We start from the raw sequence: 72089 nt of genomic DNA, 5'->3' as shown, positions 1-72089 counted from the left end.
GCAGCCCAGTGTTACTGTTTTCTGCCACGTATGCAATTCTTGGGGAGTTTTGTTGTTGGTGGTGTTAATCAAAGCAAGAAAATAATGTTTTTTGTTCCATTTAGTAAAAGTCTAAAGTCTATGCTGTAGTTATGCTGTAAGTAAGACATATTTTAACAATGGAATGGACAAAGAGAGATGCCTGACTGGTGAAGATAAGTATTTTGTCATTTCTGAGGACAATGATAATTCCTGGTCACTTACTGGTGACCAGGACAATCCAGATGACATAACTCCACCACAATCCAGTAACACAGCACAATCCAGGTGACATAACTCATTGCCAACCTCTGTAACCTGCCAGGGAAAGAGAATAAACTCAATGCTATGTTTTAAAAGTCAACAGGTACTTAGTATGTATTTTTAGAACAGTTTTGTTGCTTACCAAGAGGTTTAAGTACTAAATTTGACTCATTTCCAGAAACTCAGCTACAATTTCAGCAAATTATCTTGCCAAGTGTTTCAGATACAGGTCTAAAATGCCATCAACCGAGAAACTCTGCAACCCACATATTTTGCAGATACACCCGGGCTGTTTTTTAACTTGCAGGAAAGAGACACCCAAAAAAGCTGGAAATGCTAATAAAAGCATGGTAATAGAGAGTGACATAGAGAGTGGGGTTGAGAGTGTAATGAGTGATAGGTAGAGCTTAATTAGATAGAAAATTCGAAAGCAATAAAGTATCCTACCTCTAGCAACAAAGGAGACTGAACTGGAGCAGATACCACCTGTTGTAGTTTAGGCACATGGAAATGCAGATAAAATACATTTTAAGAGAAGTAGAAATTGAGTCCCCAGACCTATAACATAGTTCACAGGAGATTCCCACAGAATAGACACTCTTATGGTAGATGGATTCACAGAAAGATATTATATATCATTTAAGAAAGTGAAACATATCAAGGAAGGATGAACAGATGCAAGTAGGCAAAAAATTAGCACCCCAGAAGTGGAAATAGTAGGAAAATCTGAAAAAAGCTTTGAAATGAACATATTTCACATGATTAAAAAAGAGATAAAAGAACTGAAAACATAATTTTTAAAAGATACAAAAGATAGAATAAATAGATTTGTTAAAATAACCAAGGAGAACTTTTTAAATTTAAAATGTAAATATTGAATTAAAAACTTGATAGATTTAAAGAGCAACAAACTAGACATAGCTGAACATAATAGAAAAGTAGAAGATAGATACAAGAAAATCATGTGAGGGACGCCTGGGTGGCTCAGTCAGTTAAGCATCTGCTTTCGGCTTGGGTTGTGTTCCCAGGGTCCTGGGATCAAGTCCCAGATTGGGCTCCATGCTCGGCAGAGAGCCTGCTTCTCCTTCTGCCTGCTGCTCCCTCTGTGCTCTCTCTCTGGCAAATAAAATGAATAAAATCTTTAAAAAAGAAAAGAAAATCATGTGGCGAGAAAATGGAATGTAATTAAGGCACATCAAAGACAAAATGAATAATTTAACATATGAAAACGTTCCAACCTTGTTTCTTGGGGAAAAAATATTGATGATTTGAGATAAAATTGAAGATGTGAATATCAGCAATGATCCTTTTAGGTGTATATACTAACAGCTCTTCCTCATGTACATATACAAGACATATACAAGGATGTTTATTATATCAATTTTAATAGCAAAAAAACAGGTGTAAACATCTGTCAATTGGGAAATACATAAGTAACTTATAGTACATAATGGGTACATTATAGTAATTGAATTTGTTAATATATATGTTTGTATATGTAGCAAAATGGAAAATGTGTACATTTTAACAAACTATAGAAATGATCCCTGAAAGTATGGTCTTCGGAAAATGTGTACATTTTAAAAGTAAACAAAAATCACAATAGAATAGGTAATAATTTGATAATCACGGTGTAATTGTTAAAAGCACAAAAATGTTTTATCATTACAAACAAAATCCTAGGATGAATATAAACAAGGCAGGATGTCATTCTTTAGGGAAGAAGGCAGAGAAAAGGGAGAGGAAGGTTTCAAGCTATTTTGATATAAAATTTTACTTATTTGAAAACAAATTTGAAACAAATAAGGAAAAATGTTAAGTTTGTGAAAAGAAATTTGAAAAGTATCTCAGCTTTATTGGGTTTTATTCCATATTCATTAAAAATAATCTTGTGAAAAATAAATTCTAGGTTGCAAATCCAGTGGGTACTTGGCAGTCATTTTGCTTGACCTCTCATCAGTATTTGAAAAACTGAGCACTTGCTACCTCTTGAAAGACTTCACTTTGAAAGTTTTATGTTCCCAGTAAACTTGGAGGTAACTCTCTTTCTGGCCGCTATGTTGGGGGAACCCCGGGGCATAAGGATGCCTACTCTTCTCATGTGTAATAATCCTTGGGTGACCTGTCTGCTGTTATGGCTTTAAATACAGTATTTACTAGTGACTCCCAGGTATATCCTCTAGTCCTGACATCTCTTCAGAACTGATTGACGTGATGCAATGAGCAACTGTCTGCATTGCCGATTTAATGTAACTAAAACTGCTTCTCCGTACATCCATTGTTCACACAATATGCAGAATAATAAAAGTAATTCAATCCCATGCAGAAATCTCTATTAGTGTACCATGACTCATACAACAATATCTTAATTCCTTGCTATAGCTTATTGGGTCTCACATGACCTGACCTCTAGCTGCTTCTCCAAATAGTTCCACAGCTTTTTTCCCAAATAAATCACAAGCACTTCTGCTTTAAGATCTCTCTTCTCAGTTTCTTTTTGCCTAGAAGTCTTCTCCAAAGATATTTTTAGTTCAAGGAATCATTTTGTTCAGCTTCCACTTAAATGTCATCTCCTCAAAGATGCATTCTGTGATCATAATGTATCATTTTTCATATTCTATACACTTACCCATTCTTAATCTCTTCACTCTCACTTTTAACCTGGCATTTTATAAATAATATATTTATATATTTTTGTCTTGTATGCTTTCCCCATGAATGTAAGTTTCATAACGTCAGGGATTTTTGACCATCTTGCTTATAGATTTGTTCAGTTACCTTGAAGAGTCTCACACAAAGTAGGTACTCAATAATTATCTGTTGAATTGAGAGATCACTTACTGGTTTGTGACTGTTTTTCAGTGTATTTTAATTCTTTCATTATGAAAAAAAAGTTACAGCCATCTTATTAGAAGTAAGATTTGCTAGCACTTTCTTTCTCATCAAAAAATTACTTTGCCATTTATTGAATATGTTCATATTCAATAAAATGCAGTAAAATGGGGGGGGCAGGAATATAAAAGACAAATGACATTAATCTTCCTGATTATGGTTAAGCAACATTCACTTTCTAAAGCTCTTGGGTAAAAATTTAATGCTTAAATTAATCCTGGCAAATACATCAAATACTACCTTCATGGAAGATTTAGTTTAATTCTAAATGGGAAATAGTAGAGAAAAGGACAGTATTACTTTGCTTTTGGTTATCAATCAGCCATTGTACATGAGTAACAAATATTAAAACAAACTATGTAATATTGTTTTATTGATCAAGAAAAATAATCAAAAAAGAAACAATAGAGTCTACGCACTCTGCCAATCTATTAACCCATTTGTATCTCTGGATGTCTGAAGAATGGTGGCATTCAGAGCAGCCTTAGGAATACTGTAAAACTGAATCATGAAAAGCCCAAACTCTGTTCCTTTTCCCTTATTCTAAGGAAACCTCCTCGATGACATCCTTTCTATGCAATTAACCAACAAGAGAAAATGCTTTTTATTTGCTACCTAGCTTAAAATTGAGGGACCTCTTGGAAATAGCCTATTAAAAGCCATTTGTTAGGCAAAGGCAAATAAAATCTGACCCTTCAGAGTTTTAATTGATGAAAAGAAGTGTAAGGCTAAAAAAGAACAGTAGTGAATACATGCATGAGTAATGCATGGTCAATTCTCAGAGGCTAATCCTTGAGAGTTTCCTTCTCTTACAAAGCTGGAAGGAGCTGGGGACCTGAAAGATGGAAGTAGCATTGCTGATTGGATTGGTTGTAAAAAGAAACAGCCGAAAAGTTGCTTTTTCCCTAGATGAAATAAATACAAGTCCTAAAACGGTTCTTGAAATCCTGCATGGCTGAGGATCCTGATCACCTTGCCTCGAACTATGGCAGTAATGGCAGATGTTTTCGAGAGCTGTCAGTCTAGGTTTGGGCTATAAAGATGAAAAGTTAGCATTCTGTGTTCAGAATTTTAACAAATTCCTTCCTCTGGAGGCTAGTCATTGTTAAATTCTTGTTTCCTCTATTAAAGTAATAATGCCATAATTACAAAGGAAGGGTACTTCATGCCTGCTGGATACAGATCTGCATTTATGGATTTTGAGGTCCAGTCACTGAATCTCTAGCAAAGAAGCTAAAAAAGACTGCAGCTGAGAATTCTCAGAGTTGAAAAGTAATGGTGATTGTTACAAATTACCTCATGAAATTGCCAGTTATATTCCTAAACAATTGCCCTACTTTGGCAATGTATCCAAAATTTTCTTGTTGCTTTCCCTTAGAAAACTTGAGTGTTAACCTTTAATACTATTTTGAAAGTTGCTAAATTGCAACCTGAATATATCTTGTTAATCTTAGTGGTACTTAAAAACAGATGCTCCATCATTTCCCAAAAAGACTTTGTGATGATTGCAAATCTCATTTGTGCATTGCTCAATTCCTGATTTTCTCCATAACCATATACATAATGTTACCATTCTTGAACATTTGCATCATTACTAGTAATCATTTTTCCCAGTCAGTCCTAGATATTGAATTTTCCTTCTGCAAGTAATTTTGACTTAGTAAGATTCTAAATATTTTGCTCAGAAAATGAAAATAATTTTCAGTGAGTTTATCTGGAAATAAAAACTCAGGTGAAGCAATAATCTATTTTTGTTAATTCTGATTAACAAGATGAGAAATATGTGTTCAGTCAGTGAGAATCAACTAAACTGAAATCCTTTAAGATAGGAATATTTCTGTCATTTCATTGAACATGCATAATTAACTGACCCATTTAATTATGAGAGGATTTGGTTAATCCTCATAAGGGCTGGAGCAGGTGCTGTTTCATTGTGGTTACTCCATTAACCTGCTGTTGAAGCACAGAACAATGAGTATCACTTGACTTGCTGGCATTTTTCAAACATCCAGTGCTAAAAATAAAAATAAAAAACTAATATTTTTATTGGAAAAAAAATGTTCCATCTTCTAAGTTCTTCAAAATGGATGCCTTAAAATACAAATAGGAGACCCCATATTTCAAGAAAAAGTGAGTTGAAATAATCCAAACAAATCATTTAATTCTCACAGCAAATCACCAAATGGAATAACTGTTATCTCCATATTACAAGTGAAGGAACTGATACATTTAAGTGATTTCCCTGAGGTCACATAAGTAACAAGGGGTAGAGCTATAACTAAAACCTGGATCTCATTTGTTTCTAGTGCTGAAAAATTAGCAACCACATTGGGAAGGCAGTGCCATACATACAGCTCTAGTCATTCCCTGGAGTCATACTCTTGCTTCACATTCAGCTACCATTGTAATCTGGGACCTTTCATTTATTTTCCTAAATCTAGAGATTCTCCAAATAAAAATAAAGAGGATAATAATATAACTTATCTCATTGTGTTGTTTTAAAGTTGTATGAGAAAAGACATGTAAGGTGTTCAACACTATATCCAGCACATCCTAAGTGCTCAACGAATGTTACCTATCCCGATGTGCAAAGACATTCTCATAGGGAGTAGGATTTTCTGGGTCTGTCTTGAGGAGATATTGATGGACAGAGTAAGGAAGCTATAAATGAAGAACATCCTGGGCATTTAGTTAATATAAGTTTTAATCAGTAGTGCAACACACATTTATGGCATGTCTGATATATTCCAATTAATGTATGAGGAACTGGAGATAGAAAAAGGAAAGACATTACATCTATATTCAAGTAAACCACCACTGTTCATTAGAATAGAGCCAAAATATAAATAGATAATAAAAAATAAAAGCCGCTGAGAAAGGACCTCACACACTTCCTAAATCATGCAAGACAGGGCTTCAAAGTGGAGCTCGGAAAATCACACATGACTTTTCAGAAGTCTACATGTCATTTTATATGTTGGGAAAGGATCTGAGTTGGGGACAGGATAAAGATGAAGCCGAAGACTTAAGAAAGTGTCATATAACAGAGGATAGTAGATGGCTGGCTGTCTGGGGAATTTCAGTTTTATCTTCTAAGCAATAAGAATACTTCAGTAAAGTATTCTAAGCAGGAGATGGACACAGTTACATGTATACTTAGGAAGTCCCTACAAAGATGAAGAGTGATTGAAGATGCACTATAACTATTTCTGTCAGTTCCCACCTGACAGAAATCATGAAATAGCTGTGGCCATGTGCAAAGGTAGGCACACACGAAATGAATTTGGCAGCTTTATCTTTGTCATCTTTTTAGTATATAGCTCAAATAATCAAATTCACTTAAAGATGACAGCTGTATATCCATTCCTATTATGTCTACATTCCAGGCATCAAAAATTTAAAAAATTTAAAAAGGGAAGGGGGGGACAATTGGATGACCCAGCCAAGTCAGCCCCTTTTAAAGAGCTTTACAGGGCTCTTACCCAACAGCTTGTTTTCATTCTTACTGGCTACTCCAAAATGAGATGAAAGTAGTTACACACTGCTACACTAGACAGTATGGGGGCTCAGTGTCTATAAAAGGCGGGAAAAGAATTATTAAGTGATTAACTAGCTGCTTGCATGAGTGGCACTGTTAAATGCTATTAAAGTAGTAGAGTTCTTGCTAAATGAAATACGTCAGAGAAAATCAGTTATCCTATGATCTCACTCTTATGTGGAATTTAAGAAACAAAATAGGATCATATAGGAAAAGAGAAAAAAATAAAATGAAATCAAAGAGGGAGGCAAAGCATAAGAGAGTCTTCATTGTAGGAAACAGAGTGAGGGTTGCTGGAGGGGAGAGGGGTAGGGAGATAGGGTAACTGGGTTATAGCCATTGAGGACACATGATGTACCGAACACTGAGTATTATATAAGACTGACCTCTACCTCTGAAACAAATAATACACTGTATGTTAATTAGTTGAATTTAAATTTTTAAAAAATCAGACTAAAAAAAAAAGGAAAAAAATAAAGTTATAGAGTTCTTTTTTTTTTTTTTTAAAGATTTTATTTATTTATTTGAGACAGAGAGAGTGTGAGAGAGAGCATGAGCGAGGAGAAGGTCAGAGAGCGAAGCAGACTCCCCATGGAGCTGGGAGCCTGATGTGGGACTCGATCCCGGGACTCCAGGATCACGCCCTGAGCCGAAGGCAGTCGTCCAACCAACTGCGCCACCCAGGCATCCCAAAGTTATAGAGTTCTAATGGGAACTGCCACTAAGGTAGATCTATGAAAATATGAAGAAGGGATTCTATTCTTATATCAACTAATAAAACAATTGTGCTAAGGAAAAAGCTACTTTTCCCTATATCCCCTTAGTCTTCCATGTGAACATAAAAATATTTGTTCAAACTTTTAGTTCTTCTTTCCCTGCATTTATACTCTTGTTTTTCTCTTACTGCATTCACTTGAATTGCAGTTCATAGTTGAAATGTAATGGGCATATTTGTCTGTCTTATTTCTGCTTTTAACATTTTGTCATTTAAAGTTTCTATTGTTGGGGTGCCTGGGTGGCTCAATTGGTTAGGCAGCTACCTTCAGTTCGGGTCATGATCCCAGAGTCCTGAGATCCTTGCTTACCAGGGAGACTGCTTCTCCCTTTCCCTTTCCTGCTCCCCCTGCTTGTGCTCTCTCTCTCTCTCTTCTATTCTGTCAAATGAATAAATCTTTTAAAAAAATAAAAAATAAAGTTTACATTGTTGTTTTAAAAAAACTAATATTCCTTAAAAAATTTTATACTTTTTCTTTTCCTTAGAAATTTTCTTATAAATCACTGCTGAATTATATTAAATGCCTTCAAGCACTTATTGAGTGGATTTTATCAATTTTCTCAGTTAATTTGTTAGTGACTTTATTATGACATATTTCTGATATTTAAACTGTTCTTCCCTTCCTAGAGTAAATGCTGATAGGTCATAGATTATTATTTTCATATATTGCTGAATTTTTTTACTTAAATTTCTCATCTATTTTCATTTGTGACTTTGGGCCTATAAATTTTTTATAACTGGCTTTGCTGCATTTTGTTGTTTTTTTATGCTGACTTTATAAAAATTATTTTCTATCATTTTCTATGGCCTAGATTAGTTTAACAATGGAATTACCTGATTCTTATGGATTAAATTTGAAAATGGCAGAATAACATGGTCCTTATGCCTTTTCCGATGTTAGATTTGAATAACTCTCCCAGCATCTTCTCTGATGATTGTTCACACACAAGCAAAGGATAGAATTTTAGGAGCCACTGCACTCCTAAGAAGTATGTGGGCTTGGGCAAATAAAGACCAGGGCTAGCAGTGACTTCTCAAACATCCTTCATTGTGAAGATATTTAGGATCTTTGTATACCCTTGGGCAAGGGCATAGTCTGGAGTACTAATAATGGCTAAGATAAAATTTTCTATCAGCCTAAGCAGATTGAAGTCAGGTTAAGTAGAACTTAAAGAAAAGATAAAAAAGAAAATTGGCTGTGACCTTTCTTACATACTCAAGCTCATGAAGTGTTGTATACTTGAATTCATTAGTAACACTACCTAAGCGAGCTACCTCAACCAACTCAGAGAGCTCCTAACCTTAGTTCTGTCTGCTAAGCCAGGGTTTGTCCATTTAAAAAAAAAAAAACACCCCTGCCATGTGCATAGCTGCATGTGTGCAGCTATATATGGACACATTTTATCACTGACACCATATTTTTTTGAATATTTTACTTATTCGTGAGAGAGATCAGCAGAGGCAGAGGGAGAAGCAGACTTCCCCACAAAGCAGGGAGCCTTATGAAGGACTCAATCCCAGGACCCTGGGATCATGACCTGAGCTGAGGGCAGATGCTTAACTGACTGGCCACCCAGGTGCCTCAATACCACATTATTTTTTTTTTAAAGATTTTATTTATTTATTTGTGGGGAGAGCACAGGCAAGGGCAGTGGCAGACAGAGGGCCAGGCACTCTCCTTGCTGAGCAAGAAGCCCAGGACATCCATCCCAGGACTCTGGGATCATGACTTGAACCGAAGGCAGATGCTTGACTGAGCCACCCAGGCATGCCATATTTTTGATGAAGATTTATGTTATTGGACCCTAAAGATTCCCAGATCAACAAATGAATGTCTCATAATCCCTTACATAGATGACTAGTGTCACATTTGAGAATTACTTTAATACTTAAGAATAAAATATATCCTTTATCTTTCTGTTTTCTTTTGTTTTCATCTCATTATTTTCATGCCAATCTCATTTTTTCCTCAGACATATTCCAAAATATGCTCTGCCTGTTTACATTGATTATCACAAGATTTGTATGCATATGCCATAAGAAACAAAGGATGAGGTGACATAGGTCTCAACTATAAATATAACTAGTTTGCTCCACTTTTTCCCAGTTGACAAGTTGTGTGACTGAAACAGCAAATCAGTTCAGTCAAATTGATTATGCAAAGTGTTGAGGCTTTCTGCGAAGAATCAGTCCCTAACTTTATAGAAAATGGAATCGTTGTTACCCTCTACTTCAGAGCCATATACTCCTTGGAAATGTGACTGTGTTTTGAAGACATGTACTTCTGTGGACTTAAGATTTGTGGAAACATTTGCTATATGATCTCTCATAGACAGCAGAAGCCAAGTTTTTCAAATCTAAATCCTTTGATGTAGAAGTTAATATGGAGTCGTCTTCTTTCTGTGGGGCATGGGAATCGATTCTATTTGGGAAAGGTAATACAAAAAGAAACTCAAAATTAATATTTTTAAATGCTCATATTATGAAGTGTTTTGAGAGCTTTATATTTATATATATTATATATACTTATATATATTCATATATATATTTATTTTTATATATTCATATTATGAAGTGTTTTGAGAGCTTTATATTTATTAACTCACTGAGCCCTCACAAGAACTCTCTATATATACATAGGCGTATGTTATTATAATCATTGCTGTTCGTATTTTATGAGTGAAAATTTTATAAAAAGATCATTTAGCAAGTAATTTGAATTAGGAGTCAAACCCAGCTAGTCTGTGTTGTGTGTGTGCTACCACCCTCTGTTACATTGCTCAGGTAGACTAGTAAGAACTAGTGGAGTAACTAGAAGATTAACCAAAGCTTAAAAACTTCTGAAACCTTCCTTTGGATTAACCCCTAATGTGTGCAGTGAAATCAAAGTCTCTAATAAAACAGTATTAGCAACAGTAGAATAACCAAACCCCACAGCAGAAACAGTGACCCCCGCCAAAAAAAAAAGAAAGAAACACTTAGTGACATCATAGAAAAAGCAGAAAAGAAAAAGAAACACATGCTGGACAGTCTAGCCTAGTCTGATTTTTCAGGCCACAGCAAGCAAGAAGGTATGGGTTAAGAAATTGGCTTCAATTGTACAGAGAATCGGACTTATTTACCTTCACCTTCATATATATCATATTGATAGTCCTATACTTTGTATTGTAGAATCACACTACTTGACACATTACCATTTTGCTGGTGGTGATTTTGGAGTAAGAACTTTGACATTATACAGTAAAGAAATGCTGTTTTGCTGGTTTAAAGGTTATTTAAAAATGATAACTACTAGGGGTGCCTGGGTGGCTCAGTGGGTTAAGCCTCTGCCTTCTGCTTAGGTCATGGTCTCAGGGTCCTGGGATCAAGCCCGGCATTGGGCTATCTGTTCAGCCAGGGGCCTGCTTCCCCCTCCCTGCTCTGCCTGCCTCTGCGTACCTGTGATCTCTCTCTCTCTGTCAAATATATAATAAAAAACTTAAAAATAAGTCTTTAAAAAATAATTACTAGCTTTCATTTATTTATTCATTTTCTAATTTATTGATTTAACATGTACTGAACACTTCTGGCCTTACCCTAAGTGTTGTCAGTACAACTAGGAACAAGGCCCCTATTATCTTGATGTGTATATTAATGGAACAGAGAGATAGAAAGAAGTAGCTAGACGATAATAGTGTAATGTGGTGATAAGTGCCAGAAACAAAAAGTAGGATAAAGGGATCTAGAAGGCTGGAGGGAGTGTCTGAGGAAGTGACATATGTGGAAACTCAAATAATAAGTAAGGTGAATTGAGGTCTGGGGTAAGAACAAGTGTAATGAATGCCCTGAAGTGGGGAGTAGTCTAACATGTCTAGAGCAGCTTGGAAGTCCACTCAAGCTGCAGAAAAGTGAGGGAGGGGAGCAATGGTAGAGGATGTGGTCAGGAAGATGGATAGAGACCAAATAGGTGGGGACTTGTAAGACATGGTATATAGATATGGGCTTCATTCTAAGTGTACCACTGAAGAGTTCTAATCAGGACCACGATTTAATTAATTTTAATACAGCTTCTGTGAAAATACAAAACTGTAGGGGACAGTGGGACTGTGGAGAGCAGTCAGGAGGCCATGGCAGGCATCCCAGGCTGGAGATGTTGTTTGCACAAGAACAGTAGCAATGTCAGTGAAGAGAAGTGGAAATTCAGAATGTATTTTAAGGAGGAAATAGGCCTTGCTGATGGATTGAATGTAGTTTGAAGGGAAGCAAGAGGTCGAGGATGATCCATCTGCTTTTTTCAGTCTGTGTGAAACAACAAGAACAACATTAATTCGGGCACCTGGGTGGCTCAGTGGGTTAAAGCCTCTGCCTTCAGCTCAGGTCATGATCCCAGGGTCCTGGGATTGAGCCCCACATCGGGCTCTCCACTCCACGGGAAGTCTGCTTTCTCCTCTCTCTGCCTGATTGTGATCTCTGTCTGTCAGATAAATAAATAAAAAATCTTAAAAAAAAAAAAAAGAACAACATTAATTACCTGCAAAATAGCCTAAATTCAGACTACAATTATTAGAGATTTGAAAAGTTAAGTAACTTACAATCATCATACTGTTTACATTTCAGATCAGGTTTTTATTTCAAACAGGATTTCAGTAAGATTTCCACTGATCTCGCTTCTTTCAATTCAATATTCTTCTTGCTTAAGAAGGAACCTCTGGGCAATTAAATCTACTAACATTAATTTTTCAGTAGTCCATCTGGTATCTCTTCTTTTCTGGCTAAAGTAATTTTTAAAACATTTGCTAAAGTGAGCAATTTTAGTAATCTTTAATGTATTTCACTTCTTGTTTTTCTATAGCTGGATGCCTGCCTAATCAAAATTTCACAAATTGGCTTGTTAAAAATTAACGAGATTTTGAGTTATCATGACTTTCACATCTTGGTCTTCAAAACTCTGCTCAGGTGTAGAAAAAATGCATTATTTCTAATCATTTAGAATGGTGAAATTCCTAAAGGAAGGGAAAAAATAAGGCATGTGATTGTCTTCAGCTCTGATCGCAGGACTAAATTTGTGTTTCACCTATACTGAAGAGGTTATATAATACTGTCTGTGTGATAGCCAAATGAAAGCCGGTGGCACCAGGAATGCCTTACTCTTTGCAGACACTTGGTGCTGGACTTATTTTTTTTTAAGATTTTATTTATTTATTTGATAGAGATCACAAGTAGGCAGAGAGGCAGGCAGAGAGAGAGAAGAGAAAGCAGGCTCCCCGCAGAGAAGAGAACCCAATGTGGGGATCCATCCCAGGACCCTGGGAATATGACCTGAGCCGAAGGCAGAGGATTTAACCCACTGAGCCACCCAGGCGCCCCCTCCCCCACCTTTTTAAAAGATTTTATTTATTTATTTGACAGACAGAGATCACAGGTAGGCAGAGAGGCAGGCAGAGAGAAAGAGAGGAGAAAGCAGGGTTGCTTGACTTTTTTAATCATACAGCTCAGCTGGACTAATAAGAGAGAACCTGAAAAGCATTTTGGCTTAAGCATGAAGACCTTTAAAACAATCTCAGCAATCATTTCAATGCGTATACCCAAGCTTCCAGTATTAATGCAATCACATTTTGCAGCTATGGCCAACAGTCTATGCATATTGAATGAGTTTTTACTGCTCATCTCAAGTCAGCCAGGGAATTAAGTATCAGGTTCCTGTTATTCAAACATGGAATTCACTTCAGCTATTTCTGAAACCCTTACTCTCTGCAGGTGAGAGTGCTGGATTTGATTTTTTTAGGAAGTAAAATAGATTTTTCTAAGTGGCCCAACCCTATAGCAACAAAAAAAGCTGCTGTAGCTTCACATGGTTCTCAGTACCTCTTTCAGCTTGTGAGAACTCCATTTCACAACCAGAAGAAAGTTATTTACTTCAGACCCCAACTGTTTGGTCTGGAGTTTGGCCAGTTCGGCCCTCATCAGCAGTTTCTTAAGTTTACTGACCTCATTGTAAGCCTCGGGCCTTGTAGGTGTTTGTTTTACCTGCCTTATTTCATAATTTTGACCAAGATCTGAAAAAAACGTATATTTATTAGGTAAGAGTAAGGCTTATAAACTGAATGAATTTGTCCTAAAAGGTGCCTCAATAATTCCTTTCTTTTTTTTTTTTTAAAGATTTTATTTATTTATTTGACAGAGAGAGAGATCACAAGTAGGCAGAGAGGCAGGCAGAGAGAGAGGAGGAAGCAGGCTCCCTGCCGAGCAGAGAGCCCGATGCGGGACTCGATCCCAGGACCCTGAGATCATGACCTGAGCCGAAGGCAGCGGCTTAACCCACTGAGCCACCCAGGCGCCCCAATAATTCCTTTCTTGATGATGATAAATATAGTTCTACGGATCTGCATCACTCAGAGACTGCATAAGAGCAGATGGGGATAAAAGGAATGAGCAAAGGGAAAGATGAAGAAAAAGGAGGAGAAAGAATTGTGGCAAACACAAAGGGGCAGGGATGAGGTGGGGAGAAACTGTCGTGTACTGCAAGTATGTAAACATGTGTGACATAGATCAGTGTTGAGGAAAATCAGCACTAAACAGTAAGTTATTATTTCCTCACCAATATATTTCTTGATATTCTGTATACCTGATATACATATACTTGATTACCATTGTTAATGATTTATTAAAAGCACCTTACAGATAGGTATCCTTATGCATATATTGTCAATTCATTTATGAATTACAGTGGGTGACTCATCCCTTTGGGTCCATCTGTGCCATTATTACCTTCAAGAAAGGAAATGAATTATCTATGAAGTGTATTTGTACATTTGTCATTTAATGACTTTAAACTGTGCTAAAATATCATTTTCTTATGTTCTCACCTTACATAAAATTTTAAATAAAAATTTAAACTTCTATATTAGAGGAGAAAAGTTCTCTTGATTTAAAAAATAATTCAGATTTTAAAAATGAGATAGGAAATGAGATTCCTCAACACTTGAAGTGTGATTTCTCATAATTAAACACATATTCTGGGCGCCTGGGTGGCTCAGTGGGTTAAGCCGCTGCCTTCGGCTCAGGTCATGATCTTAGGGTCCTGGGATCGAGTCCTGCATTGGGCTCTCTGCTCAGCGGGGAGCCTGCTTCCCTCTCTCTCTCTCTCTCTGCCTGCCTCTCCATCTACTTGTGATTTCTCCCTGTCAAATAAATAAATAAATAATCTTTTAAAAAAAACACATATTCTTCAAAGTCATTTTCTTCCGTTTTCTTTTCTCTGGGCTCTTTCTAATGAGTACTGTTCAGCTTGACACTTTAACTGTCGCTTTGCAATGGGTGATTTAAATTTCGTCTCCAGGCCCTGAACTCCAGACATAAAGCTAGAACTGCAGTCTCCCTCCTACCTAAAATCAATGTTGTGAATTTCTGCAGTATTGTTCTATAAGACAATCAGACAGCATCACTTTTCTGTTTAGAAAACTAAACTTTATACCAAGTCATTATTGTGAAAGATTATTAAATCTAAACTCCCCATTTTATTAGGGTTTTTCAAATTTTGTTCTCAGACTATATTTTAAAATTTATTTTTATCTCTATTTTTCACATATGCTGTATTCCATGCAGTCTTGTCTTGCCATTTGTCATAGACATCTTGGAATTTCTCTTTCTATGCCTGATGGCCTTTACTCCCTAGGGCAGCCATTGAGATGGATCATTGAGATCTCTTTTAAGGGAAGCTGCCACAGGGAGCTGACTTAACTGAAAACCTGCAGGAGCCAACGCTGTAAATGCCCAGGCCACACTTCCCTGGGCTACTCCCAGCCAGTGACTGAGCATGGTGGTTATGAGTACTGACTGTTTCCTGCCCTATGCGGTATTTGTCAATCCGGCAGCTTTGGTTCAGGAGCCCCCATCCTGCCTGAGCCTTTCTTAGAACGGTACCGTCATCTGAAGCTGTTATTATTTAATCTTCCTTCTTTCTAACCTTTTAGAAGGGACAGGACTGCAACATGGTCTGAGGCTCTCCCTGTCTCCTCTTGCATCTTTACTCTTTATTCTTCATTAGTATTTCCCGCAATAAATCTCTGGCATGAGTAGGCCCATATTGGAGTCTGCATCTCAAAATACCTTCTCATCCTTTAAGATCCAATTCAAATGCAGTTCATCAATACTTTTCTTGTTAACTGAGTGTAACTTTCTTCCTCTCCTGTCTCATATTCTTTAATTTCTCTTTTCATATTTCGTACCTTTTTAAAATTTATAAATAAGATGTTTAATAGTAAGGTAAAATAAATCATTGTTTGCAATCACCTAAAGGCAGCTGTCCCTATTAAAGGAAGCGGGTAAACACATAGGCCAAGGTTGAAAAAGAGGATTGGTGAACAAAAATAGCTTGAAAAAATTGGAGTGAGGGTTTTGAAGGGGCGGGGGGTGGGAGGTCGGTGTACCGGGTGATGGGTATTATAGAGGGCACAGATTGCATGGAGCACTGGGTGTGGTGCAAAAATAATGAATACTGTTATGCTGAAAATAAAAAATAAATTTAAAAAAATAAAAAAATGATAAAATAAAAATAAAAAACAGTTGGCATCTTAAAAAAAATTGGGGTAGGTGTAAAACCAACTTGAATATTATAACCATTCATTTACATTTACATTCTCCTGTATGATATATAATGGTATGATTATTTAAAAATATTTTAATTTGTCTTCAAGGAAAAATTGACATTGCTGGGATCAATAACAAATCAATCCTGTGGATTCTTATTCTCTTCACACACGGCGTTCTCTACTTTAAGATGGACACTACAGGACTGTATATTTTTAGACCCCCAGATTCACATAAAGGTCTTTTCCCTTTATTTCTTTATTTTTTTCCTCCCCTTTTCCTTCCTTTCTATTTCCCACTACATCCCTTTCCCTCTATCTTTGTCTCCTTTTCCTTCCCCTATGCTTACCTTTCACTTTTATCCTTTGGAGATAAAATGCAAAGTAGCATGCACAGAGCTCAAAAAGAAGCATGAATATGTACTATAAGAGCACTGTGAACAAGAATATTATCTGGACAAGGGACTTGAGATAAACTGGGAGCTATTTTAAAGAAAAAGTATAAAGGTGTAGGAAATTTTTAGGCAAAATTAACGTGTATAGTGATAGAGATGATAAAAAGAACATGTAATTTGTTGGTGCTGGTAAAGACCTTAGTATGTATTTGGATTTTAAGTTGCAGAGAATAAGAGATCTTTTTTTTTTTTTTTAATATTTGTTTATTTGAGGGGCGCCTGGGTGCCTCAGTCAGTTAATCTTCTGCCTTTGGCTTGGGTCATGATTCAGGGTCCTGGGATCAAGTCCCACGCCGGGCTCTCTGCACAGCAGGGAGCCTGCTTCCCATTCTCTCTGCCTGCCTCTCCGCCTACTTGTGATCTCTCTCTCTATCAAATAAATAAATAAAATCTTTAAAAAAAAAGATTTATTTATTTGAGGGGCACCTGGGTGGCTCAGTGGATTAAAGTGGGTTAAAGCCTCTGCCTTTGGCTCAGGTCATGATCCCAGGGTCCCGGGATCAAGGCCTGCATTAGGCTATCTGCTCAGCGGGGGGAGCTTCCTTTCTGCTCTCTCTGCCTGCCTATCTACCTGCTTGTGATCTGTCTGTCAAATAAATAAATAAAGTCTTAAAAAAAAAAGATTTATTTATTTGAGATAGTGAGAGAGCACACACATGGGCACAAGCGAAGGGAGGGGCAGAGGGACAGGGTGAGATCTCAAACAGACTCCCTGCTGAGTGCGGAGCAGGACTTAAGACTGGAACCCAGGAACCTGAGATCATGACCTGAGCTGAAATTAAGAGTCAGACACTTTATGAACTGAGCCAGGTGCCCCAGAAGATAGATCTTCTATGTTATAATAATGCATTAGAATATATTTCCTAAGGTCAGTAGTGAACTGATGAAGAATTTTTGTTTTTTTGTTTTGCTGGGTTTTTTTTTTTTTTGCATTTTGTTTTATTTTGTTTATGTTGGAATTTATATAATCAGATTTGGATTTAGGTCAGATAACTCTGATGCTGGGTTAAGGGTAGACTGGAGGAAGGGGGCTATATAATGTCTGGTATAATATACCTAGGGTGCCAGTTTATATGTTAATGGGTTAGATACTGAATATGTACATGAATGGTTAGATATATAGCCAATTCATTAAGGAAGTTATTGACACCCACTGAAATGCTTAGCTCCTAAAGAGGAGAACTCTACCATTCAAATATTCCCAAATTATTGCAAAATGTTTCCTTGGGTATTATGTAGGGTTGGTAATTAGTTTATAAATTCAAGACAATTACTAAGCCATATGAAAGATTGGCATTCTTCATAGTTTATCAGTGGTTAAATGAATGTGGTAATCATGGTGTTTTAATTAAGTGAGAACATTTTCATGGCTCAATGTCAGTAAGGGAGCCTGTTAACCCACATGAGAGGATCTGTTCATAATCAGGTCAGCCATGACCTTCAAGGAACTATTCACAGAGAAATTTGGAGGACTTCTTTATGTTAACCATTGAAATCTGAGGCTAAAGGTAGCAGCATTTAGTAAGAAATCCTCAAAGAAGCCTCCAATCGTACCATCCTAGCACAGTTTCCTGGGCCACTCATGTGATCAAAACTATTACGCATTTCAGAACACCTAGAGCTCCAGATAAGTATGTGATATCAGGCCTGGGTGCCAAAGCCTGTCCATGAATATGGCTGCTACTTTATGGTGCCACACTGGAAGCCATGCAGTAAGTTTATGTCAGCCCTTACTAAGTGGTTGTTTAGCAAACATATTTTTATTTGAGCTGCATGTAACTATGAAATACCTGTTATTACTCCCATTTTTATAGGCATTGAAATTATACCCCAAAAAGGTTAAGTTACCAGCTAGTTATTGCAGAGCTAGGAAGAGGTGGAATAGGCAATTATTTCACAATGTAACATTTACTGAATAATGATTATATAAAAATAAAATACTCTGCTTTATTACTCTCTCCATATATATATGTGTGTGTGTGTACACACACACACACACACACACACACACACATATATGAATGAAACAGTTCTGATCAGCTGCAAGGGCCTTTCTTCTGCGGCATTCTAATAGTGTGATAAAAGTGTAAATGTCAAACTCAGGAGTGAAAGATAAGCACCTCTTGGCAGATAGGCTAAAACATGTAAGTGTCCCTTGTATTTCAAGATCTAAAATACTAATTTAATAAAATCTATAAGAATCCTTCTTACACTCCTGCTTTGTCTATCATTCCCCCGTTCATACTAAAACACACAGATATGTTCCGGTAAGGACATAATTTAGCACTTGTAATTTTTAAAAATGGTAACCTTATAAGAAAACCCTGTAGCTTATTCTAATACATAGCAATACTTCAAGAAAAACATATGGAAATTTATTGAACTACTTTAACATACCCTACCTTCTGCGAAGTAAAGAAAAATGTACTTTGGTTTTAAAATGAGGATGATGTACTAATGCTTTATAGATGACAAGAAGGTAAGTAGTTCTTTAAAAATTTTTTGAAGCTTAGAAAAGTGGCTATCATTTAGAAACAAAAGAATCTTACAAAGATAACTTGAATATTTACAAAATGAAATTGAAAACTTTGTTTTCCAAGATTATCATTTTAACTGAACTCCTAGTTCTGGACAAGCTTAGCAATTGGAAATTTGGAATATAGCAATCAGTAACATGACTAATTGATGGTAAGTAAATAGTTTTATTAATATCATAGTTTACATCCTTCTAAAATGTACTGAGAAGTCTTACTTGCTGTTTGCTTTCATTTCCCACTGATAGCAGGCGCAGTAAGATTCATCCAGTGATTTGTTCAGTTTGTATTTAATTAGGGCCTGTCATTTGCCTGACATTGTTGTGGGTTGGCACTATGTATAAAGCCTTTGTTGCTTGCTTACATTTTAGCAAAAAGAGACAGAAAAAAATTTTATATCAGTATGGTGCGTGGAGCTAAGAGCAAGGGGTAAGAAGAGAAGAGTGCCAGGAGAAGACAGTAAGGAGAAGAGGGAGTATCCATGTTATATGGATAGACAAAGGTGAACTCCTCTCCCAAGGCAAAATTTGAAAAGAGGCCTGAAGCAGGTGAAGAAAAAGCCATGCATCTATCGGGGGGAAATGTTCAGGCAGAAAGAACAATAAGGGCAAGTTTAATGAGTTTAAGAAACAAGGAAGTGTGGCTCGAACACAGTGAATAAGGGAGTGGTGGTAGGCATGAAGAGAAAGTAGTGAGGCCAGATCACTTAGATCCTCATAGCACATTATAGAAGCTTTGTCTTTTACTTGGTTAGATGGGAAACCAGAAGGGGGCTTTGAGCAAAGGTTGATAGTTTATATTATTTTGAACGGCTTTGTGGCTCTGTACTGTTTGGAGAATAAATTATAGGGGAGCAGAGAGACCAGGAATAAGCCATTTACGGTAGCCCTTATTGTAGTTAATGTCCTAGGCTAGAGACAGTCAAGGTGGTAAAAAATTGTTGGATTCTAGAGATATTCTTAAGAGCAAGGCCAGTGAGATTTGCCATTAGGGATGTATAATTGAAGGAAAAGAATCAGGATGGCTCTAATTATTTTGGCCTGAGAAAGTAGGAATGGAGTTACTGTTTACTGACATGGAAAATACCATGTTGAAAGTAGAAATGTCAGTGTTCATTGCTGAGCATTTTAAATTTAAGTCACATATATCCAAAAGGAGATGTTAACTAGGCAATGTGATGCATGAGCCTGAAGTTCAGAGGAAGTCTAGATTAGAAATAGGAATTTGGAAGTAATCAGCAAAAATGGTATTTAAAAGCAGGATATCGAATGAAATCATAAAAGGAGTAAATGTTAATATATACTTCCTTGTCTAGTTATCAGAAATTTAGTTTATTTTTTATTAATTTATTTAGTTTATTATTTTATATAAAGTGATACTCTAGATATTTATTCAAAGTTCTGAATGCTTAATAATTGCTTTTAATAATATATTCAGTAAAACCTTTTTTTAATATTTGAGCAATTTACTTCTACATAGCTAAGCTTAATGAATGAATTTTAAGTTTTTTCTGTTACTATATGATATCTCTGCATTTTACATTTTCCCATAATGCTTAGTAAAATACTTGACATGAGTTTCAAAAAGGTATTTAATTAATAAATGTATTGGATATCAAAGACCTAAATAAGAACTCAGAGGATTTATTATGATACATCTACAATTTGATGCTCTTGTTAAAATACAAATTTAAAAATACAGTCATTTGTACTGTAAAGGTTTCATATTTCTTATATCCCTACATGAAGTATAAGACTATAAAAACGAGATTTAAGTTCTGTCATAGAATTACAGCTGCTACTGCTGTTGTGGTGTTGAGCTGATGCTGCTAGCACGGTTGTAGTAATTTATTGAAAATTTAGTATGTGTTACTTGACATACATCATTTCTAGTATTTTAATAATCTTGTAAGAAAGTTGCATTGTGCCCATTTTACCATTTTTAAGTTGAAGACAAAGAATAAAAGAAAATAAATTATATGTGAAGGATTATAGAGTAACAAACTGGGGAGTCTGGATTCAAACCCAGATCTCTTTGACTTAGGAGAACAGAATTTTATTGTTATTCTGCCATCACCCCAATCTAAGTAGTCTACTTATAGAACGCACATTAGTATATGTATGAGACTGAGATATAATAGAAAATACCTTCATTTTGAGGAAGTGCAAGAGAGGAAAAGAAAGAAAAGAAACTCAACCTTTACACAACATGTAGAACATTGTCTTTATTCTTGACAGCATGAAAAAAGGAGCAGAGTGGTCAATTTTCCTTTTGTTCCCTAAAATTTCATAGACATGTTTCAGATGTATAACAGCCAGGTTTAGAAGGTCATGTTGAGTCTTTGCTTTTATGGCTTACATTCCAGATACTGATTTAACATTTGCTGTGCACCTAGTATGTACTACCTTTAATGCTGGAAGCTGAAATCACAAAGATAAATAAGTCATGGTCTTAATTTGCAAGGAGATTCCAGTTTTTTTGAGAGACACAAATGAGTTAACCAAAATTATAATACACTGTGGTAAGTGCTCATGTAGGAGGCCTCCACAGTTACTTTATTGCATAACAGAGGGAACTGACATACTTCCTTGAGAATGTGATGCCTGTGCTGAATTTTGAAGGATGAAAAGTGCTAGCCGGTCTAGGAAATCCTCCAGATGGCATAAGCAAATATCTGTTTAAGGAACTATTAGCATCTTACTTGGACTGGACTAGGCATCTGAAGGTAGGAGTAGGGTGATAGGGAGGAAGTGAGCTGATGAGTATTCAGGAAGGGGACTAGACCTCGTTCAAGTCTGTATAATTTATACTAAGGCATTTGGACTTCAGCCTTGAGGAATATCTAGCTTGGGAGTGACATGATAAGATTCATAGTGTAGAAAGCCACCTGGCTGCAGTGTATGGAATTTACCAAAGAAGGGACAAGGCCATTCACCAATAGGAAGACGCAGAACTTGTAGTTATCTAAGTGAGCAAAGATGATGATATGCAGCAAAGGAGACGGAAACACATAAAGCTTAGAAAGTTCGGATCAAAGTCATTGACTAGATGGGTATGAGAGAAAAGATAAGCCCTAATTTGCAAGTTTGGGGAGCCACTTGGAACAAGCGTAGTTGGATAGTGATGAGATGTTTTTTATGTGTTGTTATTGAAGAACACATGAGTTTGATCATATAGGGTCAATAGCAATTGTATTCATAAGTCTGACACTCAGAAGCACTATCTGGGCTAGTATTACAAACCTAGAAGTCACAGGTATTTAGATGTCAGTGAAACCGTGACCATAGATGAGATCATTTCCTGAGTATGATCTAAGATTGCTTTAGAGGAGCAAAAGAAGACCAATGAAAGGTAGGAAAGGGAAAGAATGGTAGTAAAAGGGAAGGAAAGAAAAGGAAAGGGAGGAGGAAGAGGGGGTTGGGAGATCCCAACACTGAAGTGTCTGTGAGACTCCCAAGAAGGGCTTTTAGAAGGATATAGTTAAAAATTAAACAGAAAATTCCGGAAGTGATGCCACCAACTTTGGCTTTCTTTTTCAATATCCCTTTGGCTATTCGAGGTCTTTTCTGGTTCCATATAAATTTTAAAATTATTTGTTCCATTTCTTTGAAAAAGATGGATGGTACTTTGATAGGAATTGCATTAAATGTGTATATTGCTTTAGGTAGCATAGACATTTTCACAATATTTATTCTTCCAATCCAGGAGAATGGAATATTTTTCCATTTCTTTGTGTCTTCCTCAATTTCTTTCATGAGTACTTTATAGTTTTCTGAGTATAGATTCTTAGCCTCTTTGGTTAGGTTTATTCCTAGGTATCTTATGGTTTGGGGTGCAATTGTAAATGGGATTGACTCCTTAATTTCTCTTTCTTCTGTCTTGTTGTTGGTGTAGAGAAATGCAACTGATTTCTGGGCATTGATCTTATATCCTGACACTTTACTGAATTCCTGTACAAGTTCTAGCAGTTTTGGAGTGGAGTCTTTTGGGTTTTCCACATAGAGTATCATATCATCTGCGAAGAGTGATAATTTGACTTCTTCTTTGCCGATTTGGATGCCTTTAATTTCCTTTTGTTGTCTGATTGCTGAGGCTAGGACTTCTAGTACTATGTTGAATAACAGTGGTGATAATGGACATCCCCTGCCGTGTTCCTGACCTTAGCGGAAAACCTTTCAGTTTTTCTCCATTGAGAATGATATTTGCGGTGGGTTTTTCATAGATGGCTTTGATGATATTGAGGTATGTGCCCTCTATCCCTACACTTTGAAGAGTTTTGATCAGGAAGGGTGTACTTTGTCAAATGCTTTTTCAGCATCTATTGAGCGTATCATATGGTTCTTGTTCTTTCTTTTATTGATGTGTTGTATCACATTGACTGATTTGCGGATGTTGAACCAACCTTGCAGCCCTGGAATAAATCCCACTTGGTCGTGGTGAATAATCCTTTTAATGTACTGTTGAATCCTATTGGCTAGTATTTTGGTGAGAATTTTCGCATCTGTGTTCATCAAGGATATTGGTCTATAGCTCTCTTTTTTGATGGGATCCTTGTCTGGTTTTGGGATCAAGGTGATGCTGGCCTCATAAAATGAGTTTGAAAGTTTTCCTTCCATTTCTATTTTTTGGAACAGCATGGAGGTTCCTCAAAATGTTGAAAATAGAACTGCCCTATGACCCAGCAATTGCATTACTGGGTATTTACCCTAAAGATACAAACGTAGTGATCCAAAGGGGCATGTGCACCCGAATGTTTATAGCAGCAATGTCCACAATAGCCAAACTATGGAAAGAACCTAGATGTCCATCAACAGATGAATGGATAAAGAAGATGTGGTATATATATACAATGGAATACTATGCAGCCATCAAAAGAAACGAAATCTTGCCATTTGCGACAACATGGATGAAACTAGAGCGTATCATGCTTAGCGAAATAAGTCAAGCGGAGAAAGACAACTATCATATGATCTCCCTGATATGAGGAAGTGGTGATGCAACATGGGGGCTTAAGTGGGTAGGAGAAGAATCCATGAAACAAGATGGGATAGGGAGGGAGACAAACCATAAGTGACTCTTAATCTCACAAAACAAACTGTGGGTTGCTGGGGGGAGGAGGCATTGGGAGAAGGAGGGTAGGGTTATGGACATTGGGGAGGGTATGTGCTTTTGGGTAAATTGGAAAGGGAGGTGAACCATGAGAGACTATGGACTCTGAAAAACAGTCTGAGGGGTTTGAAGTGGCGGGGCGGGGGGTGGGAGGTTGGGGTAACAGGTGGTGGGTATTATAGAGGGCACGGCTTGCATGGAGCACTGGGTGTGGTGAAAAAATAATGAATACTGTTTTTCTGAAAATAAATTGGAAAAAAAATTAAAAATTAAAAAACAAAACAAAACAAAAAAATTAAACAGAAAAATGAGAAAGAGTGGTGTCAATGAATCTAGAGAGAAAACAGAAAAATTCAGAACAAGGTTAGAGATAGATCAAAGATTTATCAGTTCCTCAATGTCAGGCTACATGATCTGATCCTCAAGAGCTAATAAGATGTGAAATTAACTCTCTAATAAATTATAAGTGCAGTATAACTTAAATAAATTTAAATAAAATGCAAAAAAAAAAATCCTGGGGAGGATAGTAAGTAAAGGATCGCCAATAATGAAGAAAGTTTTGGCTGAATTCAGTAGGCCTTTGAAACAATTTGCAAACCATGAATTTAAGGGTTCAAACTATTGTGTATTTAATAGACTATTGAGGCTACCAGCTCATGTCTGGCAGTTTCCACTTTTTTTTTTAAATTTTTTTCAGTGTTCCAAAATTCATTGTTTATGCACCACACCCAGTGTTCCATGCAATGCATGGCCTCCTTAATACCCACCACCAGGCTCACCCACCCCCCTCCCCCCCAAAACCCTCAGTTTGTTTCTCAGGATTCACAGTCTCTCATGGTTCCTCTCCCCATTCCGATTTCCCCCAACTCACTTCTCTCCATCTCCCAATATCCTTCATGTTATTCCTCATGATCCACAAGTAAGTGAAACCATATGATAATTGACTCTCTGCTTGACTTATTTCACTCAGCATAATCTCTTCCAGTCCCGTCCATGTTGATACAAAAGTCGGGTATTCATCCTTTTTGATGGAGGCATAATACTCTATTGTATATATGGACCACATTTTTATCCATTCGTCCATTGAAGGGCATCTTGGTTCATTCCACAGTTTGTCAACGTGGCCATTGCTGCTATGAACATTGGGTACAGATGGCCCTTCTTTTAATTCCAGCTGTATCTTTGGGGTAAATACCCAGTAGTGCAATTGCAGGATCATAGGGTAGCTCTATTTTTAAATTTCTTAAGCAATCTCCACACTGTTTTCCAAAGTGGCTGTACCAACTTGCATTCCCACCAACAGTGCAAGAGGGTTCTGCTTTATCCACATCCTCTCCAACACTTGTTTATTGTCTTGTTGATTTTGGCCATTCTGACTGGGGTAAGCTGGTATCTCAGTGTGGTTTTGATTTGAATTTCCCAGATGGCTGTGATATTTTCATGTGTCTGTGAGCCATTTGTATGTCTTCTTTGGAGAAGTGTCTGTTCATGTCTTCTGCCCATTTTTTACCTGATTATCTGTTTTGTGTGTGTTTTGAGTTTGAGGAGTTTCTGTTGCCATTGGAGACATATCCTTTTTTTTTTTTTTAAGATTTTTTTAAAAAAATTATTTATTTGACAGAAATCATGAGTAGACAGAGAGCTAGGCAGAGAGAGGGGGGAAGCAGGCTCCCCGCTGAGCAAAGAGCCCAATGAGGGCCTCAATTCCAGGACCCTGAGATCATGACCTGAGCCAAAGGGGGAGGCCTACTAAGCCACACTGGTGCCCCTGGAGACATGTCTTGAAAGAAGTTGCTGTGGTCAATGTTGAAGAGGTTACTGCCTATGTTCTTCTCTAGGATTTTGATAGATTTCCTGCCTCACGTTGAGGTCTTTTACCCATTTCAAGTTTATCTTGGTGTATGGTGTAGGAGAATGGTCGAGTTTCACTATTCTATACATAGCTGTCCAATTTTCCCAGGACCATTTATTAAAGAGATTGTCTTTTTTCCACTGTATATTTTTTCTTGCTTTGTTGAAGATTATTTGACTATAGGGTTTAAGGTCCATATCTGGACTCTCTGCTTTGTTCCACTGGTACTAAGTGGAACATTTTTCCCTCCACTAAGTGGACATTTCTCATTGCACTTAGGTTTGCAAAATTTTAAACTTTTGTGTTTTCACTTAGAAATTCCTAAGTTTAGATGACATTCTTATGTCAGAAATGGGCTGACAGATGAACCTACAGTTAAGCAGACTCAAGGTTTTAATGATACCTTAACTTCTCTGGTTTGATCTCATGTTTTCAAAGGCCTTTACAAATGCTTTCTCTTTCTCATGCTAGGATGACCAACTGTCTCAAGCTAACCAAAATTTAGCACTGCAAGTCTGGTATCTTAGACAACTACTCAGTACCAAGCAGACCAGGAAAGTCAGTCACCCCTTGCAGAGTGCTGGTAGGGTATAGCAGGCCCAAAAGTTACAAATCTGAACTGACCATTCAGTTGAGTGAGCTGAAAATTAATACTAAAGTAAGAATCCTTTATAAAGAAAACCAAGTTAAAAATCAAATGAATGAAAAAAACAATTTCAAAATGAAATCGTGAGAATCAATCATGGAATCAAGCTACTGCTAATTATGCCAAGTATTTGTGCAAGAAAAAGAAAAGTAGAGTTGTATTTTTTGTCTATTTGTTTTTGGGTTTGGGTTTTTTTTTTTTCAGATGGACAAATAACGAAGTACAGACAAGGTCCACTATGGTGTTTAGACTGATCTTTCATTTACCATACACACTATGAATTTGTTATTCGATTTCAGCTTTGGGTATAACTTAAATGGTCGTTTTAATTCTTACGTACAACGGCTCTTTAATCTTTATATTTCCCTTTGCATTTGTCAAGTGCTTCATATTATGTTATTATTTTTTCCTGTTTTCTACTTAGATTCTAAGTGGATATCAAAAAACAGTGGTAGGACCCTCCTCAGGTAACCAGGAACATGGTCCCAGGAGCTGATAATGATGACATGGCAAGATAATTAAAGATAATTAAAACAGCTCTCTTTCCGGGGCGCCTGGGTGGCTCAGTGGTTTAAGCTGCTGCCTTCGGCTCAGGTCATGATCTCAGGGTCCTGGGATCGAGTCCCGCGTCGGGCTCTCTGCTCAGCAGGGAGCCTACTTCTCTCTCTCTCTCTCTCTTTCTCTCTCTGCCAGCCTCTCTGCTTACCTGTCATCTCTCTCTGTCAAATAAATAAATAAAATATTAAAAAAAAAACAGCTCTCTTTCCTATGAGACTGTAGATACTACAGTAGAAACTGCAGTATTTCCATTATCACAGGGAACAAATAACTTCTCAAGGCCTGATTATAAATCTCAAACTAACATTATAGGCAACTAAATGCTTTTTAGTAATTTTATTCAGAATTGTCAATAAGTAGAAAATATCTTCTCAGTCATTGCATATCAGTAATTACATCTGATTCCTTTGAAACATGTGGAGAATAATAATTCCATGGTTATTTAGCTCACTTGAATGAGAGGCTTTCTCTCTTAAATATTAGACCTCCCAATAAATGTTACAAAGTACATACACATTTTTCATTCCTTGTAGCAAAATAGAAAGTCAGTTTTAGATTTTGGGTTTTGTTTTGTTTTTTTAAATACCCTTTCTCAGTTTTCATCCCTGGAATGAGTCTGAGATTCATTGTCTACTAACTTTGAGAGCCTAAATAATATGCTTACAAATAGCTTTTCTTTAGAAGCTTGACATACTGCCCAAACTTAATTTATCTCCCTTACATATAAATTTCTAGAATCAGCATCCAAACTTTAGTTTCCTGTTAAAATAACTAATTAGACAAAATGCATACCCAAGCTATAGGACAAAAACTGTTACAGGTCATATTACATTTTATTTTAAGCTCTCCCAAATAAACTAAAATGTCATTATGTTCTGGTTTTTTTAAACATCTTTTTTATTTATTTGAGAGAGAGTGAGCTGGAGTAGGGGAAGGGGCCCAGGGAGAGGGAGAAGCAGACTCCCCAATTGAGCAGGGATCCCAACGCTGGGCTCGATCCCAGAACCCTGAGATCATGACCTGAACCAAAGGCAGTAAAATATCATCATTTTCATTTCCATCTTCCCTGTGTTAAGTCTGAGCTATTTTAATTTCTTCTAGTTAGGTTTTAATTTATATTTTTGCTCTATAATCTTTATTCTTCATGTACATCTTTGCTCATGTTGGGTTGCAGAGAAGTAGCTAAATAATGAAAAGCTTATATTTGGAACAGCGGTTTTGAAGATAATTTCCATGTACTAATTTACTTACCATTTTCTGAACACATATTTTTGATATAGAATGCACTGGTAAATAAAGTTAGCAAAATCTTTATTCTTATTTTGCTTACATTCTTATGCATTCAGGAGTAGAGTGGTAAAGAATAAAATGCAGTTAAATGAATAGTACAATTTGCTAATAAGTGATCTCAAGAAAATAAATTTGAATCTGTGGTAAAGAGAGATGAGAATCTCTATAGATTGGTTGATTAGGAAGGCTGAGACCTAAAATGCTTGAAGGAACTAACCCTGCATTAAATGGTAAGGTTAGAGGATTCCAGATAGAGGGGAGCCCAAGTAAGCAACTGCTTAGCTTAGAACAATGTTTATGTGTTTTAGAAGTAGAAAAAGAGAGACAGACCAGGATAGCTAGAGCATATTAAATGAGGATGAGAGGATAAGAGATGAGCAAGAATGGAAGTTGAAGAAGAGGAAAAATATTCAGGAATTGAACTTTTTTGGCATTTAAAGGTTATATTAAGGATCTGGGACTTCTTCCCAGAAGCAGTACAGTCATTGGTAAAAGGCATGAGAACGATCTAAGGAAAAGAGTGACGAGAAGTAATTCTGATTTTATTTTATTGATCACTCCCAGTAGCAGCTTGGAGAGTGGACAATACCAAAGAAAAAGGGACAGCAAGAATACAGTTAGGAATATACTTCAGTACACCAGACAAAAATAACTGTGGGTAGAACTGGGATGCTTTTAGGGAAAACAGAAAACCAGTCAGCCTTCTGTTTTTAAACACTAAACCTATAGAATTTGCTGATGAAATGGGTGTGGGTGATGATTTTTTTTAAAAAGAAGCAATCAAGGATTATTCTTTTCTGCCTGAGCAACTGGGTGAAGAGTTGGCTTATCAACAGAGATAGGAAAAGTGGATAGGGAAGAGAGAATCAGGATTTCTGCCTTGGGCCATTTCATTGTGGGCTTTCTAGGAGATACATGAGTAGAAGTGTCAAGTAAGCAGTTGGCTATATGATTTCTCACTTCAGTGAAGTCTGGGTTGTTATTATAAAAAGAAGAGCTGAGAGAAGAAAATGTTTCAAGTTGGAAGGAGTGAACAACTTAGAATTCTGCTGAAAAGAGAAGTATGGTCACAGGGAAATAAGCACTTTGGAAACTGATTATTTTAACAAGAGCATTTTCAGCAGGTGGTGAGGATGGATTCCATACTAGAGTGGATTGAGGCAAGAACAGTGTTTGGGAAAGAGGAGATCATGACCACTGAGATTTTAATTTCTGCTTCCTGATACTGAGTGCCTTTTCAAGTACTTGCTGATAATTGATATATTTTCCTTTATGAAGGGTCTATTCAGATTTCTTGCTCATTTTGAGAGGTTGTAGGTAGAAGTTTTTCCTGAGATACAGGTTTTGCAAATATTTTTTCTAGTTTATGACTTCCCTTTTTATGTCATTTAGGGTATTGTTTGAAAAGCAAAATATTCTAATTTTGATAAAGTCTAGTTTATCAAATTTTTCCTTTTATTATTAATGCTTTTTGTTAGAAATGTCTAAGAAATCCTTGCCTGCCTTTAGTTTATGAAAATATTCTTCTGTTTTCTTCTAGGATTTTTATGATCCTAAATTTACTATATATGTATACATATATTTATCTATCTATATATATGGATATATACATACATATGTGTGTGTGTATATATATATATACATATACCTATATATACATATGTATATATACAGACCAATACAGATAAGCATATTCCAGTCATCTCTACTAACTGTGTCTATTTTTTGATCTGTCAGCTTATTTATCTGCTTTTTTATAGTATGTAAGTTCATCTCTGTTATTTATGTTTATACCACCTATGTTTTATGGCATTAAAATTGCTTTATTTTAAAACCTTTTATGTATAATATGAAAAACATTTTTATATGTTTGATTTCATTCATTCATGATAGTCTTTTAATTGGTGAGTTTAACATTTTTATATGTATTTTATATGTATTTTTAGTAGTATGATATTGGAACTTTTTAATATGATCTTACATTTTGTATATATTCTTATTCTTTTTTTCCCCTTTTCGGATTTCTTTGGATAAGGTTATTTTCTCTTGGTTTAATGTTTATATTTGTGGTATTTTTTCCTTTATGTTGGCTGTCTTTAACATGCTCATATTTATTTACTCACTGTTATTTCTTAAGAATTATTGATATCTGTATCATATCCCTAGTAAGAAATATACTTTACTCACTTCCATGTATTTTTGGTCTCCAAAGACTCACATGTATTAAAATTATCATTTATCTCTATATAAATAGAATATATTTTCTCTTCATTTCTTTTATTTGGTCTTAGTTTTGTTTATTTGGTCATTCACTTATTTGGTATGGTAGCATAATAAAGCACACCAAGACGGTACCTTTACTACTCAAAATTTCTTAATGGTATCTCCAGGGTCTGTTTCTCTTCGTGTGAAAACATCCTCCAAAATGGTTTTCATATACTCTAAATATTTTTATGATACTTGAACATTTGAGTAAAAATACAGATAAATATAAAATTCTAAATTCAGATTCCTTTTTTTACTTTCAAAAATCACTTTATTATCATTTTTATTAAAACACAGTACACATATAGAAAGTGAAAAATCATAAAAGGTGACTTATCACAAAATAAATTCACCCATGTTACTATCGATGAGATTAAGAAGTAGAACTCTATTAATATCCAAAAAGCACCCTGATGTGCCTTCTCTAACGTACTACTCCCTCTCTTTCCTGAAATGTTTTCATTATCCCTTTTCTATTATCATAGATCAGACTTGTGCATTTTTCTTAATAATTAGAATCATACTGTGTGTATTCTCTTATATGGATGCTTTTTTTCCCCTCAATGTGATGTTTGAGAGATTTACCATTTATATTGTGACTTACATTTATTGCTTTATAATATTTCATTATGTGAATATACTTATTTTACTGTTGAGTATATCCAGTTTTTGCCTGGTGTAAGGAGTGCTGCTAGGAACATTCAGGCACATATCTCTTGGTATGCATGTACATTTGCTAGTAAAATGACTAAGTCTTAGACTAGGCCAGTGTTGAATTTCAGTAGATAACACGGAAGAACTCACTTCTCTGCTGTTTTCCCTCCTGAATTTTAGCCTTTCTAGTCCTTGTTACTGCAGCAGCTTTCCTTATCTTTAAAAGGATTAGTTTTGCATTTTTTCTGGGCTTTTTAGTTGTTTAGAAGGAATGATAGTCTGCTAAAAGGTAGTCCAGAATACCTTCTATATGAAGCATAACTATATTCATTCTCTTTTTTAAAAATTGCCCTCATGGGGCGCCCTTGGCTCAGTTAATTAAGCATCTGTCTTTGGCTCAGGTGGTGATCCTGGCTGGGGTCCTGCGATCAAGCCCCACATTGGGCTGCAGGAAGCCTGCTTCTCCCCTCCAGCTCCCCCTGCTTGTGTTCCCTCTTGCTGACTCTCTGTTTCAGGTAAACAAAATCTAAATGAATAAATAAATGCCCTCACATAATTAAAATATGTGACTAATTTGCTTGTAAAGATATCCTTGAACTTGCTTACATGCTATTATTTTTTATATTCCCATATTTGTCATTTTCTAACCGTTTCATTTTCCTTTCTGTACAACCAGTGGAGTAATTTTAAACTTTTCCATAGTTAAGATGGCCTTCTAAGTCTATCCTGATTTTTAGTTATAGGTTTAAGGATTTGGAGAATGGCATGATTTTTTTTACCAAATTATTAAAAGCAGCCACATTCTTTGCCATAACCAACTGAAGAATTTGTAAATAGTCAACTTGGATATGATTAATTCATATCCATTTACAAAATCATAAATTACACAGCATGTTGTTGGTAGATTATAATTTCTCTTTCAAATATTCCTCTACTGGGATTGCTACTGGGCTTTTTTCTCTTGCTCGTCACTTACTGATGCTTTCAGGGACATGAGGGAGCAAGTAAGAGAGCTGAAGGACAGATGAGTTTTATATCCCAAACAGGAATTTCAAAGAGAAGATAAGAGAAGAAGACAAAAACGTTTAGTCATCCACCTTTCAGAATAATCAAATTCAACTTTCAAAAAGGAGGTTTGAGAGAATGTAACCTCCATTCTTTTATTAGCAACATTTCCTTTTCATGCTGTGACTGGGATAAGTTAAACATGGCAAGTAAATAGTTCTCTCTTTTTATATATCATTCACTTGATTAAAAAAGAGATGAAGATTTGTCTCACATTTTGCATCACTTTCCCAATTTGAAGACAATTCTGTATTAACATTTCATATAGCTCATTCATTATCCTCACTGATGATCTTCTTTATCGTGCCAGATAACACTAGTTACTAACCAAATATTTCTTCTGCTTCCTCCTTAGAATTAGAATTTTTTGTTTTTTAATATGTGCATGCATTTAAAACCTACATTTCAGGGCACCTGGGTGGCTCAGTGGGTTAAAGCCTCTGCCTTTGACTCGGGTCATGATCCTGGGGTCCTGGGATTGAGCCCCGTGTCGGGCTCTCTGCTCAGTGGGGAACCTGCTTCCTTCCTCTCTCTGCCTGCCTCTCTGCCTGGTTGTGATCTCTGTCTGTCAAATAAATAAATAAAATCTTAAAAAAAAACCACCAAAACCCTACATTTCCCATCTCTCTTTACAAATAGAGGTAGCCAATGAGACAGAAGCAAATACGGAATTGTAAACAGGTATTTACAGAAAAGTTCTTTAAATGTAGCTGACTAAGGTTGGAAGAGACTCCTTTGGCTTTATACTTTACTTCTTCATGCCTCAAAGAAACTGTCACCATCATTCCTTAAAGCTATTTTGGGAGAAATAAAGCAAATGAAAGAAAAGTTGGGTAATCATATCATGGTGTACATATTCTGAAGCTGCTAACAATAATAACATGCAATCTGATTCCCAAAACTTTCTTTCACAGCTCTCTACCTTATTATAAGCTACTGTCTCTGCACATTTGCGTGTCATCCTTGCGCAGGGGCCATGCTAATCTTCTCTGTATCGTTCCAATTTTAGTATATGTGCTGCCGAAGCGAGCACTGTCTCTGCACATTTGCATAAACAACTCACAAGGTGAAATTGAGGTTTTGGAACATAAAAATGTAAAATGTAATTTATTATTCTTAAAAGATAGCTATAATTTTGTGATTTAATATGAAATGCTAAAATGTAGTAGTCCATTTATAATATGAAAACAATGGGTTTCAAAAAAAAAAAAACAACCCAAAACAATGGGTTTCATTGTCTTACTCATGAATATTAATATTGGTTTCAGGTTTTTGTTATTTAGTTATTCATAAGAATTTTTAAAATTTATTAGAGAGGGAGCACAGAAACAGGGAGAGGGGCAAAAGGAGAGGAAGAGAATCTCAAGCAGACTGCCCGCTGAGCTCAGAACCTGATGTGAGGCTCCATCTCACCACCCTAATATCATGACCCGGGCAGAAATTGAGAGTTTGTCTCTTAACTGACTAAGTCACCTGGGCGCCCCGGGTTTCAGGGTTTTAAAATTTGTATTTGATTTGCCTGCATTCCAGAGAATACTTGCTTTACAAAGATAACATGACCACTTGCCTACAAAAGCATAGGAAGCACCTTCTCTCTCTAGTTCACAGTGTTATCAACATTTTGGCCCCTGCTTATTTTTTAGCTACTTAGTATCACTGTTTCCCAAGGTGTATCTCCTGATACATAATAGTTCACGTATTACAAAGAAAATGGAACTATTAATATTTAAACTCAAGCAGCATTCAGTATTCATGAAAATATTTTCCATTTGGCTTTAAAATTTGTCAACTTATTTTTTTCAAAGAATTAGAATAATTTTATACTCCTTCACAGTAAAATTATGAACTATATAAATGTTTTATAACTCTTACTAATCAGAGTAGTGAAACCTCATTAATTTATATCCTTAATTGATAATTGAAACTAATATGGATAAGATAGATATTGCAGTTTACATTTACTAAACCTGTGTAATAAGAACTGACTTCAAAAACTAGACCTGATTTCAGGGTGTAGGTAAAGGTATAAAGAACAAGTTTTTATATCAGTGTATTAAAAAAGAGTATACATCTTTAATTTCCAGAAAGAGTCCAAAGAGGCCAAATTTTCTAATATAACAGGCAAAAGGAAAATTTAGAAATACAGTCATATTTTTAAGCATGTGTATAATGATTTTTTCACAAGACCCTTTTCTAAGTTTTCACCTCGGTTAGTTCAGATTAGTGAGAGCATCTGTATACTTACTTCACTTCAAATGTTAAACAAAATACACTACTTAAATATTATCATTTCAGCTTAATATGAAAGTGGAGAAAGTCTAAAGGATTGTAAGAGCTAAGTAGAAGCATAGCAACATAACATATGGTATATTTTAATTCTTAGGATGCAGCATATATGCTGAAATATAAAATTAATTTTTTGCCATCTATGTTAGAAAATTAGAAAAACAGAAAAATATAAATGCCTGAGCCTTTCTAAAGATCTCTCTATAAATAGCTTAAATTTAAAACACTGACCAAACCAGTGAGTGGCAAAAATGTGAGGCAACATGATCTCTCAAGCAATTGTGAAATAGTACAATCACTTGGAAAATGATTTGATAGTTTTTTTTTACAAAGTTATATGTGTACTTATCTCAGCCATTGTGCTTCTAGAGAAGTGAAAGAGTATGTCTCTGTAAGGTTTTATACATTATTATATATAAGATCTTTATTTTTAGTAATTAAAATCTAAAAACAACCCAGATGCCATCATCTGAATGGAGAAACAAATTGTGATATATGCATACAATAGGAAAATACCTAAGAATAAAGAAGAATTAATAGTTAAATGTTCCACAGCATATATGAATCTCAGAGTAATTATGTTGCATGAAAGGAGGCAGATAGGGCCCCCAGGTGGCTCAGTTGGCTAAGCAACTGCCTTCGGCTCAGGTCATGATCCCAGAGTCCCAGAAGCGAGTTCCACATCGGGCTCCCAGCTCTGTGGGGATTCTGCTTCTCCCTCTGACCTTCTTCCCTCTCATCTCTCTCTCACTGTCTCTCTCTCAAACAAATAAATAAAATCTTAAAAAAAAAAAGGCAGACAAATAACAACACATACTGTATGCTTCCATTTACATAAAATTCCAGAAAATGCAAATTAATCTTTAGCAACAAAAAGCTTCTTAGTGGATGGCTAGAGATGGAAGAGGATGATATTAAAAAGAAGAGGGAGGACAGGATTAAAAAAAGATACACAGGAACATTTGAGGATAAACAATCTGTTCATCATCTTAAATTTAGTAATGGTTTCCCTTTACTATACATATATCAAAATGATTAGTTATACAGGATAAATGTGAGCAGTCTGTTGTATATTTCAATTTATACCTCAGTAATCTACTAAGAGTGAATTCAGGTGAATCAGAGACCAAAATGAAAGAAAGCATAGTTTTAACATTTAATAAAATAAACAAAAATTTCTGTGGCTTTAGGATTTTTAAAATCAGATATGTGAAGTACAATCCCAAATATGAAAGCTGGAAATTTTAGCTATATTTTTAATTGTAAAACAGCATTCACAACAAAGGTACAAACTAAGAAAACAGAAAGCTTGTTTCTAGGAAGAGAAAATTCTACACTGAATTGAAAAAATAAACAAAATCTGATTTGGAAATAGCACAGCAAATGAGTAGGCAATTCATAGAACAGGAAGTTACTATTGTACATAGAAAACTGATAAGAATTTTTTTATTCTTTTTTTAAAGATTTTATTTATTTATTTGACAGACAGAGATCACAAGTAGGCAGAGAGGCAGGCAGAGAGATGATGGGAGGAAGCAGGTTCCCTCCTGAGCAGAGAGCCTGATGCAGGGTGCAATCCCAGGACCCTGGGATCATGACAGAGGCTTTAACCTACTGAGCCACCCAGGTACCCCAGATTTTTTAAATTCTGATAAAACAATGGCAGAAATAGAGGGAAGCATGAAATGTATACATGGCTGGTGATTGGTTTAACTATTTTCAAGTTACTGGTGTATCTTTTAAATTTGATTATTCATTTTTTACTTCCTAGCAAATCCACTGGTAGTTGTGTGCCCTAGGAAATTCTAGGATAGGTGCACAGGAGACAAGCACTGTTATTCTTTGCGCCATTCTTTGCAACACTGAAAATTGCAAACAAGCTAATTATCAAATAGGAGTGAATAAATCCTTTCCTATGATGTAATATAGTAGTTTAAATCAGTGGTACTCAACCATGGATGATTTTGCCCTCCAGGGACATTTGGCAACATCTAGAGACATTTTTAGTTGTTAGAACTATAGACGGAAGGATTTTACATTGCTATGGTTACCAATAAGGGTGAGCATCTTTTCAGTTGGTAGAGAGGCCAGGGATGCTGCTAAACATCCTAGAATGAATGGGGCAGTCCCACAACAAAGAATTATCTGACCCAGGATGTCAAAAATGTTGAGATTGAGAAACTGATTCAAATGAATAAACTACATTTATGTGCATCAACATGACTGCATCACAAAAGCATACTATTAAGCAGAAGGGACTACTTGCAAAAATACAGATGATAGTACATATAAACTTCAAAAAACCACATATCACTATATATCATTTATAATCACATACATTTATTGTAACTTTTGAAAAATGTTGATGGAAATGATATGCATTGACATTAATAGGTGCTTACTCTGAAGCAGGTGGGAAAGTAAAAGAATGCTAGTGATTTTTAGCTACTTATTTTTTAAAAAATAAATAATATGGCTATAGCAAACATGACAAAATATTCATTTTTGGTGAGTCCTTGGAACATTATTATAAAATCGTATCTTGGTAAGTTTTGAAATCTTTATAATACCACTTCTTGTTAAAAAATCTACTTATTGAATTCATGAATTAACTGGAAACCCCCCCAAATTAAAACAAAACAAAACAAAACAAAAAAACCAGTAGAAAGAAATAGATTAAAACAGAAGTAAAAGAATCAGAAAAACATTTTTTTTAAATATTGTATAAAGTCAAGATCATCTTTTTAAAAAAAATGTGAGTAAAATAAAGTTTTGTTAAACTTAAAACCAAAAAGATAAATTAATGGTAGCTATAAAAAAGGAGTAAAAGTCAAGATTAGGTATAGAGGGATTATGGTAATAAAAATACCTTCCACAAAAATAAAAGGGCAAAGAATATGAATAATTAATAACAGAGTAAGTATTCTATAATGTTAACTCATTGAAGGAGCAAGAATAATGTCAATAAGCTATAACATGCATTCAATAAATAATTGAAAATTATACCAAAGAATTAGATATTATATAGTCATTAAAATTATGTATTTACAATGGACAGGTTTTTTAATACAGGGGAAATACAATGTTAAAAAGTAAAAAGTATCAAATACAGCATGATCATAAGTACTTAAAATAATCACATATAAAAAATTAAAAAGCAAATATGCCTAAGTGCTAACTAGATATACTTGTAATTGATAGGACTGTGAGTTCTTTGCCCCTTCTGCTGCTTCTTTACAAGTTTTTGTACTTCGATTATTTTACTCTATTCTTAAAAATATTTTAAGGTCTGTTATCAGCCCTGCCTCTACAACATGAAGTCTTACTATTAATTTTTTATCAATATTTTAAATCTGAATTCTATTGTCATTAAACCAATTATGGTATGTTATTTGAGAGAAAGACTTGTATGATTCAGACTCATCAAGTGTGATTCAGATATTCATCTGTGAATTTATGTCCCCAAATTAGGAACAAAATATATGACATGTTTACTACAAACATGGTTGGTATAAGTAATGGAAAGCTCATCTTCCAGAACCACATATATTGAACAGGAAATGGGGACTGGTACTCCGGGATAAGCTTACAAACCCTGTCATTGAAAGGAAGACTCCTACTCAATGAGTCAACCAGCTGTAAGAAACTGTAACCACAGCTGGACATCACTGGTATAATGACCAGTGATGCCACAGAAGCTATTTTGTGTCAATATCAACCTATTATTCTATGAGCTTTATGGCTCTACCTATTTCATATTGAACTTCCATAATCCTGAGAAGTGGAGTTGGATAGTAGACAAAAATAATGCTCCTTAATGGCACATTCAGTGTGACTCACTAGAAGGTACGACATATTTATCATTCCTTATTCTGGAAAATTGTCCATCATTCAGAACAGAGTACTACTAAAAGAGAAAGAATTTCCCAATTTATTAAGACTGTCACAGTAAGTCGATTGGTATGAACATGTACATCTATTCAAAACCTGTCAGCTATTTGCTCCTTCAGAAACTGTTCTCCTTTTACTTTTGAGGAGCCTGCCATATCTCAGTTCTTTTATCTTATCATCAAACCGTATTTGTTTCCTTCACTGTACCCTCTTCTTGGCAATCTAATAACATGTATATCCCTGCCCCCCCGGAAAAGGCTGTCTTTGCTCCCCTATTTCTTCTCTCCATCCCCTCTTTGCCACCCCTCTCTTTTCAGACTCTCACTGTTTCAACTGTTATCTCTAGAATTAGGTGTTTTTACTGGTCCTTTACAGTATTCCAAATATTCCTCCAAGTACTTTATATATGCTATCAATTTTATTCTCTCATATAACCCTCCCAACAATTTTATGGGCTAAGTATAATTATTTCTTCTCTTTTAAGTGAAGAAACTGAGGCACAGAGATTAATTTACTGGTCTAGGATTGCATAGGTAGTTATAAGTGATAGGTTTGAATTGAAGAAACTATGGAAAATTAACTTGTTTGTGGTGAGGATGTAGGTTTTTCCCCATTTCCAGGATTTTGATGTCCATAGTACTAATCAGTGGATTTTCTGTTCCCCCCTTCATTTTTCCCTTTTTTCTCCTGATGTCCACCATGCTATTCCTTATGTTCCACAAGTAAGTGAAACCATATGATAATTGACTTTCTCTGCTTGACTTATTTCACTCAGAGTATCTCTTGCACTTCCATCCATGTTGACACAAAAGTTGGGTATTCATCCTTTCTGATGGCTGAGTAATATTCCATCATATATATGTACCACATCTTCTTTATCCATTCATCTAGCCCTTCTTCTCACTACATCTGTATCTTTGGGGTAAGTAGTGCAATTGCTAGGTCATAGGGTAGCTCTGTTTTTAATTTTTTGTGGAACCTCCACACTGTTTTCCAAAGTGGCTGTACAAGCTTGCATTCCCATCAACAGTGTACCTCTCCAACATGTGTTATTTCTTGCCTTCAATTTTTGCCATTCTGATTGGACACACACTGTTTCCTTTGATGTGTTTGACTCCCTTATTTTCCATCTGTTAGCTTATGCTTAGGCCACTACTGAATTCAGGATTCTTAAACTGGTTCAGCAGGATCTCTTCATTATGTAATTTAACCTGATACATCATCTCTGATGTCCTTTATCATAGATGCATTAACAGCCCTAACCACTATTGATATTTAGGGTTAATAGGCCTGACTCTTACTGTACTTCATCAAATAAGAATATCTCCATTGTGTGGCATCAACTGCTGTGAAATTATATGTTCTAATTTACCCTTCCAAACTTGGCAGGAGTTGCTGTTTTCTAAAGTTCAGCTTCCAAATTCCTACTGTGGCTGCTCTGTTTAGCATAACTGTGCTAAACACTAATGGAAGGATAGCAAGATGTAGAAGAGACAGTTCCTGTCCATAGGCCATTTTTCTTCCCCCAAACTTGGTATTGTATGTCGTTTTCATGGTAGGTGTGCTTTTGTATCATATTGTTTTTTAAATTTTCATTGGCCAAACACTTTTCATTCATGTTTATTGTCATTTGATTACACTCTTTGGAAAAATAACTGTTCCAAACTTTTGCCCATTGAGTTGTTTGCAGCAGTTTTTACATATTTTGGATATGATGATTCAGACATCTTTTTCTGCCCTGTAGGTGATCTTTCACTTTCTTAAGAGTATCTTTTGGTACCACTAAATTAATTAAAAACAGGATATTTTAATATAATTCAAATTATCTTTCCTGCTTATTTCTTTTATATCCTATGTTTTGAAAATAGTACCTATTCATTCTGTATTTCCTTCCAAATGTGTTGTTATTTTATCTTTATAAGGAAGGGCTAAGGCTCATTTTCTTCCATATATTTATTGAGTTTACCCAATAAAATATATTGTAAAGATTCTCCTTTCCCCCACAGCACTACAGTGTTGCTTTTGTAATAAATCAAATGACTGTACTCAACTGTACGTGTATGAGTTTGTTTCTAGACCATCACTTCTATCACTTCTGTAGTGAAAGATAAATATAATATATAGTCATGAGAAAACATCTGACAAACAAACATTAAGAGACATTCTATAAAATAAATTTATAGTTTAAAAAGTTTGTAGTTTAGTTAATAATATTGTACTGATACTAATTTCATACTGTCAAAAGTTGGGAAACTCATTCTTCCCCTTTGTAGAGGTAAGAACATGTATAGATTGAAGCAGGAGGTCTGAGCCTGTGGCATAATTCACATGTATTATAGCTAATTTTATTTTTCTTTCTGAAAGGTATAAATTAGTTTACTTACCTCTGACAATAGTAAATACCTGGAGAATGTCTTTGTATGTGAGTTTTTTTTTCATAACTCTAATTCTCTTAATACGCAGATTTGTGTTTTTCACCTTTTGGAAATTTAACTCCATAGTTCATTAATACTTTACTCACCTCTGACTTTCCTGTTCTTTTTTGAATGTGTATTCATTTGTTTCCAGGAATGAATTCTGCATTTATTTTATCTTCTCCTACATAGTGTGATTTTGCACAACTCATCCATTTGTTCATTTATTCAATGCATATATATATATATATATATATATATAATTTCTAGGCCTTGTTTTAGAAACTGAAGGTGTGGCAGTAAACAAAACAGATAAAAATCCCCATCCCTGTGAAAATGACATTCTAATATTCTTACATTATGGATTTTGAGGGTTTTCTATGTATTCAGCTTATTGAGTTAAATTTATTTTATTTTGCCAATTATTATTTAGTTGCTGATAGCTTCTTCTTATGCTCAGTGTTCCCTTTATGTTATATTCTGTTCTTATGACTAAAGTACATCCTAGATTCCTCTGTCTCTTGAATAATCTGTTTTTCCCTTTGAATTTATTTGTTCTTTTTATTCTGGTCTTTTAAATCTGTTATTTATTATTATTTTCATTTCTATTGATTACTCATATTATTATTGAAGCATAGCATTATTATTCTGGAAAATGAACAAGGAGTCCCTTCCCTACTGTTGTGTGGGTAGAGTAATGTCTCTGGCAGTCTTCTTCTGTGAAAGGTCACCTCGGGGTGCATATTTATGGAGCATGTTGTGAGACTGAGCACCCCTAAGGTGCTGTGAGGTTGGCTCTCAGAGGTCACCAGTACCCACACTGGAAGCCATTAAAGAAGAATCCTCAGGTTTCACTTCTGAGAATGAAACTCAGCCTACCAGAAAATCTAATATTAGGGGCATGGAATAAAGGGGGGAAAGTGTGGAAACTGATATAACTGTCATTCAAAAATACTAACCACTAATGACTGCTTTTTATTCCTCTTCTCACTTCTAGGACCATGCTTATAATTAGGATTCTGCTTTAAAGAGTTGCTGCCATGTGCTCTTTCTTCCGTCTCTCAGGTTTGCCTGTAAACCAACTTTAATTCACTTTTCTTCTTTTACAAATATATTAAATTACTTCAGTAATTACTTCGTTCCAGTCTCCTTGCTATTATAAGTTAATTTTCTTTCTGTGTTTTTCTGCAAAGTATTTTCAAGTGGGTCACAGAAGAGTGGAGAGGAATATTTGATGCATTTTAAGTCATGTCCCCCACTTCCATATGTATGTATTATATGTAGTATACTAGACATTAAGGCAGTAAAACAAATATTTTGATGGCAGTTTATTGGGAATGCACATATCCAGAACTCCAATGTAAAGAATAATGGGAAAATAGAAAGCATTTAAAAATGAATCCTATGGGGGGCCCAGGTGGCTCAATTGTTAAGCGTCTGCCTTTGGCTTGGGTCATGATCCTAGGGTCCTAGGATCCAGCCCCACATCGGGCTTCCTGCTCAGTGGGAAGCCTGCTTCTCCCTCTCCCTCTGCCCCTGCTTGTGCTCTCTCTGTCTCTGTCAAAAAAAAAAAAAAATCTTCAAAAAAATTTTTGATAAACTGAATCATATAAATAAAATATAAATTATAAGTGGTATAAATAGAGATGACAAGTCAGGTACTTAACTTTTCCTTTTTAAGATTTACTATGGGTGTCTTTATTGCACATGTGTTCCAGCAATGTGTTGAATCGGTAGCAGAATGTCCACATATTAGTCATAGGCAACTCCAGTTCATTATGAAGTCACCCATAAACAAGTCACTAGACACATAGGTCACAGACTAATCCTTGGACCTGGGAAGTATTTCTTTTTTTACCCTTTCAGTTCTTTTTCTCATTTGCCATATAGGTTGTTGAAGGAAATGAATGAGTGAAAGTTGTGTTACCTCAGATGTATTTGTGTGTTGTTTCTCTTTATGCTGTTGAAATCCCAAACCCAGGTCTCTATGTTCACCTTTAGACACCATTATTCGTAATACTGTAATAACTAATAATCAGTGTACGAAGTGCCTTCAGAATAATGAATATCTGCCCCTTAATAATTACGCAGTTCAGATGGCAAAAAGTTTTCATTTAAAGGTGGTTAATTGCACAAGATATGAGAAGAAGCATTCTGAAATTCTATCCAGGGATGAATCTCCAATGAAAATACACATACATACACATAGTAAATGGATGATCTTACATTTAAACACACACATGTAATAAATGGGATTCACAATAACATAGCTTAGAATGTGTCACCAGTTCATAAATGAGAATCTGTACTTCAATAATTCTGACTTAAATTATGCATTAAAAAAATTGAGTCCCTGAATCAGCAGTAGTTATTGATGTAAATGTTTTGACGAGAGCCTCTATTGACATTTGTTGTGGTCCATTAAAAATTCCTTGTGAAAAAAATCAATATTTAATGGCTTTATGAGTTTTGTTAATGTTTCTGGCCTTTGTTTGGTCTCTAGCTGTCTACCAACCTGAGATCCACGGTGACCACTGGGTACCATAGCAAATATAATTTCAAACATATTATTTATATGATCATATAAATGTTTAAACACTGACTATATTTTGAATTTTTATTTTGTTTGATTGTAAATATTTATCATCATAACTCTGTAAGCTCTGGTGGTTTAGTGGGTTAAGAAAAAGAAAAAGAACAACAAAGAGCAAAACTTCTAGTGATAATTTTTAAAAAGCAAAACAGGGCTAAATATTCTATACACTGAAACTACTACTTACATTTTAAGGGAGAAGATATATTGCATCCAGCATTGTCAGTTCTGTATTTAAATAAGTAGAATTGTGTAGTAATATATAACAAAAATGTTACTAATATTTTATTTATAGTACTGTATAGTTTACAAAAGGATTTAATATTATCTCTTTGTAAGCTTTACAATAAACCCATGAGGATATGTTTTAAATATTTCCATTTTTGGTGTAAGGAAGGAGAGGTGTTTTTTTTTTTTATGTTATGTTAGTCACTATACGGTACGTCATTAATTTTTGATGTAGTGTTCCATGATTCGTCGTTTGCGTATAACATCCAATGCTCCATGCAATACATGCCCTCCTTAGTACCCTTCGCGGGGCTCACCCATCCCCCCACTCCTTCCCGTCTAAAATCCTCAGTTTGATTTCCGGAGTGCATAGTCTCTCATGGTTCATCTGCCCCTCCAATTCCCCCCCTCTTCATTTTTCCCTTCCTTCTCCTAATGTCTACCATGCTATTCCTTATGTTCCACAAGTAAGTGAAACCATATGATAATTGACTTTCTCTGCTTGACTTATTTCACTCAGAGGATCTCCTCCACTTCCATCCATGTTGATGCAAAAGTTGGGTTCATCCTTTCTGATGGCTGAGTAATATTCCATCATATATATGGACCACATCTTCTTTATCCATTCATCTGTTGAAGGGCGTCTTGGGTCTTTCCACAGTTTGGCTATTACAGACATTTCTGCTATGAACATTGTGGTACATATGGCCCTTCTTTTCACTACATCTGTATCTTTGGGGTAAGTACCCAGTTGTGCAATTACTGGATCATAGGGTAGCTCTGTTTTTAATTTTTTGTGGAACCTCCACACTGTGTTCCAAAGTGGCTATATCAACTTGCATTCCCACCAACAATGTAAGAGAGTTCCCCTTTCTCCACAACCTCTCTTGTTATTTCCTCTCTTGTTCATTTTGGCCATTCTAGCTGGTATAAGGTGGTATCTTCATTGGGTTTTGATTTGTATTTCCCTGATGGCTAATGATGATGAACATTTTTTCCTGTGTCTGTTAGCCATCTGTATGTCTTCTTTGGAGAAATATCTGTTCATGTCTTCTGCCCACTTTATGACTTGATTATTTGTTTTTTGGCTGTTGAGTTTGAGAAGTTCTTTATCTTGGATATCAGCCCTTTGTCTGTAGTGTCATTGTAAATATCTTCTCTTAATCTGTGGGTTGCCTCTTTGTTTTCTTGACTATTTCCTTTGCAGAAGCTTTTTGTCTTGATGAAGTCCCAAAAATTCATTTTCGCTTTTGTTTGTTTTGCCTTTGGTGACATGTCTTGAAAGAAGTTTATGTGGCCAGAGTCGAAGAGGTTACTCCCTATGTTCTCCTCTAGGATTTTGATGGATTCCTGTCTCACATTGAGGTCTTTCATCCATTTTGAATTTATCTTTGTGTATGGTGTAAGTAACTGGTCAAGTTTCATTCTTCTGCATATAGCTGTCCAGTTTCCCAGCACCATTTATTGAAGAGACTGTGTGTTTTCCATTGGATTTTGTTTTGTCACATATTATCTGACTGTAGAGTTGAGGGTCCATATCTGGGCACTCTATTCTGTTCCACTGAGCTATTTGTCTGTTTTTGTGGTGATACCATACTATCTTGGTAACTCCTAGTATTTGAAAATGTTCTCTGTAGAGCATTGAACAGGTTATTACTCAGTACATGGGTGTGAAGACTGGGGAAAGAATTAGTTGAAAGAAATGGAGGTAATAATGACTCCATTTTCAGAATATTAGCCAGCAATATTAGCCATAGAGTTAAGGTCCATAAGATCTTAGCAAAATTTATTAATGAGGATGATTCCAAAAATGGAAAGCAAAATTATAGCAAATTGAATTAGTTTATAAGAATGAGAACATGCTGAAAAAAGAAATAATTCTAACACATATAGAAAAAATAATTGATAAAATTCAATCCCCGTTCATTATAGAAATGTTTAACAAATTAAGCATAGAAATAAGATTTTTTACTTTGAAAAAAGGTACTTAGAAAATATTATGATTAATATCCTTGTAAACGGGACAATGCTACAAATAATTCTCTTAAAGGAAGAAATAATTTAAACAGTTTCATAAGTTTCTGGCTTATCTTTTTTGAGTTCTGCTTCACAAAAATGTATTGTGCTCTTATTTTTCCTCCTTTTTACACAATAGGTAGCATTCATTTTATAATCTGCATTTTTTTCCCTCACTTAACAATATATTCTGAAAGTTAGTGGGTATTAGTTGATAGAGTTTTGTCATTCTTTTTCATAAGTTTATAATACCCAATTCTGTAAAAGTACTGTAATTTTTTATGTGGACATTTAGGTTGTTTCTATCTAATATCTTGCAATTATAAACCATACTAACAAAGCAAATCTTTTGCATATATAGTTTAACATTTTTGGAGGTATAACTTAAAAGTAAATTTCTTTAAGGTATAACTTAAAGTATAACTTAAAAGTAAATTTCTAAAACTAAGGTAAAAAAATAAGTGAACATTTATGTTTTGTTACATTTTGACAATTTTTTTACATAGTACTTGAAACATTTTTATATTTTCACTGGCCTTAAAAATATTTGTTTCCCCACAGATTTACTAAAAGGCTATGCTCTCAAACTCTTAATTTTTTTCATCCTGATAGGAAGTTTTATCTTGGTATTTTAGTTTTCATTTCTGTTGTTAGAATTGCAAATGATTATGATGATTGTAGCTGAATATCTATTCATAAATTTAGAAAATTGTCTGAGTTCAGTTTCTTATTTTTTAAAATGGATTGTTGGGGACTTTTCTTTTTTTTTTTACTATTGGTGATGACTTTTAATATAATACCTCCAAATGCATGATCCATAAAAGAACTAATAAACTGGACTTCATTAACGTTACAAATTCTGCTCTTCAATAGACAATGTCAAGGGAATGAGAATACAAGCCACAGACCTGGAGAAAACACTTACAAAATACATATCTGATGAAAGACTTTACCTAAAATATACAGGAAACTCTTTTTTTTTTTTTTTAATTTCTTTTCAGTGTAACAGTATTCATTGTTTTTGCACCACACCCAGTGTTCCATGCAATAGTGCCCTCCCTAATACCCACCACCTGGTTCCCCCAACCTCCCACCCCCCGCCCCTTCAAGACCCTCAGGTTGTTTTTCAGAGTCCATAGTCTCTCATGGTTCATCTCCCCTTCCAATGTCCCTCAACTCCCTTCTCCTCTACATCTCCCCATGTCCCCCATGTTATTTGTTATGCTCCACAAATAAGTGAAACCATATGATAATTGACTCTCTCTGCTTGACTTATTTCACTCAGCATAATCTCTTCCAGTCCCGTCCATGTTGATAGAAAAGTTGGGTATTCATCCTTTCTGATGGAGGAGGAATACTCCATAGTGTATATGGACCACATCTTCCTTATCCATTCATCTGTTGAAGGGCATCTTGGTTCTTTCCACAGTTTGGCGACCGTGGCCATTGCTGCTATAAACATTGGGGTACAGATGGCCCTTCTCTTCACTACATCTATATCTTTGGGGTAAATACCCAGTAGTGCCATTGCAGGGTCATAGGGAAGCTCTATTTTTAATTTCTTGAGGAGTCTCCACATTATTCAAAGTGGCTGCACCAATTTGCATTCCCACCAACAGTGTAAGAGGGTTCCCCTTTCTCCACATCCTCTCCAACACATGTTGTTTCCTGTCTTGCTAATTTTGGCCCTTCTGACTGGTGTAAGGTGATATCTCAATGTGGTTTTAATTCGAATCTCCCTGATGGCTAGTGATGATGAACATTTTTTCATGTGCCTGATAGCCATTTGTATGTCTTCATTAGAGAAGTGTCTGTTCATATCTTCTGCCCATTTTTTGATATGATTGTCTGTTTTGTGTGTGTTGAGTTTGAGGAGTTCTTTATAGATCCTGGATATCAACCTTTTGTCTGTACTGTCATTTGCAAATATCTTCCCCCATTCTGTGGGTTGCCTCTTTGTTTTGTTGACTGTTTCCTTTGCTGTGCAGAAGCTTTTGATCTTGATGAAGTCCCAAAAGTTCATTTTCGCTTTTGTTTCCTTTGCCTTTGGAGACATATCTTGAAAGAAGTTGCTGTGGCTGTGCCTATGTTCTCCTCTAGGATTCTGATGGATTCCTGTCTCACGTTGAGGTCTTTTATCCATTTTGAGTTTATCTTTGTGTATGGTGTAAGAGAATGGTTGAGTTTCATTCTTCTACATGTAGCTGTCCAGTTTTCCCAGCACCATTTATTGAAGAGACTGTCTTTTTTCCACTGTATATTTTTTCCTGTTTTGTTGAAGATTATTTGACCATAGAGTTAAGGTCCATATCTGGGCTCTGTACTCTGTTCCATTGGTCTTTGTGTCTGTTTTTATGCCGGTACCATGCTGTCTTGGTGATCACAGCTTCGTAGTAAAGCTTGAAATCAGGTAACATGATGCCGCCAGTTTTATTTTTGTTTTTCAACATTTCCTTAGCGATTCGAGGTCTCTTCTGATTCCATACAAATTTTAGGATTATTTGCTCCATCTCTTTGAAAAATACCAGTGGAATTTTGATCAGAATGGCATTAAAAGTATATTTTGCTCTAAGCAGTATAGACATTTTAACAATGTTGATTCTTCCGATCCAAGAGCATGGAATGGTCTTCCATCTTTTTGTGTCTTCTTCAATTTCTTTCATGAGTGTTCTGTAGTTCCTTGAGTACAGATCCTTTATCTCTTTGGTTAGGTTTATTCCCAGGTATCTTATGGTTCTTGGTGCTATAGTAAATGGAATCGATTCTCTAATTTCCCTTTCTGTATTTTCATTGTTAGTGAATATACAGGAAACTCTTAAACTCAACAGTAGGAAAATGAACAACTAAAACTGCTTATATAAAGGGTATTAATGCTCTTACCTTGGGGTGTGTGGGCGGCTCAGTCAGTTAAGCGTCTGCCTTGGGCTCAGATCATGATCCCAGAGTCCTGCTCATCCAGGAGCCTGTTTCCTCTCTCCCTCTGCTGCTCCCCCAACTTGTGCTCTCCTGCTATCTCTCTCTCTCTCTCTCAAATAAATAAATGAAATTAAAAAAATATATATATATACATTTACCTTGAGGAACACTGAGAAATGTATTGAACTGTTGAAACGTATTGTGCACTTGAAATTAATGTAACACCGTATGTTAATTATAGTTGAATTTTAAAAAATCAATAATGAGTCACCATTTTGCACTGATCATTATTATAACCAATTCAGGCAGAGATCATCAATGACTATTCAATAATTAGGTGAAAGTCTGTGGGACAGCAAGATATTTACAAAGTCTTAAATCATCTCCCCAAGTTCACTTTTACTATTAAGCAGTAATATACTTCTGTAGTGGAAAAGTCTAGCTGATAATATATAAACCAAGAGATCTGAGTTAACATAACCAATAATAAGACCAACTGACACCCTGTGCCTGCTAATACAGTGCATTATGAAGGCCACAGTATTACGTAGGTAGAATTCCTTCCAAAATTATATAAACTATATCTAAACATAAAAAGGCTATCAGATAACAAAAATTGGAGAACATTATAAAATAAAACCAGAAACTTATCCTGTACACTTACAAAATTAATATTATAAAAGACAGAGAAAGATAGAGTCAGTGTTCTAAATTTTAAGAGACTAAAGAAATGACCAAAGAAGATATACAAATGGCTAATAAACACATGAAAAAATGTTCATCATCACTAGCCATCAGGGAGATTCAAATCAAAACCACATTGAGATACCACCTTACACCAGTTAGAAAGCCCAAAATAAACAAGACAGGAAACAACATGTGTTGAAGAGGATGTGGAGAAAGGGGAGCCCTCTTCCACTGTTGGTGGGAATGCAAGTTGGTGCAGCCTCTTTGGAAAACAATGTGGATATTCCTCAAGAAATTAAAAATAGAGCTTCTCTATGCTCCTGCAATTGCACTATTAGGTATTTACCCCAAAGATACAGAGGTAGTGAAAAGAAGGGCCATCTGTATCCCAATGTTCATAGCAGCAATGGCCACAATCGCCAAACTGTGAAAAGAGCCAAGATGACCTTCAACAGACAAATGGATAAAGATGATGTGGTCTGTATATACAATGGAGTATTCCTCCTCCACCAGAAAGGATGAATACCCAACTTTTGTATCAACATGGACAGGACTGGAGGACACTATGCGAGTTTAACAAGTCAAGCAGAGAGAGTCAATTATCATATGGTTTCACTTGTGGAGCATAAGGAATAACACAGAGGACATTGGAAGGAGAGGAGAAGTGAGCTGGGGGAAATTGGAGGGGGAGATGAGCCATGAGAGTCTGTGGACTCTGAGAAACAAACTGAGGGTTTTGGAGGGGAAGGAGGTGGGGAGTTGGTTGAGCCTGGTGGTGGGTATTAAAAGGGCATGTATTGCATGGAGCACTGGGTGTGGTGCATAAACAATGAATCTTGGAACAATGGAAAAATAAAATAAAATTTTTAAAAATTCTGTCAAAAAAAAAAAAAGAAATGAAAAACCACATGCTCTTTGTGACCCTGGACTGGATCTTAGATAAAGAAGAATTTTTAGGGAGACAGTTTGGTAATAATGGGGAGATTTTGAATATGGGAAGTATATTATATAATAGCATTATATAAATCCTATTGAATTTTCTCAGTTTGATCATTTCACCTTGGTTTGTTAAGAGAATATCCATGTTAGAGTAACAAGTCAAAGTATATAATTGTGAGAAGTCTTGATGTCTCCAACTTATTCCCAAATGGCTTGGGGAAAAAAAAATGTCAAGAATGGAAAGACATACACAGATCAAGGATTTTATTACATTCTTCGAGTTTATTTATGTTGGAATTTGATCCAAAAAAAAAAAAGCTTAAATAATATTTTAAAGTACTGTGAGCAGAATGGGGAACCCACATTTGCCACATCTACTTATTATTTTTTTCTTAAGGTCTTAGCCAGTACAATAAGGCGGTTTAGAATTTCAAAGTATTAGAATTCAAAAGAAGAATGTAAAATACTCATCATTTGCAAATCATATAATTATCTACGTAGAAAATAAAAAATAATAAATTCAAAATTGATTAACATGGGGCACCTGGGTTGCTCAGTGGGTTAAAGCCTCTGCCTTCAGCTCAGGTCATGATCCCAGGGTCCTGGGATCGAGTCCCGCATCGGGCTCTCTGCTCAGCGAGGAGCCTGCTTCCTCTTCTCTCTCTCTGCCTGCCTCTCTGCCTACTTGTGATCTCTGCCTGTCAAATAAATAAATAAAATCTTTTAAAAAAATTGATTAACAATATAAATGTGAGACCTGAAACCATAAAAATCCTAGAAAAAAACATAAATAGTAACTAATTTGACATCAGCTGTAGCTTTTTTCTAGATATGCCTCTTGAGGCATTGGGAACAAAAGCAAAAATAAACTTTTGGGACTACATCAAAATTAAAACCATCTACACAGTGAAGGAAACAAACAACAAAGCTAAAAGGCAACCTCTGGAGTAGGAGAAGATATTTGCAAATAACATACCTGATAAAGAATTAGTTTCCAATGTATGTAAAGAACTTTAAAAACTTAATGCCCAAAAAATGAATAATCCAATTAAAAGGTGATTGGAAGACATGTACAGTTACTTCTCCAAAGAAGACATCCATATGGCCAACAAACACTTGAAAAGATGTTCATCAGCACTGTCCTCAGGGAAATACGAACTGCAATGAGCTGTCTCCTCACACCTGTCAGTATGGCTAAAATCAATAATACAAGAAACAACAGGTGTTGGTGAGGATGCAGAGAGAACAGTACCCTTGCGCACTATTGGTGGGAATGCAAATTGGTATAGCCACCATGGAAAACTGTATGGAAGTTCTTCACAAAGTTAAAAGTAGAAATACCCTATGATCCAACTATTGTACTACTAGATATTTACCCAGAGAATGCAAAAATACACTAATTCAACACTAATTCAAATGGATACATGCATCCCTGTGTTTATACCAGCATTATTTACAGTAGCCAAGATATGGAAGCAGCCCATATAGATAAATGAATGGATAAAGAAGATGTGGTGTATATATACAATGGAATATTACTCAGCCATAAACAAGAAAAATCTTGCTATTTGCAACAGCAAGAATGGAGCTAGACAGTATAATGCTAAGTGAAATAAGTCAGTCAGAGAATGACAAATACCATATGATTTCACTTAAGTGGAATTTAAGAAACCAAGCAAAGGAAATAAAAGACACAAATCAAGAAGCAGAATTCTTAACTATAATTCTTAACTATTCTTAACTATAATTCTTAACCACCCTTCTGGTGGTAATCAGAAGGGTATTGGTTAGGGGGATGGATGAAATAGGTGATGGGGATTAAGGAGTGCACTTGTGATGAGCATTGGATGATGTATGGAACTGTTGGATCAGTATATTGTACACCTGAACTAACATGATTGTATATTAACCAACTGGAATTATAAACTTAGAAAGCAAAAAACAAAAATAATATATAGAAGAGTAATATATTTTAGCAATTTGAATATTACATCTCTATAAATCAGCAGCTCAAAAGTAGAAGTTTTAAAAGCATCATTTATAAAGGCCACAGAAAGTCACAGCATACCCAAAATTAAATCTAACAACTGTGCCTAAGATTTATGTGCATAAAATTATGAAATTTTCCAGAAATAAATTTAAAAAAATAGTAAATAAGATATATCTTGTTCATGGGTGGAAGACTTCTGAAGATACCAGTTTTTTCTAATTTGATCTAAAGCATCACAGTACTTGTAAAAGTACTTGTGAACTTTTCTTTTTCTTGGACCTTGGGAAGACATTTCTAATTATTATAGGGAAGATTAAAAGATTTAGTAATAGACATTTCTGATAGAGGAAGAAGAGTAGGAGGTACAAAAAGAACAAGAAAATGAGACAAGAGGAGAAAGAACTTGTTCTACTCCATATCAGGACTCAGGCAGGTACAGTATGTTTGACATTTGACAATGTTGGCTTGACTAATATGTGGAAAATGGAGGAAGTAATCAATAAAGTAAGCTTGGGAAAAGGGATTTCTACTTAGAAAAAGAGGATATTAGATCTGAACCTCACATCATGTACAAAATCAAATCCAGATGGAGCATGAAACTAAAAATAGAAAATAAAACTTAAACTTTTGTTAGAATATACCATTGAAGATTTTTTTTCTGACTTTGAGGTAGGAAATAATAATTTAAGCAACACACTAAAAAATGCAATTCTAAGAAAATTTTGATCAATTTAATAATTATATTAAGGTTATGCAGAAATACCATAAAAGACATGTAAAAACAAAATTGATACCATAATAAGACACATTTAACAAATAAAGGGTTAGTATCAAAAATGAGTATTGAGGACACTCAGGGTGCAGGACCCTCAAGCCTCCTGCTCTGGACAATGCCCTCAAGCCTGGCCCAAATCTGAACAAGGATTCCCCAGCCACTGGAATATGCCTGGCTCTGCATTTGCTGTGGCCAGCATCCTGGACCAAGCCTGTTTGACCTTCACTATCTCAACTAGATCCTAATACCGAGAAGCATGTTCATTTGATAAATTTGAGGAAAATGGGAATTTGGGGTAACCAAGGCTTTTTAGAGGAGACCTATGAAGACCAGCAGAGGAGATGCTAAACATACTAAGAATTTTTTTTTAATTTTTGTTTTTGTTTTTTGATGACTTTGCAAACAACATTATGCATTTAAGCACTAAAATGTTTCATTTGGCATTTTAGTAACTACACTAGGTAGAGATACAGGAGTCTACAGGATCAAGCAGATCTCAAATGAACAAGTTTAGTTATCTCCCTCCATCCAGTGGGTACAAGCATTATGATGGGAATGGTAAAAACTGAGTGTATTCCCATAACAGTGTACCCCTCCATGAACTGCTGTTCACATAGCTGACTATAAGTCCAAATTGGATTTCTCTTCCTTTGCCTTTTTTGGAAAAGCGTACTTGATTCCCATTTTTAAAGACATAAAGAGCTAAAAAGCCCAGACTGAATCTTCATTTTTCAGCTGTGTTTTTGCTTTTGTTTTCCATTCTTGCTTTTGAGGATGGTTATCTTATACATAACAGCTCTATAGGTGGGGAAACATGATACCTTCCTCCTCACCCTCAAGCTCTGTTTTTTTTTTTATATATATCTATGAATTGTTTTGGATTTATTGTCGCTTTTTATCCCTCATAAATTCTCTCATCTTTTATAATGTTTGAAAACCCATATTTTAACAAAATAACCTTAAAACAAAAATATTAAGAAGGAAAATTTTGGAAGAAAAAATGAGTTGGCTTAATTTTTCATTCTTCAGATGCCTCACTAGAAAAATTACATGAAGGCTAGATGACCAACCTCATCATATTTCTCAAAATGAAACTCATTAAAAGGTATCTAATGAATGGTATTATGACTTTTTGAGAGCATAAACACTTCTGAGCCTTTTATTATCAGAGCATCAAAAGCAATCTGCAGTTCTCAAACTGAAATCCATCCCCCATTTGTTCTTCATGACTGCTGAGATGTGGCCAGCAATAGATGACCCCAGGAGACATGTTAAGGCTTCTTCTGTATATATGTATTTTTGTAAACACATATGTACACATATATTTATGTATATGTATGGATACTTTTAAAATTTTTGTTTAATGTTCATTGTAGAATCAGATGCCAAAACACTGGAGTTTGAGAAAAAAATATCTCCCCAGACTCTCTCCCAAAGACAAGAAGGACAACAAAGGCCATCTCTGTAAGCTGTGATATAATACAATAAACATAGTCATGGAGCTAAGGTGCTCTGTTAAACTGAGATGAGCCACATAGATGGAGATACTTGTATTGGTTAGAAGAACCCTGCTCCTAGACTTGACTCAGCTCCAAATTAGCTGTCCATCTTTGGGCAAGATTCAAAAACTTCTTGGACCTCTGTTTTTTAATCTGTCAAATGAGAGTTCAGCTAGATAGAACTTAGTTGATTTCCATTTCATAACTTCACTGGTCCTGGGCACCCTAACAGGCTGGCTTTCATTGTCTCTTGGTAGATGGGGAGTTGAAAGTGAATAGCTTCTTAATGTTATGTGGTAAATATATTGATATGGGTGTTGCCCTATTGGAAATTTAGTTTCATCCATGTTAAAATAACATCTTTTACTGTGCCTTTAATGTGCTAAGGCTGTTACAAGATGTTACTTCTTTACTGACTGCCATTTTACATATGAAGGAATCAAAGCCCAAGAACACTAAATTCACACAAAATTAAGGTCATTTTCTACTATTGCTTTATTAGTAACAGGTGTATATGAATATATAGCAAAAGCTTGTGCAGTGAGTGAAACAAAAACATTCCATTGTAGAACAGAAATTTTAACAAAAGAAAATCATAAAAAATTCTAAGTGGGAATTTACAGTATTTGGTTCTTTAAGAATTAAAAGTTTGCTTTAATCCAAAGGAAGTTTTTAAGTGTGATTGGTCAGTGCTAGTGAGAAAATGAGTAAAAACCATGTTTGGGGGGGGTATAAAAAGACCATAGAATTCCACTCAAAATGTTATTTTAAAATGGGTAAAATACTTGGAAACCATTTTACAAAAGAAACACATGTGAATAAATAAAAAGGAGTGCAGAATGCCTGGGTGGCTCAAACGGTTGAGCATCTGACTCTTGCTTTCAGCTCAAGTCATGATCTCAGGGTCATGAGATTGAGCCCTGCATTGGGAGATAGATACCTTCCAGGAGACTTGGAGAAAAATGTTCACAGCAACACTGTAAGAGCAAAAATCCAGGAATAACTCAAATGCCTATCAGTCTAATTTGATAAGTAAATGACAGTGTTCACACAGTGGAATATTATGCAACAGCAAAAATGAACTGGCTAGATCCATATGCACAATATGGATGAACCTTAGAAATTTTTGCACTGTAAGAGATTTTTTTATATATTCCGTCCTTTAATATAATGAATAAGTTGAAGTATAAGTTTACTCAGTATTTTAGACATCTGGAGTTTTAATGTGTACTTGCAATTGACAAAAACAGAAAATGACATGTGGTTGGTAATTGCGCCTTTGGCTGGCTGGTAAAGATAGAACATGGCATAACATTGACTACTTGGTAGAACAAAAAATACCAAGGCAATACAGCATTAGTGTAATAAAGCATAGCATTCAGTTGAGGAGTGCATCTTAATTAGAAAATAAGCATTTTTTTGAAGATTGATGTTTTACTATAGAACTGTGTTGTATTTTAATGTTTCCTTTATAGTGTTATTTTTTTTAAAGATTTTATTTATTTGACAGAGATCACAAGTAGGCAGAGAGGCAGGCAGAGAGAGAGAGGAAGGGAAGCAGGCTCCCCACTGAGCAGAGAGCCCGATGTGGGGCTCGATCCCAGGACCCTTAGGTCATGACCCGAGCCGAAGGCAGAGGCTTTAACCCACTGAGCCACCCAGGTGCCCCTATAGTGTTATTTTTATTTATTTACTTTTATTGAAATATTGTTGACCTACACTGTTATATTAATTTCAGGTGTACAACATTCTGCTTCATTAATTCCAAATATTACTTAGTGCTCAGCAAGATGAGTATAGTCACCATCTGTCACCAGACAGCATTATTACAGTATTGTTGACTGTATTCCCCATGCTCTACTTTTCATCCTCCTGACTTATTTATTTTATAACTGGAAGTTCTTAGCTCTTAATTTTCTTCACCTATTTATTTTAGCAAAGAATTTTGAATTAAATGAGCATATCTCAAGCATTATTCTTCTTTAGCTTTTTATTTTAAAAAATCTTGTCAACATAGGGAGATCGAGAGGAGAAGGGAGTTGAGGGAAATTGGAAGGGGAGATGAACCATGAGAGACTATAGACTCTGAAAAACAATCTGAGGGTTTTGAAGGGGCAGGGGGTGGGAGGTGGGGGAGCCAGGTGGTGGGTAATATGGAGGGCACATATGGCATGGAGCACTGGGTGTGGTGTATAAACAATGAATTCTGTTACGCTGAAAAGAAATTAATAAATAAAAAAATCTTGTCAACATAATTATAAATCTTTAATCAGAATACCATTTCAGTTTCTGTCATTTGTTTTATTTTTAATGCTTTGTAAATGTGAATAGGAAAAATTTAAATATCCTTTCTTTTTTTTTTTTTTTAAAGATTTTATTTATTTGTCAGAAAGAGAGGGATAGAGAGCGAGCACAGGTAGACAGAATGGCAGGCAGAGGCAGAGGGAGAAGCAGGCTCCCTGCCGAGCAAGGAGCCCGATGTGGGACTCGATCCCAGGACGCTGGGATCATGACCTGAGCCGAAGGCAGCCGCTCAACCAACTGAGCCACACAGGCATCCCTAAATATCCTTTCTTGAACTAACAATCTCCTGTCAAAATGGTTCTCACATTTCAGGGTACATCAGAATCATCTGGTGCGCATATGAAAACACAATTCAGTGGGCCCCAACCACAGAGTATCTGATTTAGTAGCTCTGAGGAGTGGCCTGTGAATGTACATTTCTCACAAATTCCCAGGTGATGGTAATGGCTGTTGGTCCAGGCTCCCTGTTAAAAAACAAATGCCCATCAGTTTTTGGATTCAGATACCACTTGTTTCCTTTCCTAGAGTCAGTGTATGTTGAGGTGATGTGTTACATCGAAGGTCGAGTAACCTGAATTCTGCCCAGTGGTGTGCTTATGTCGCCAGTTTCATTGTCTGCATAAAAAGAAGTTGGGTCCAGTGGACTCTCAGGGCATTTCAGTTCTAAAATTTTATCAGGCATGTCTTTTTCAGGATTCATTTCCGAAGTCAGTAAATCTTCGTAATTCTTCACATTAGCTGATGTATCATTTGCCAATATGAGTTCACAGAAATTTGTCAACATTTAATCAGCTTGCGAAAATCCTTATTTGAGAGAAAATTCCATGTCAAGATTTCATTGTTTTTCCTAAAAAGTTTTGACCAGACTAAGTGGTAGATATTTGCAAAAGTACACTTAAACACTTATTAAAAGACCAACTTTAAATTTGGGATGAGATCTAGGCAATACATTATTTGTAATATGGGAGTTCATCTTGTCCAACAATGTGTCAAGTAACTTATACTTTGATTCTGACAGAAATTCTTTTTTTTTCCTTATATCATCATTATTTTTTAAAATTCTTTTTATTAACATATAGTGTATTACTTGCTTCAGGGATACAGGTCTGTGAATCATCAGTGTTACACAATTCATAGCACTCACCACAGCACATAGCCTCCCCAGTGTCCATAACCCAGCCACCCTATGCCTCTCTCCCCACCCCCCAGCAACCCTCAGTTTGTTTCCTGAGATTAAGAATCTCTTATGGTTTGACAGAAATTCTTAATATGGAGTTTTTTCCTAGATCTCAACATAAATGTTAATGAGCTCAGGTACAAGAAGTTTTCTGGACCTCAGAGATGAACCCCTGTAACAAGATTCTAACACAATTGTTTAGGTAACCTGAAGAGAACAACCTGGTGACAACTTTTGTAGCCTGGCTTCACAGCCATTTGTGCTTGTGAATATAAATGAACCTGGAGAAAACTTCCAAACTCATTCTTTGAGGCCAGCATTACTTTGATCCCAAAACCAAACAAAAACCCCACCAAAAAGGAGAATTACAGATCAATATCCCTAATGAATATGAATGCAAAAATTCTCACCAAGATACTAGCCAATAGGATCCAACAGGACATTAAAAAGATTATTCACCAGGGCACCTGGGTGGCTCAGTGGTTTAAAGCCTCTGCCTTCGGCTCAGGTCATAATCTCAGGGTCCTGGGATCGAGCCCCACTTCGGGCTCTCTGCTCAGCGGGGAACCAGCTTCCCCCCGCCCCCCCGCCTGCCTTCTGCCTACTTGTGATCTCTGTCTATCAAATAAATAAATAAAAATCTTAAAAAAAAAAAAAGATTATTCACCATGTTTATTCCTGGGCTGCAAAGGTGGTTCAAAGTATGCAAATCAATCAGCATGATACACCACATTAATTTAAAAAAAAAAGGAATAACCATATGATCCTCTCAACAGATGTAGAAAAGGCACTTGACAAAATAAAGCATCCTTTCTTGAGTAAAAGTCTCACAGTATAGGGATAGAGGGAGCATATCTCAATATCATAAAAGCCATCTATGAAAAGCCCACAGAGAATATCATTCTCAACAGTTAAAAACAGAGCTTTTCCCTTGAGGTTAGGAACATGACAGGGATGTCCACTCTCACCACTCTTGTTTAATATAGTACTAGCAGTTCCAGGCTCAGCAGTAAGACAATAAAAAGAAATAAAAGACATCTAAATTGATAAAGAAGTAAATTTTCACTCTTCACAGATGGCATGATACCCTATGTGGAAAACCAAAATGACTCTACCCAAAAACTACTAGAACTCACACAGGAATTCAGCAAAGTGACAGGATGTAAAAAACAGTGCACAGAAGTCAGTTGCATTTTTATACACAATTAGATGGAAGAAAGAATAAACCTAACCAAAGAGGTAAAGGAACTGTACTCAGAAAACTATAGAATGCTCATGAAAGAAATTGAGGAAGACACAACAAAATGGAAAAATGTTCCACACTCATGGATTGGAATAACAAATACTCTGAAACCGTCTTTGCCACCCAGAGCAATCTACACATCCATTGCAATACCATCAGCATTTTTCACAGAGCTGGAATAAACAATCCTAGAGTTGTATGAAACAAGAAAAGAACCCAAATACCCAAATGAATGTTGAAAAACAAAACCAAAGCTGGTGGCATCATAATTCCAGACTTCAAGCTATATTACAAAGCTATAATCATCAAGACAGTATGGTGCTGGCACAAAAATAGACACATAGGTCAGTGTAACAGAATGGAGAACCTGGAGTTTGACCCTCAACTCCATGGTAGCTAATCTCAACAAATCAGGAAAGAATATCCAATAGAAAAAAGACAGTCTCTTCAACAAATGGTGTTGGAAAAATTGGACAGCCACATGCAGAAGAATGACACTGGACAATTTCTTTTACAGTGTAACAAAAATAGACTCAAAATGGATGAAAGACTTAAATGTGAGACAGGAAAATCCTAGAGGAGAACACAAGCAGCAACTTCTTTGACCTCTGCCACAGCAGTTCTTGCTAGACACTTTTCAAAGCAAGGGAAACAAAAACATAGATAAAAATATTTTGCACAGGAAAGGAAATAGTTGACAAAACCAAAAGACAACCTACAGAACAGGAGAAGATTATTTGTAAATGTCTTATCAGATAAATGGCTACTTTCAAAAATCTATAAAGAACTTATCAGATTCAACACCCAAAAAACAAATAATCCAGTCAAGAAATGGTCAGAGGATATGAACAGACATTTCTCCAAAGAAAACATCCAAATGGCCAACAGACACATTAAAAAATGCTCCACATCACTGGCATCAGGGAAATAAAAGTCAAAACCACAATGAGTAGCTTAAATTAATAAGTCAGGAAACAGCAGGTTTGTGAGGATACAGAGAAAGGGGAACCCTCTTATATTGTTGGTGGAAATGCAGGCCTATACATTTCCTATACTGGAAAACATTGTGGGGGTTCCTCAATAAGTTAAAAATAGAGCTACACTATGACCCAGCAATTGCACTACTTACTAGGTATTTTCCCAAAGGATACAAATGTTGTGATCCAGTGGGGCACCTTTACCCCAATGTTTGTAGCAGCAATGTCCACAATAACCAAACTATGAAAAGAGTCCAGATGTCCATCAACAGATAAATAGATAAATAAGACATGTTATATATGTATATACATATATACATATGTGTGTATAGCACACACAATGGACTATAACTCAGCCATCAAAAAGTATAAAATTTTATTTACATCACCATGGATGGAACTGGAGGGTATTATGCTGGACCAAATAAATCAATCAGAGAAAGAGTTATCATATGGTTTCACTCATATGTGGAATTTAAGAAACAACAGAGGATCGCACCTTCCACACGGTCATGCTGAGCTAGTACCTGCACCTGGAATTGGGTCGCAACCTCAGCCATGCCTTCCGCCTGCCACTGCCTCTGGACCATGGACACCCGCAAAGTAAGCAAGCTTTGGGCCTTTGTGAAAATGTGTAAGCAGGATCCGAGCATTCTGCACACCAAGGAAATGCATTTCCTGCGGGAGTGGGTGGAGAGCATGGGGGGTAAAATACCACCTGCCACTCATAAAACTAAATCTGAAGACAGTATCAAGGAAGAAAAACCAGATAGTTAGACGGCAGAGGAAAACATAAAGACAGATGAACCATCAAGTGAGGAAAGTGATCTAGAAATGGACAGTGAAGGTGTGATTGAACCAGATACTGATGCCCCTCAAGAAATGGGAGATGAAAATGTAGAGATAACTAAGGAAATAATGGATCAGGCAAATGATTAAAAAGTGGCTGCTGGGCGCCTGGGTGGCTCAGTGGGTTAAGCCGCTGCCTTCGGCTCAGGTCATGATCTCAGGGTCCTGGGATCGAGTCCTGCGTCGGGCTCTCTGCTCAGCAGGGAGCCTGCTTCCTCCTCTCTCTCTCTGCCTGCCTCTCTGCCTACTTGTGATCTGTCAAATAAATAAATAAAATCTTTAAAAAAAAAAAGTGGCTGCCATTGATTCCCTAAATAAATGATGGTGAACTACAGAAAGTCATTGACTTGTCCACAGATGCCATCAAACTAAATTCTTGCTTGGCCATTCTGTATGCCAAGAGAGCCAGTGTCTAAATGCTGCCATTGGAGACTGTGATAGAGCTATTGAAATAAATCCCGATTCAGCTTAGCCTTGCAAGTGACGAGGGAAAGCACATAGACTTCTGGGCCATTGGGAAGAAGCAGCACATGATCTTGCCCTTGCTTGTAAACTGGATTATGTTGAAGATGCTAGTGCAATGCTGAAAGAAGTTTAACTAAGGGCCCAGAAAATTGCTGAACACCAGAGAAAGTATGAGTGAAAATGTAAAGAGCGAGAGATCAAAGAAAGAATAGAAAGTGTTAAGAAGCCTTGGGAGAACATGAGAGCCCAACGGGAGGAAGAAGCCAGAGGACAATCAGGAGCTCAGTATGGCTCTTTCCCAGGTGGCTTTCCTGGGGAAATGCCTGGTAATTTTCCTGGAGGAATGCCTTGAATGGCAGGGGGGATGCCAGGAATGGCAGGAATGCCTGGGCTCAAAGAAGTTCTTAGTGATCCTTAAGTTCTTGCAGCCATGCAGGATCCAGAAGTTATGGTGCCCTTCCAAGTAGTGGCCCAGAACCCAGCGAATATGTCAAAATATCAGAGCAACCCAAAGGTTATGAATCTCCTCAGTAAATTGTTAGCCAAATTTGGAGGTCAAACATAATGCCCTTCTGACAAATAAAGCCCTTGCTGAAGGAAAAGCAACTTTGACCACCTAATGGATGTTGCAGTAATACAAACCAGTGTGCCTATGACCTTCTCAAGAAGAAAGCGGGGGTGCTGTGAAGAGAAACCCCTCTGCTCCCCATGCAACTGAAACATTCTACAATGGTTTGCCATTAGGGTATTCATCCAGATAATGTTTTCCTACTAGGAACTACAAACTTTAAACACTTTTTAAACCTTAAAAATATTTAAAAGCATATTAAAAGGGTGTGTTAGTCCCTACATTTTTCTTCATTAATCATTTCAGTTTTTTCCTTTGTATTAATTGGGCAAGGAAGATACTTCAGTTGGAAGATTTATTGCTCAGTTGTAATGAGTGAAAAAAAAAGTAGGCAAATAATACATTTAAATAGATGAAGTTTGAGTTGGAGATATGGTTTCTGAGGCATTTTGACTTGTCTTTTAAGTGCTTTATTTTTTAAACACAGTTTATTTTGGTAGGACCATTGGGACCACCAGTATTGCATTCCGACCTGGGTAGCGACCGGAAGTGCTTGGCAGGGCAGCAGCAACCTATTCCTTTTATATAGTGTGCACCCTTGTGCAGATGCATTTAAATCTTACACTGTGGTCAAGGGATGATTTTTACAATGCTGCAGTAGACTTGGATTACTTAGCTGTGTTGTTGTCAGATATAGAAAATAAATGTTTTTGCATTTTTCCAAAAAGAAAAAAAAAGAGAAAACAAAAGATCTTCGGGGAAGGGAGGGAAAAATAAAATAAGATGAAATCAGAGAGGGAGACAAACCCTAAGAAACTCTTAACTGTAGGACATAAACAGGGTTGCTGGTGGGAAGGTGAGTGGCAGGATGGGGTAACTGGGTGATGGGCATTAAGGAGGGCACATGCTGTAATGAGCACTCATTGTTATATGCAACCAATGACTCACTAAACTCTACCTCTGAAACTAATAATACACTATATGTTAATTAAATTTAAATTTAAAAATAAATAAATAAAGATAAATGAACCTGGAGGCATGAGTATCTTAGTGGGATAAAGTCACTCTGGAGGGAAAAAAAATGCAGCTGAAGTAATGTATTTGGGATGTTTTTACAAACAGTTTATATTACTTCATAAACATGCTCCCTAAGCATCTATTAACATCTTTATATTTATAGATGCCATCAAAAGAAGATGAACTATTGGATTCCCACATAGGTGTGATGAATGGTTGCACATGCCGTGATGATAATACAAGCTAGACCTTTAGCCATTTATTTCTGACTTTATTGCTCGGAGATTTCAGCCAACAATTTCTAATGGCTTTTGGTGATTAAAAATGTCTGCAGGGGGGACGCCTGGGTGGCGCAGTTGGTTGGACGACTGCCTTCGGCTCAGGGCGTGATCCTGGAGTCCCGGGATCGAGTCCCACATCAGGCTCCCAGCTCCATGGGGAGTCTGTTTCGCTCTCTGACCTTCTCCTCGCTCATGCTCTCTCTCACTGTTTCTCTCTCAAATAAATAAATAAAATCTTTAAAAAAAAAAAAAATGTCTGCAGGGGACTAAAGATGATTTGAGGCAAGAGAGTTCAGAATACTGATTCTTCTTTAACCATATTTTATGCTCCTTCGTTATTTTTGGTAATAGATTTGATAAACTCACTGTATAGTTGACATGGAATATTTTATATAACTCTTTTGCTGCTCACAGACACAATTTCAAAGTTACTATGCTAAAAATATTTTGTCCAATGAGTAGAAATTCTTTCCAGATGAGTGCCAAAAATGTTTTTTAAAAATACTAATTTATGAGAAGAAAAAATACATAGTAAAATTTTTACTCTTTAAAAAAATATCAATTTATTTTGCACATCAGACGTTCCTAAAGTATAGAAGAAAAGATCCTAATTCTGTGAGTTGCCTTTTGGGCTACTAATTGGTTCAAAAAAAGTTTTTAAAAAATGATGAATGTGTTCACTATATCTACATCAGGTTTATCGAGCAGCCCCAAATCATTTTTTCCCAGGTGGGCAGTCTGCTGACTATTGCTTGTATTTTCTTTCCCTTTCTGGCATGATTTAACTCAGCACCCTAGAAAAGTGAAAAACATTCTTGTGGCATCATGTGTGAAACAGATTTGGAGCTCATGTCCATGCATTTTAACCTAAGGCCACTTTGGACCACCAAGAGGTGTGTACATGTGTGTATGTATTTGTGTTGTATGTATGTTATATTCATATGTGTGTACCAAAGGCCTGACCCCTACAGTACACTGAACCAGCACTGATCTGTAGGATTTCTGTAGTTTAGTGTATATGTCAGGTGTCACACTAATCACCCTTAAGACAAAATTTTTGTATCTTTTAAACAGACAGAGTACCCTGTCTTTTCCAAATAAAGTCTAGAGGTCTACTAGGACAAGGAGGAAAGAAGAAAATTCATAAAAATAAAGGTTCCAATTATCACTTAGTTCTAGTAATACATTTTCTCTCTGTCTCTTTTTAAAATTTATTTATTTAAAAGAGAGTGAGATCACAAGTAGGCAGAGACGCAGGCAGAGAAAGAGGGGAAGCAGGCTCCCTTCTTAGCAGAGATTCCAATGCAGGGCTTGATCTCAGGACCCTGAGATCATGACCTGAGCTGAAGGCAGAGGCTTAACCCACTGAGCCACCCAGGCGCCCCAACACCTTTTCTCTTTAGCCATCTTCATTGTTCATGTCCTTTAGTGAAGAGGTACAAATGAATTTTCTGAGCTGGTGTACACTATTGAGTGTGTGAATTTTCAATCCAGAATTAGGAAATTTAATCACAGGTCCCTGATGCATATGCAGATATATATGTATGTGTGTATATACATATATATGTACACACATATATCCACACACACAAATCCAAACCCTGTAGAAATTAAGAACTCCAAGCAAGTTTTTAAAAAAAGGTAGTCATGCTAGTGCAAGCAGATCCATCATGCGTGTGTGCAACTGTGTGTTAGGAGCTAATGGTGAGTACTGGCTACCTGAACCCAAGACTTTAAAAATATCAATTTCATAGATCTCTATTTAGAAATATTTGCCATAATCTTAAGGGGAAAAAAGCTTTCTCTCATAGAACCATGGGGGAAGTCATCTCTGCTCACATTTGTGAGTTGAGCACTGCAGATGCTATTTCCCACATTTCGTGATTACTTGTGTCTGAGTTAGCACCCCTCTTCCAGTCATATCATCAATTTCAGAGCACTCCAGCACTCTTCACTGATATGGGGACTTCACTTTGTGGGAAGCATCCATACAGGATCTTTCCCACTATTTGCCATGGATTACCTTTTCATCACTACCACTAATTATATAAAAAGTATATAAAAAAGATGTGTTCTTTTCATGAACCTTGGTTCATAAGATTCTCTCACTTATTCCTCCTGAAAGAATTCCTTTACTTTATTGCATGGCATTCTGACTTTACAAATAAAGTTTCTACACTGATTTTTTGCTAAATTATGAGTAAATATCATGGTACCATCTAAATATAGTTGAATTATTTATAATTTAGGCTCTCCCAGTTTTTAAAGCTTTCAACAGCCCCTTCTAAGCTTTGTCTTCCTTGTTTTGTAAATCTCTTCTCGTGATCCCAACAACCTCTGAAATTCCAACTCTTTTTATTTTCCTTTTCTATGTCTACACCAAAGGGTTGACATGCTCTGTAAGTTCTGTCTAAAGCCCCAGGCCCTTAGACTATTAGAAAATTTGGGCTTGGGCCCTAAATCACCACAATTTGAATGAGATATTGCTTAAGCACTCACATTAAAACAGTTTAAATAGTTAGGAAATAAACTTTAAAAAACGTTTTTCACGTGAAATTTTGGGTCACTGTTAACTTGTTTTGAATACAGAGTGATGCTGTTTGTTTACACTTCCTTGGGATCATCATTTTTTTTTTTAAAGATTTTATTTATTTATTTGACAGAGAGAGATCACAAGTAGGCAGAGAGGCAGGCAGAGAGAGAAGGGAAGCAGGCTCCCTGCTGAACAGAGAGCTTGATGCGGGACTCGATCCCAGGACCCTGAGATCATGACCTGAGCCGAAGGCAGCGGCTTAACCCACTGAGCCACCCAGGCGCCCCGGGATCATCATTTTTAATGCAGAACCATTTACTGTTGGGGGTGAAGAGAATTTGAATATTACTAACTCGTTTTTGTTTTTTAAAATGAGTTGTTAAAGTCAAATGAGAATTTCATTTAAAATAGACACCAATAAAATGACATTCAAAATCAGTCCTAGTTATTTAGTAACTGTGAAGGAGAGGGGTTAAAAAAGAAAGAAATAGAAATCTCTCATTTAATAGGTTTTATTTTGGAAAAGTAGAACACTTCACTCAGCATTTTCTACCCTCAGGACCAGCATTTGCTGCTGAGTCATGTCTTCCTCATCTCTAGAAACACAGGCAGCATCACAGGCATCTGTCATTCAGGAACTGATCTGATCAGATATGCCTCAGCCAATAAGACTTGAGATTTTCTAGAGGAGACGTGACAGTTGGGAATAAATATAGAATCATTTGAGGCATGTAAGTTTTCTTAGGAGCCTCATCTCACCGGGTGGATGGGCAGCATTGATATAATTAGTTTTTAATCATTTCCCCCAGTAGATAGGTGTCACCTCTTGGCTCTGAATAACTCTGGAGCTTCCATTGATAGGGAAAAACTATACTCTAAGATGGCTGACCAAACCAGCAAGGGAATTCTAGTCCCTGTCTCAAAGCCCTTCTGGGTTCTTCTTTCCTACCCCGTTTCCTAAGCACACCGAAAGTACCAAGTATGCAGAAGTAGTAGGGAATAAATCCCCCTCCCTGCTTGTGCTCAGGGCTCAGACCTTTGTAGAACAACCTCATCTGTGCCCACCAGTGTTAAATAAACCTCCGATCCTCCAAATTCTCTGAGTGCCACTTGGTTCTTCTGCCAGGATCCAGTCCAGTTTCTGCAATATTTGGTTCCCTGACTGGGAAGTCCAGCCACACTGGCCCATTGTTGCCACTGGTTTGGGGCAGTGGTGGGGCACTGAGGTAATGAGGGATTGTAAGGGAGAAGGCGTGCCGTGCCTGATTTGTGGCAGTCTCCCCCCTGGTTGCCTCAGGCCGGCCCGCCCCTCTGTTCCCACCCAGACTCAAAGGACACTTGGCAGGTGAGGTCCTGGTTTCATTGGATTCTGGTAAGACCTGGGGCCCCAGGGCCCAGTCAGGCCCACCCCGAGGGTGGATGGAGAGACTGATCACCCCCCCAGAGATCTCTTAGAGGTCTCACAGTAGTGCCTCCCAGTGGGGGAGGTCCTTCAGGTCAGGACCCCCTGTAAGGGGGCACAGGAAGGTATTTCCAGAAGGAATTCCACAGAACAGGGCCTCCTGGAGGGGAAGAACTGTAATAACTTTGGTGTGAATGCGTGAGTGAATGTGCAGTTTGACCTGGCTTGTTGGGCGGACTGATTCTGTGGCTCCATGGGACCCTTAGGGTCCCCAGAAGCCTACAGAGTCTGAGTGGCCCTAACTTGCTTCCATGGTGACCTCATAGGGTATAAGGTGAGCCCCTTTGGGGTGCCAGTCTGGGTTCATATGGACTCGCTAAGGCTAAGAGGCACCCAGGTGTCCCTCTGGACACCCACCCTTTGTTTGTCTTCATGCTGGTAACACAGGGAGGGAACACACAGAGTGGCCAAGGAGCCTCCCTGCTTATCAGGGTGGAGGCTCTTCAAAACCTACAGTCTTAGACTGTAAGCTCAAAATTTTAAGAAGCTAATTCTTAGGAGACTATGGGATCAAAACATCTGGAAAATTAGGCACATTATGTGAATTGGAATGGGCCACCTTTGGGGTCAACTGGCCCTCTGAGGGGCCCTAAGACCTACTCACTGTCCAGGTCATTTACAAAATTATGGTCAGGACTCCCAGATACCCTAACCAATTCCCATATAACGATTCTTGGCTAGCCCAAACTCTGCCCCCCCGTGGGTCCAATTCTGTGCTAATAGGAAGGACCAAAGTAAGACATTTGTAATCCAAGTAAAAGAGCCCAAAGTCTGTAAGGAAGCAAAGTCAATCAGGGAGACCCTGGCCAGGGGGAGCAACAATGCAGATGAGCTTTTGACAAGGATGAACCTGTCGAAGTGTAGGGACCACAGTCCTTCTCTGACTTGAGGCCTAAAGCTGAGCTGCAGGAAGACAGTGCTCCTGCTTCTTGTAAGTGGCTTGTGTGGGGAGATACCTGATTTAGCAGGATCCCAGGTGTCCTTCAGGATGGAGACTTTAAGAAATATTCCCAAGCAGCTGCCAAACCTCCTTTGTTTCGGGGAAATTCCCTGTCTTCTCTGGCCCAATATGGATGGTCTATCACCCTTATTGGAGGGAAAACATGGCGCCTGCTCCTCTGGAGCTGATGATCATCTGAACTTGGAACCCTTTCTCTGCCCTCTGGCAGCACTTTGTCTCTTCTGCCTCCCCATCCCCCTTTCTCCTGTTTCTGTACCACCTTGGGTGCGGCCTGCATTACTGGCTTCTAGACCATCCTCAGTTCCTCAGACACCATTGTTGAGGAGCAAGAAGGGCACCCACAGGACCTAGCATCACCCACTCCAGATTTCACCACGTGTCTCAGGTGAAAATTGACCATGGGGAAGATACTGGTGGAACATATTTCAGCATTTAAACTAAGTTTGTTGGTTTAATTCAGACAGATGTATCAGTGGTAAACGTGAAACTTTTATTCTGTCAAGGTTTACTGAAGGTCAAATAAGCTCATTATCTCTGTTGAAATTTGTTAACGAAGTGATGACTAAACTGATGGTTAATTGTTTCAAAGTTTTCATGGGTAATTGTTAATATAGCTTTCAAAGTCTTAGGTAACCTGAAACTTTAAAGTTTTGGTTGGATGACAAATGGAATTAAATTGTGGACATCTAGGTCTTTTGCAAATGGAATAGAATGGCAAAGCATTGATTACTGGACATAGGTTTGTGCCTTTGACTTCCTACTGCAAAGAAACTAAGAATATTTAAATCTGTTGGTAAACGTGTTTTGTGCTTAACTGATTCATAAATTTGCCATCTAAAAGAATTCTTTTGTAACACTACACAAATGGTTAGTACTTAACCATCACTAGATGTTAAGGTGTTTCTAAGAGTACATAATTCTGCTAACTATAACTATGACTAATGGAAATAAGGGAAACAACTCTATGTGGAAAAGTAGGAGATATGTAAGAAAGATATAAGGAATAGGAATACATTTTGTTAAAGGAAAAAAAGGTAATTTTGTCCTAAATGAGATGGTTGTTTGGAAGGAAATATCTTGGGACAAAACCTAAATGCAAAGGACAGTTGTGGAAGGTTTGTGAAGGGAAATCTTCAGAAAAAGAATTTTAAGTATGGTCATGACGGACTAAGATTGAAAAAAAAAAAAAAGACACTGGTGTAGAAAGCTGGTTTTCTCTCTAAGATTTTTTTTTTTATTTATTTGACAGATAACAAGTAGGCAGAGAGGCAGGCAGAGAAAGAGAGGAGGAGGAAGGAGGCTCCCCACTTGAGCAGAGAGCCTGATGCGGGGCTCGATCCCAGGACCCTGGAATCATGATCTGAGCCAAAGGCAGAGGCTTTAACCCACTGAGCCACCCAGGTGCCCCCCCACTTTTTAAAGATTTTTATTTATTTATTTGACAGACATATCACAAGTAGGCAGAGAGAGAGAGGAGGAGAGTTTTCTCTCTGTTTAAAAGGACAAAGTTCTCTTGGGTTAACTGATCTGCTGTTAAGAAGAAAACGTAAACAGTTGTTTCCTCTTTGCCTCTCCAGAAAAACCATTTTCCACATTTTGCCTATGTCAGGTATTTAAACATCCCTAATTATATTTAGGCATGTGCTTTAAAACTTTCTAAGATTTTAGCAAATGTTGACAAGATTTAAATTGTAAATGAAATCTCTTTAACTCATTAGGCTTTTCCTTGGTATGCTAAGTTACTCAGGAAGTACTGCTAAACAAATGATAAATCTTGGGTTACATTTGGGTAAATGCTATAAGGACTCTAGAGGTTCTATACATTTCTAAAAGTTTTAATGTTTTGATAAGGTCATCACTTGATATTTAATTATTGAAGTGTTACGTGTCACAGAAATAACCTGATTTCCTTGCCATCTAAATTGTAAACTCTCATCTCATTAGCTCTTTAACCATATCTATTCTGAGTTTTTGTCATTTATAATTGTTTTAATTCTCTTGTAAAATGGGTTTCATCTTAAAGGAAATTCATAAAAAGGACTTTCAAGACAACACAGGTATTCAGTATCTTTAAGATCAGAACTGAAAGAGTAAGAATTTCCAGAACTAACTAAAGCTGCATTCAAACTAAACCAGAATTAGTAATATGGGACTAAATGAACTAAAAGATTATAATGTTATATCTCTTATTTTAGACACTGGTTGTTCTCTAATGTTTGCTCTTTCAGACTAAGAAAATTTTTAATTAGTTACCTGTGGCTTTATGTAAAAATATTCATTTGTAAAAAAATCAAACCATTCAACTTTTCTCTCTATCTGAATGCTCTGAAACTCAAATGGTCTCAGCAAGTATTCTTTCTTCCATGGCAATCAGTCATTTGCATAAGTTCAATGAGAATCTGTTTTCCTTGTAACAGGACACCATTGGAAACATTGGTTATTTTACCAGGGCTTTGACTGGAATGTCATATTTGAAAAAGACATGCATAGACTCAGATATGACCAGACAGCTTTAAGGAACTAAGGTTGACTTTATGAAACTGGAGCCATAAAGCCCCTTGGAACTGTTGGCTTGGTTAGGAACTCTTGCTTACAGAGTTCCTAGCAGCCTCACCAGGTGAGTAAAGAATGTCACTTGCTGGCAAGTGCTGGAACCGCAGGATACTTTGGGATCGTCAGGAAGAGGAATTCGCCCCAATCAACAGGTATTGCAGGCATGTCTGATAGCAAAATACTTGGCTTGGCTTCTGGCCTAGAGAGGCTGCTAAAAGTTCAACCTAGAGATTCCTTATGAGAAGTTCCAGCAAAGTAGATTCTAAAAGATCTATATGATCACTCACTGTTTTTGCTGATCTTATGTAAATAATTAGGTCAAATCTGTTTAAACCGGACTTGTTTTTCAAATAAAGTAGTCCTAATTTGGCTGTCTCTGGAAATGAGTGTTATTTTAGAGAGAAAAACTATGTTTCAGTAACACACCTTTGTGGATGTTAAGTTCTAGATTTGATTGTCTTTAAATGTTTGTTGTTTACCTAAGCTAGACAACTAGAGGTAAACTTAAAAGAAATTAACTCATATATAGACAGTCTTCTGCTGATTATTCTGTGGGGATAAAAACAGAACCCCATGGGCACATAATTATTTCAACAACTGGAAAATGGGATTGATTCCCCAACAATTGTATAACTTAACTATTACCTTAAACAATTCTGTGGGGCTAAGATAATGAAATTGCCTAAAAGCCAGAAGCATACCCCATCCCATAGGATTAACTATGGACTTGTGGAGATAATAGATGACCTCACTTCTTTAAGATTGGACTGGATGATGCATGTGGGACTCCCCTTATCTCTTGAAACGTTTTCTCCCACTTGCCAGTGATCCTTTTTAATTAGAAAAGGGCTTCTTAATGGTTTCATCCCTTAGTCATATTTATCCTATAAGCCACCTCTATTGAGGTACAATTACAAACAAAGGCTTTAGCTAAGCATGGAACAGCCCTCAAAGCTCACTATGGGACAGTCCCTAACTGTAAT

General features: G+C 36.4%; 1 non-coding gene and 1 pseudogene across 1 annotated transcript; one reads left to right on the top strand and one right to left on the bottom strand.

The window, feature by feature from the left end:
* Positions 1-33407: 33407 nt before the first annotated feature.
* Positions 33408-33515, bottom strand: LOC122897594. Its single transcript, XR_006382564.1, has one exon. It is a non-coding gene; the product is annotated as a U6 spliceosomal RNA (small nuclear RNA).
* Positions 33516-61005: 27490 nt separating this feature from the next.
* On the top strand, positions 61006-62296 carry LOC122901709 (annotated as a pseudogene).
* Positions 62297-72089: the final 9793 nt, after the last annotated feature.

The sequence above is a fragment of the Neovison vison genome, chromosome 1 (genome assembly GCF_020171115.1).
Source record: "Neovison vison isolate M4711 chromosome 1, ASM_NN_V1, whole genome shotgun sequence".
NCBI lineage: Eukaryota > Metazoa > Chordata > Mammalia > Carnivora > Mustelidae > Neogale > Neogale vison.
This window is presented reverse-complemented; position numbering and strand designations above follow the sequence as displayed.